The 51,451-nt window shown below is 42.0% G+C and overlaps 1 protein-coding gene and 2 pseudogenes across 1 annotated transcript; 1 reads left to right on the forward strand and 2 right to left on the reverse strand.

Annotated features, from left to right (window-relative positions):
• The first annotated feature begins 17,506 nt into the window (after positions 1–17,506).
• LOC127647345 (apolipoprotein L4-like) lies at positions 17,507–22,173 on the forward strand. Its single transcript, XM_052131534.1, has 5 exons — positions 17,507–17,860; positions 19,664–20,251; positions 20,422–20,457; positions 20,549–20,644; positions 20,738–22,173. Exons 1-5 carry the CDS (start codon positions 17,850–17,852, stop codon positions 21,681–21,683), a joined length of 1,677 nt encoding a protein of 558 aa, XP_051987494.1. The 5' UTR covers positions 17,507–17,849; the 3' UTR covers positions 21,684–22,173.
• A 1,534-nt stretch (positions 22,174–23,707) lies between these two features.
• LOC127648132 (GTPase IMAP family member 4-like) lies at positions 23,708–24,722 on the reverse strand (annotated as a pseudogene).
• A 10,104-nt stretch (positions 24,723–34,826) lies between these two features.
• Positions 34,827–50,417, reverse strand: LOC127648133 (eukaryotic translation initiation factor 3 subunit D-like; annotated as a pseudogene).
• Between the last annotated feature and the right edge of the window lie 1,034 nt (positions 50,418–51,451).

Raw genomic sequence — 51,451 nt, forward strand, 5'->3', positions numbered from 1 at the left:
GAGGAGCGTAAACAAGCCAGTTATGCCCTCCGTAACACTATCAGTGCAGCTAAACGCCAGTACAGGCACAAGCTTGAAGGCCAGTTCAACACCACTGACTCTAGAAGTATGTGGCAGGGAATTAACACAATCACGGACTACAAGCGGAATAAAGTCTCCGCCATGAACACCGCTGCATCTCTCCCGGACGAACTTAATACATTTTATGCTCGTTTTGAGGACAGTAACACCGCCCTCGCGGAGAGAGCACTCGCTGCTGACGCTACAGAGGTTGATTCACTCTCCGTCTCTGTTGTGGATGTAACCCGATCATTCCGACGGGTGAACATCCGTAAAGCCGCGGGTCCAGACGGCATTCCGGGCCGCGTCATCAGAGCGTGCGCGAATCAACTGGCTGGTGTTTTTACGGACATTTTCAATCTGTCCCTCTCCCTGTCTGTAGTCCCCACATGCTTCAAAACATCAACCATTGTGCCTGTACCGAAGCAAGCTATAATCACATGCTTAAATGACTGGCGTCCTGTTGCTCTGACCCCCATCATCAGCAAATGCTTCGAGAGGTTAATCAGAGATCACATCTGCTCTGTTCTGCCCCCTCTTTGGACCCATTGCAGTTTGCCTACCGCAACAACCGCTCCACTGATGATGCCATTGCATCTACAATACACACTGCTCTCTCCCACCTGGAAAAAGGAACACATATGTGAGAATGCTGTTTGTAGACTACAGCTCAGCATTCAACACCATAGTGCCCTCCAAGCTTGATGAGAAACTCCGGGCTCTGGGCTTAAACAGCTCGCTGTGCAGCTGGATCCTGGATTTCCTGTCAGGCAGACGTCAGGTGGTTAGAATGGGCAGCAACACCTCCTCATCACTGACCCTCAACACTGGAGCCCCGCAGGGCTGTGTTCTCAGCCCACTCCTGTATTCCCTGTACACACATGACTGTGTGGCAACACATAGCTCCAATGCCATCATTAAGTTTGCTGACGATACGACGGTGGTAGGTCTGATCACTGACAATGATGAAAGAGCCTACAGAGAGGAGGTGCACACTCTGACACGCTGGTGTCAGGAGCACAACCTCTCCCTCAACGTCAGTAAAACCAAGGAGCTTGTTGTGGACTTCAGGAAGAAAGACGGAGAACACAGCCCCATCACCATCAATGGAGCACCGGTGGAGAGAGTCAGCAGCTTCAAGTTCCTCGGTGTCCACATTACTGAGGAACTCACATGGTCCGTCCACACTGAGGCCGTTGTGAAGAAGGCTCACCAGCGCCTCTTCTTCCTGAGACGGCTGAGGAAGTTTGGAATGAACCACCACATCCTCACACGGTTCTACACCAGCACTGTAGAGAGCATCCTGACTGGCTGCATCACCGCCTGGTACGGCAATAGCACCGCGTACAACTGCAAAGCCCTGCAAAGGGTGGTGCGAACTGCCAGGAACATCATCGGAGGTGAGCTTCCCTCCCTCCAGGACATATACACCAGGCGGTGTGTGAAAAAAGCTCGGAGGATCATCAGAGACTCCAGTCACCCAAGTCATGGGCTGTTCTCACTGCTACCATCAGGCAGGCGGTATCGCAGCATCAGGACCCGCACCAGCCGACTACATGATAGCTTTTTCCCCAAGCAATCAGACTGTTGAACTCTTGATCTATCAGGATCAATAATTAGCACTGCACTTTATTAATCTATAATCTCACACTGGACTGTCAACATATTCTCCTCAATACAACTGCTATATATATATATATACACATATATATTTCATATACTCCCACTTATTGTATTGTATTGTATATTCTGTTCTATATTCTGCATTGTATATAATTATTGTGTTGTGTAAGTATGTGTACATCTGATTTGTAAATTGTTTTGTGTAAGTATGTGTACATTTGATATGTAAATTGTTTTGTGTAAGTATGTTGTTTATTGTAATTGGTATATGTCTCGTCACTGTCATGACTGCTATGTTGCTCGGAACTGCACACAAGAATTTCACCTACTGTTGCACTTGTGTACATGGTAGTGTGACAATAAAGTGATTTGATTTGATTTGATTTGATGTGCTGGAACACAGTTTTATCAGTGTAGCAAGTATGATACACTAGGGAAAATAGTCTTTAGACTTGTTCTTTAATAGCACATTCATAGTGCTTTTACAATTTAAAAATCAGAAGTATCTGAAAAAGATCTAAACTTAACACAGCTCATTTATTCCTCTCATTTGGTTGTACATTTGTTTTAAAATGGTAAAACACATACTGTATCACTTTGACAAAGGTTTTCAACAATCATGCTTGTGTATTGGATGTTATTGTCTTGTATTGATGATTCAAATAGTCTGTTTTTATTTTTTAACACACACACACAAAGAGAGAGAAGCCTGTAATTAAAGAAGTTCTGCTTCTCTTGAAGAAAGTGAGACTGCATGCACACAGTTTTGAGAACATGGTTTGACAAATTTGGAGACAAATATCATGATGTTGCAGTGCATATTTGTTTTGTTAACATGACAGATCATTTTCTACAAGTCTGAATCTACTGTAAATATAAAGTTTTCATGCAAATACATAAATATAACCCTTTTAATATTTAAGTGCCAAAAGATAACTTTAAGAATAGTTAAACTTTAAAGGTCTGTTAAACTTTTTGCTTCTGGTTGGTAGAATGCCAAATTTATAATCAGATACAGTCATATAATCACATGTTCAGAATTTAGTGGGGTGTTGTTACAGTTTCTCACTTTGTTGTGCACGAAAAATTCTAAGTCATGCTTTAGTTGTTATTTTCTCAAGAGAGACTAATTGACTGCAAATGTCAATAAATTCAATAAACTATTCATCTCATTGAAATCTTGAAAGTGTCTTCATGACGATTAATTTTTTAATACATGTAATACGTTTTTGATTTTCAACATCCTTGTCATGTATTTGTAAAGATGTGGAAGGCTGAATTGAATGTATGTCAAAACTGACACAGCGAGACAAATTCAAATCATGTAATCCAATGTCAATCAAAGTGATGGAATCAGATTAAAACATGACACTGTCTGTATTCCAACCTGACTCCCCATGTATTTGTTTTGTGTCAAGAGCACATGTACTAATGTGCCACAGCACTGATAGTCATATAGTGAGCGTAGTTGTCACCTATACTATAATTTTTATCAGAGTATATAATAGCTACATTCAGACAGTGAGGAGTTTCTCTGACTGAGTTCCAAAATTGATTCTTTAGAGAAACGCAGAGTTTGGATATGATGGGAGACATTTAACACCACATCACTCAGAGAACAGAGTGCAGCTTTTGGCTAGCAGCTAAGGAGAAGTGTAATTCAAGCATTTAGGGATACCCTTAAGGACACACTTTGTACTATCTGAGGTAGGGTAACCAGACGACTTAGGGGAGTTGCTGATAGAAAATCTTCCCCATTATGTCTTTGCCGGGTCGTGATTATACACACTTATCAGGCTAATTAAGCCTTCGAGAGGGATAAAGGCCGATTGCGGAGGGTGGCACGGAAAAGAGAGATTGTTTACGGACATGTTCGTCATGTGTGTGTGTGTTTGTCTTTTGTTTAAGATAAGCATTAAATTATTATTTATATTGACAAGCCGGTTCTCGCCTCCCCCTTTCCATTGAATCGCTTCACACAGGTGCCGAAATCCGGGAAGGAGGAGGGATACGCCCATAGTCGACTTCTCGCCACTACCGTCCACCCCAATGGGAGAAGGGCTGGACGTTCACAATGCAAGCTGGACGATCACAATGCAAGATTGTTCCCCGTAGCGCTTAGCAAAAGCGCAGCATCATAGTGAAGCTTTTTGTAAGGGGAACATATTTTATTAATGAAGTGAAATGTGTGTGAATCATGAAAAATGTTCTGGGGCTTGGGACAATACATCTGTGGGGGCCCATATGTGACAGGCAATAATCAATTCTAAATTGATTGATTTACATATGGGACCCCACATAGGAGGTTCATGGAATAGTTCACCCAAAAAATTTAAAGTAATTTACTCACCCTCATGCGATTTTAAGGTGGAACGTTGTCACTCTATGACCATGCGCTACATGGTGCACCTTCTCTTTATTTACATCAGTGTCTCACACTGAACGCGTTTACATGCGCGCCCTCCCACGAACGTTGACGGAGATAATACAGTGACGAATGCCACGACTGAATTATGTTTGAATGCAATCTTCCAGGAATCAAGAGCTTGTTTGTGAAAATTTGAGAGTTTGATAGGTATTTTACTGCATTTAAAAGACAATAAAAATATAAGGTCACCACATCATTCCAAAATCAGATTGGGAATACAGAACCAGGGAAATTCACTACTAGAATTATAACTTCTGATCAGAGTTTTTCTTTGAACACGTTCTGTCTTATTTCTCCAAATAAAATAGAACAACAAAAAATGTATAGACTTGTTTTATCAACATCGAGAGAGCAGGGTATACTAAGCATGATATACCCTCGGCTTTAGTTAAAAGAACTCTCTCATAGATAGTTAAGTCTCTCTGCAGCCAGCAGTTTAGTATCTTTTTTTTCTTTTTCTAATTTTGGTTGAAAGTTTTGGTAAAGCCGCTCAGAACCTGATTAACATGTCAACACAGAGGTATTTAATGCAATGTTTCACTTCAATTTCATTTACCAAAGTTGTAGCTGATCCATGCACATACATAATTTCACTTTTCCTGGCATTCACTACAATACTAGAGGCCTTTAAAAAAAGATCAAAATTGCATAAGGCAACTGAAACCTGTGATTCATCTCTCAGAAAGAGACATGTGTAGTCAGCTAGTTGACTAACTGTTCATGTGTTTTGCTCAATTTTTATACCTTCAATAACTGAGTTTTGGATGTACAATCTAAGAAATTATGCAGCCAAAAGAAATAGAAAAGGCGAAATTGGACATCCCTGATGAAAACCTCTATCGATAGTAAAACGGGGAGAGGTGCCAGAAGTTAAAGAAACACTATTAATGTAATTGTAAAGAGTGCAAATCATATTTATAAAACTACTGCCAAAAACAAATTTATTTAACACATAAGATATAAAAAATGCTCAGCAGTATTGAAGGCTTTGTAAAAGTCAATAAATTAAATTAAAGCCTCTTTGTTTATCAATTCAGAATAGTCTAGGATATCGAAGATCAACCTAATGTTGTTTGAGATATGCATTCCTTTAAAAAAACAGATTTGGTACAAGATATTAATTATATTATCTAAACAAGTTTCAAGTTTATTTGAATGTAGCCATGCTGATCATTTAAATTCTGAGTTTAAAAGAGTAATGGGGCGTCATAGTCTCTATTTGGTTTGGGTATAAGCGTTATGAGACCCTGCCTCATTGATTCTGCTAATTCCCCATTCTAAGCGCATTCTTTAAGTGCTTCAAAAAGAAGTCCCAGAAGACTTTAAGAATTCAAAAGGTAAGACATCGGATCCTGGAGATTTATTGTTTGGTCTACTTTTCACAACATTATAAAGCTCATTAACAGTAAAAGTTTTCTTGAAGAGCTCCCTGTTATTATCACTAATATTAGGAATTTATCAATTAAAAGTTGAAGCTTGAGGGTCAAATAAGGAGTTATATCATTTTTTCTAAAATTCTAAAATATGACAAGATATCAGATTAGGGTCACTAGTCAAGTTATTATTAATGTAGAGATATTCCATTTTCTTATTGTTTCCATGTTTCTCTAGGCCAAAAAAATAAGCAGAATTCTTCTCTCCAAACTCCAGCCATTTTCCTATTGATTTGATAAAGGCACCCTTTGTTTTTTTTGGACAGAAGCCATCCAGCCTACCTTGTAAAATAAAATATAAAGGGACTCGTTGTCATCTTCACTAAGATTTGAATTTTTCAAAAGCTCGTTCATCTTTTTTTATCAGAATTGAATGCTCCTTATTCTGTTCAGCTGCTCTACTTTTCCAAATTTAATATATATTTTGTAGGGTTTCCAGGTCAGGTTTGGGGAATGTACAATTAATTAATGATCGTAATCAATAATTAATCATACGGGTTGACCTAGATACCAATACATACAAAAACGCCCCAAAAAGGGCTTATATAGTCCAAGAGTCTGCTTCAAATATATATAGATAATTAAACACAACGAATTATAATTAATTAGGAATATACATTATATGCAGACAGGCTATATTAATTTTAATAAACCCTCAATGGAATTGACCCGTAGGCTACCGCAACCAGTCAGTTCGTCCAGCGAACCACTTTGCTAAATACTCCTGATCAATTCTCCAGAAGGTTTATTCTTAGTTATAAGCCTACTCATCAAAGGACGTTAACTTACTTTGATAATATCAGCTCATAGCTTAAAATCGCACATTAAAGAGGCTTTGTTTTATGACCAACACACACAGACAACCAAGCGTATAATTGGGTTTAATACAAAGAACTAGGATATATCACAAACTTAACAAACATTTAACATATAATAAACATAAAATAAACAAAATAAACACAGTAAGGGAAAGTAAAGAATTATTAGAGGTATGGCAAACTTATTTCAACAATTAACCCTTTGGAGCCAGCAAGGAAATTACACACTGTGATGCATTTGAATTTCAATGGAATAATACTTGCAAAATGGACCTATGTGTGGCTGAGCAAGGCTGCGTGGATGTCGCGTCTCCGTGGCGTCCTTGAGATGGAGGATTTCGGTTTGGTGTTTCCAGCGCGTGGAGTTGAAACTCACTTGAAGGGTTGTTCCGAGAAGTTCGACATTCAGCAGAAGAGAAGAGAGAGGGGTGCCGGGGGGTCCAAGGGGAAGGGAGGAGAGATGAGGTAAGTTGGGAGTTGGGAGCAGCCAAGAAGAGGAGAAGATAAGAGAGCGAAGGGCCAGTGTGGATGCAATTTATAACCTTAGAAAACGTGTCCCACCTCTCATTGGCTCGACCAATAAGAAGGGTGGAAGTTCCAGGCGGGAATTTGGTTTATTGCTCTTTGTTCTAAGGGTGCTCCTTGGTGTGCACCCTGGAGGGTTGGTAGCCAATGAAGAAACTAGGACATATTCTTGTAATACTAATATGTTGTTGTTATCGACATATCATGTACACAGTCATTTCGATCTTCAAAATACCAAGTTATAGAGACCAAATGTTCCACACATATGATTTCGGTTAACCATAGTATGCAAAGTCTGAAACATTAACCCATTAGAGTTTGCAAGAAAACATCAGACCAAACAACATAAAGGGAAATCATGAGATGGAACATTAGATACATGTCAATACATTTATCACATGGATATATATATAGAATATATAGGATTAAAAGGGTTCATTTCTCCTTCTCAGTAAGAATTAAGTGAGAATCAGCAATCTCTGCACATTCCTTTGGAGGTCATAAAAGTCTCCCTTATTTTGGGAATGAGATGGTCCCTTTGTCCCGTCAAGGCTCATTTGCATGACCAGGTCCGGCTTTGGCTTGAATAACTCAAAAGATGGTAAAACATAGCAGAATACAATTCTAAGGTAATCTTATATTTATATTCAGCTAGGACAAGTCGTCAGGTTTAATTTGATACCAAGAAACGTGTATTTGGTACACTTAAAAGTGGATATACACTCTTAGGACAGTTGGAGAGAGTGGACGCTGGCGCGTTTTGCAGCCGCTGCTCTCTGATAACTATTTTAAGTTATTTTAACGTTCTTACGGATTACTGGGCCGTGTATTTACACTCAAGCGTAAGCAAAAGCCTTCGCCTTCGCTCGGAACGTTTTTATTTGAGTTATTCTGATGTTTTGGTGTCTGAGTGTGGTAAACTAACCTCATTCTCCACCTCATTCTCCGCTTGTCTTCTCGACTCCACGCGGCTGCTGCTGCTGGCTAGCTGCCCGCTGCCGTTCATAATGTGGGCTTGCAAGCTCTACATGTGGTTTATCCTCCTCTGGACTGTCCTTTCAATTCTGCATCGTCCTGGGGCTGGTCTGACCCAGTATACAGCGGCTGATCTCCTCCTGCTCCGCGGGCTTCTGTCTGTGTCTACCCCGCCAGTTTTACAGCTTCACCCGGAGATTGCGCTCCTTCATCGCCGGAGATACATCCACCGCGGATCTCGCCGGAATTTACACCTCGATGAATCCAATCCAATAACTTCATTTTGGTCCACTTCTCGCCGTTCCCGCCGATACTCAAGTCGGGTTGCTGATTGCGGTTCGCTTGCTAACCTTGCTAGGGCAGCAAGCTCCGCTCCTGGCTACAAAACTCTACTGTCAACTTTGGTCTCCTGAATGTCCGCTCTCTCACTAACAAGGGTCAGCTCATCCAGGATCTCCTCATTGACCATAAGATGGACTTTCTCTGTCTCACGGAGACCTGGCAACAACCTAGTGACTTCTCCCAGCTCAATGCCTCCACTCCATCTGGGTTTGTTTACCACTCTCTTCCTCGTGGCTCTGGCCGCGGGGGAGGTCTCGCGCTGCTCTATCGCGAGAAGTGGAAGATGTTGCCAGTTTCCACTCCAGTTTTCCGCACTTTGGAATGCTTTGTATTTCAATTGCCTGGTCGCATTCCAACAGTTATTGCCACAGTCTACCGTCCTCCCAAACCACACAGTGACTTTTTAAACGAATTCTCTACACTACTCACCCATCTCTCTACTCTCTCTCCTAATGTCATTCTCCTTGGTGATTTTAATATTCATATGGACAATATAAACCTCCCACTCACCAGAGACTTTACCTCCTGCTTAAACAGTTTTGGATTCTATCAGTATGTTGAATTTCCCACTCACATAAAAGGTCACTCACTTGATTTGATTTGCTGCTCTGGCTTAATCCCTTCAACTGTTCTGCTGATGATGTTCACATTTCTGATCATTTTCTTTTGTCCTTTAATATCTCCCTGTGTCTGGCTGTAATCAAGCCAGTCCGCCAGATTTTCTTTCGTAATATTAACAACATAAATACAGACATCTTATCTTCCTATATTGACAACTTGCCCATCCCTGACTTTTCTTCAACGGACCACCTTGCCACTTATTATAACTCTGGACTTTGCAATATTCTCAACTCCCTTGCCCCTCTCAAAACTCGATCTGTTTCTTTTTCACGTTCTGCCCCATGGTTCTCATCAGAGCTTCGCCTCATGAAAGCCAAAGGTTGCCAACTTGAACGCCTACATAAAAAAAACGGTCTTTCCATTCATAAAGAAATGCACAAAACTCATCTTCTTCAATACTCAAACTCAATAGCTGTAACTAAGTCAAACTACTACTCTGATCTCATCTGCTCCAATGAAGGTAACTCCAGGTCTCTCTTCTCAATCATGCATAACATTTTTAACCCCCCTGATTCCTTACCTTCTCACATGTACTCAAGTGAGACTTGTAATTCATTAAGTATCTTTTTTAATAAAAAAATCGCCTCTATTCACCAGCAATTACATTCAACCCCCTTGCCTACCCCTCCCCCTTTTCCCCTCCCCAATAGCGACTCATTTTGCTGCTTTCTACTGCCCTCCTCCTCTGAAATTTCTGATCTTATCCGTAAATCAAAGTCTACAACCTGTTCTCTTGACCCCCTCCCCACAGCCCTGGTCAAAACCTGCCTCACTTCCCTCCTCCCCTTCATAACTTCCATTATTCATTCATCTCTTTACTCTGGTATTGTCCCCTCACTTTTCAAAACTGCATCTGTCTCACCGATTCTAAAAAAACCTGGATTAGATCCCACTAACTACAATAATCTTCGTCCCATCTCAAATCTTCCATTTATTTCTAAAATACTTGAAAAAATAGTGTCTGCACAACTCCACGCCTTCCTTACCCTCAACAGTCTTTACGAACCTTTCCAGTCTGGTTTTCGCCCCTCCCATAGTACCGAAACTGCCCTAATAAAAATCACCAATGATCTACTCATAGCTGCTGATTCCGGACTCATCTCCATCCTGATCCTACTTGATCTTAGTGCGGCCTTTGATACCATTTCTCACACTATTCTCCTGAATAGACTATCCTCTCTTGGCATCTCGCACACCCCTCTTGATTGGTTCCGCTCATATCTCTCCGACCGCACTCAGTTTATTCAACTAAAATCTTTCACATCTCACCCTTCCCCTGTCACTACTGGTGTCCCTCAAGGTTCAGTTCTTGGCCCCCTCCTTTTCATCACCTACCTACTGCCCCTTGGCAACATTTTCCGAAAATTCAACATTCATTTTCATTGTTACGCTGATGACACACAGCTCTATGTATCCAGCAAACCCACTTCCTCGCTCCCCCCCCATCCCTTACCAACTGCTTATTGGAAATTAAAGACTGGTTCACTTCAAACTTCCTTAAACTTAACAGTGATAAATCTGAACTCCTCCTCGTAGCCACCAAATCCACCATTTCCAAAATCAATAGTTTCACACTACCCATTGATAATTCCTTGGTCTACCCCTCCCCTCAGGTCAAGAGTCTGGGCGTAATCCTCGATTCATCCCTATCATTTCAGTCACACATAAATAATGTTAGCCGGTCTGCATACTTCCACCTACGCAACATTAACCGCCTCCGACCCTCACTTACCACTCACACTGCCTCCATCCTTATCCACAGCCTCATCACCTCCCACCTTGATTACTGCAACTCCCTTCTTTTTGGTCTCCCCCAGAAATCTCTTCATAAACTTCAACTTCTCCAGAACTCAGCAGCTCGTGTCATCACCAGAACCCCCTCTTTTCATCATATAACCCCTGTCCTTCAGCAGCTCCATTGGCTCCCGGTTCAATTCAGAATACAATTTAAAATCCTTCTGCATACTTTCAAAGCTATCCATAACCTTGCTCCTCCATATCTATCTGCTCTCCTTCACATCGCCACCTCCTCCCGCTCCCTCAGATCCTCCTCCTCTATTCACCTCTCTGTACCCCCTGCTCGACTTGTCACTATGGGGAGCAGAGTCTTTAGCCGCTCTGCTCCCCAGCTCTGGAACTCACTCCCACCTGAACTCCGCAGTATCGACTCTCTCCCCCTGTTTAAAACCAGACTCAAAACCCACCTGTTCCAGCTTGCTTATTTGTAAATGCACTGTTCTTGTCCTTTTTTTTAATAATTTAATCATTGTTTGTTTATACTTTCATGTTCCTTGTTCCTGTTTTATTATCTGTAAAGCGACCTTGAGTGTTTAGAAAGGCGCTGTTAAATAAAATGTATTATTATTATTATTATTTATTATTATTAGGCTATTAAATATACGGCCTCAGAGTTTTACTACACAACTAAACAAATTTCAACTAGTTTTGATCTATCATCAGAAATACACAATGTACAGGGATTACGCATATTTCCTTAAGAATAAACATTTCTAGGTTTTAACTGAAAGACACACACACACACACTTTTACGTTCAAAGTCTCACAAGGCTTTTCTCACATGGTAAAGCACGCGGTGTGAGGCGAGTCACATGGGAAAGGGGCTTGTCAATAGCTGGAGTGTCTCTTTGTCAATAGCGCATTGTGCTGTGGAGACTAGTTGGCGCTATTTCAGTGATTAGGGGAGTTTTAACAGTGGGTTCTTTGTTATTCAGAATGATTAGTCCATTGATTCCTCCAGATGCTACAATTTTCTGGACTCATTTTTAAAAAGCTCCCATTTCGCAATGGCTGAGATATCCGCCAAAGACATAAAGTTATCTACAATGTTTTTTTATTTCCTAACAAAACGATTCGGATAACAGAAAGGAGCAGTCTAATTTCCAGTATGCTGAATTTGTTGTATTTCTTTGCCCTTTCCTAACATTAGACAAAACTATATCAATAACTACATGATCAGTTAAATGTGAGGGGGAATTTTCTACAGAAATCTGAAAGGTATCAAGCAATCTGATATCAACCACAGGTCTATGCATGATTTTTGAGAGAAATCTGACTTAAAGCAGGTGTAAATGAAGTAACCAGAGTTTAAATATCTATGTAAATCGATCAAATTCTAACTCTGAAATAAATTTCCTATGAAGGTGATTGCATTTTCTGAAACTCTTCTAGGAGGATGTCTGTCAGCCAAGAAAATTGGTGCCTCATTAAAGTCACCACCAATCAGGACAAAAGCAGAGGGATATTTAGACTTTAGATCAATGATGTTATAAATCGCTTTATCAAATAGAGGAATATTCAGGGATGACATATTGAACCCATATATATTGAAAATTATGAAAATTTTACTGTCAATAAAGAGAACTAAAATTAATCATCTACTTATCATGCCGCCATAACTCTGACACACTTTTGTTCTTTTCCAACGATAGCCTTTGGAAGTAATGTGTGTTTGAGTACTTTTAAGATGGATTTGATCAAAATAACTAAAAAAACACAAAACACGTTATTGCCGGGTAATTTGTAATAGTGACATGAGTTACCCAGAGAGGATACTGTGGAGGATTATGTAGTGAGGACACGGGAGGCAGGATGCTCCAAACAAAGGTCCATCCATCCATCCATCGTCAACCGCTTATCCTGTGTACAGGGTCGCGGGGGGCTGGAGCCTATCCCAGCTAACATTGGGCGAAAGGCGGGGGACACCCTGGACAGGTCGCCAGTCCATCGCAGGGCCATCCAAACAAAGGTAACACTCTTTAATTAGTCACTCAGCAATTTTAACATTTTACAACTTAATTCAGCTCTTTACAACTTGAGAATTTATCTCTGCTTCACAACGGGGCTCTCTCAGTCTCTGGCTCTCCCCCCTTCTGGAGGTTCTGTGGCTGTTTATATGCCGCTTATCCTCATGCTCACTGAAATTAGAGACAAGTGTTAGACATAATTTAGCTCAGGTTTGACTTTTAAGCCCCTTAAATGCGCCTTTGCCGCTTTCTCTCAGACGGGCGATTAACCACTCCCCCACTGCCACAGATACATGCAGTAATTGCAAGTTGCCTTGGCGGAAGAGTGGGGTAACATCTCACAGCAAGTACTGGCAAATATGGTGCAGTCCATGAGGAGGAGATGCACAGCAGTACTTAATGTATCTGGTGGCCAAACAAGGTACTGACTGTTACCACCCCTAAGTTTATGTCTCAGTTGTTAAATCTTTTTTTGTTCATACAAATATTTACACATGTTAAGTTGGCTGAAGATAAAAGCAGTTGAAAGTGAGAGTATGTTTCTTTTTTGCTTAGTTTATAAGAGGACTATTTTAAAGTTGTAAGAGCCACACTTCGTGTGCCTTGGCCATGACCCACAATAGTCACATCCATGTAATTAGCCCCAAGACTAAACATGCATCTCAATTTTGATCTAAGTCACTCATTGCATACAGAAGAAATGAGACAGTTCCTGTTTCCCATTTTTCACCATTAATGTAATGCCTCGCCATGGCAACACCATTCAATATATAACAAATCTGTTCGATGCGGTTAAAGTCTCATGAATCCCCTAGGAGGAAAATTTAAACTTCATGTTGGGTGGAGCTAATAACTATACCCCCTTTCGCACATTCAGTGCTTGGGCCCTAATAAGAATCCTTAGAAGAATAACAGGGTATCCACACTTCAGTGCTTGGGTCCTGATAATAATAATAATCCTTAGAAAACAATAGGGCCGTAATAAACAGTTCACAACATCAGAATGAGTGTGTTATGAGGCGTTATAAACAGCTCTGTTTACTTACACTAATATTATTAGATGTGTTATCGCTGTTAAATTAAGTTTTTCTCTTCTCAAGTGATTGTAATAATCGTTTGCCTTGATTCTGATTCACATTCTCCACGCTTTTCAATTAAATAAATGTGTAATTTAACAATTTATTTTACAGAAAACTTAAGATAAATATGCATTACAATGTCCATTTTGAAGCAGCCATCTATTTGATATATTTGTTGATAACATGTTGCTAGATAATAACTACAAAGGTTTTCCACTTCATCAGGCACGTTCACTCACATGCTTGTGGTATTTGTAGTGCTTATTTAGCAGCTTGTTAGCAACATGCATTTTTAATAGACAGCAGCTTCACAATTCATGTTAGAGAAATTGCTGTGTGTAATTTATAATGAAGAACAAAACGCCCAAGCATCTCCAAGTAATGTTTTCCGCAGTACGTACTCTGCTCGTACATTGTAAAAACTCCATTATAAATACCCATAAGAAATTCCAGAGGAACCCACGGTGAATTAGCCTGCCAGATTCGCCTACAAATTGTCGTCACGGCTGAACAGCTCTATTTGAAAAATCTTAAAGGAATATTCCAGGTCCAAAACAAAATCATGCAATCAAATTGTCACAGTATCCTTGATTGTTGCTTTTTTTTTTTTTTTTTTTAAGAAAGTCGAAATGTAATTTTGTGCTGCTCGACATTATGCCAAAAATGCTTTTGATTGATCTTAACTTGTGGGTGATTATATAATTAGGGGTACATTTCAGATCAACAAAAAACTGAAAAAATCATTGTGATTTTCTGCAAAATAATCTAGTTGTTTCCATAATATACCCCCATATTGTTCTAAATTCATTAGTTGGCAAGCTTAAGCTCGAATTACTTTTTAAATATTTAAATGAAAATAAATATTCGATTCATTGTTTTGTCAACTGTGTTACAGACAAAAGTGATGTCATAGAAGACATAAATGAAGTACTACACATATGATAAAACATTTGTTTGAAAGTTCTTGAGTCTATTCACCAGGGGTTTTGAGGTTGTCTGTCTAACTGATTTAAAAAATATTAATTTTAAACTGAATAACGGATATTCTTTGGTATACTATCATCAAGGATGGATATTGTTTCAACATAATTCTCCATTACACTGAATTTAGAGTTATTAAATGCTTTAAATGCTTTATGTAATACTGTTCACTCTAGAGATGTCCTTTTTATCATTTTTATTAAATTTTAGCCTACATTTAAAGATTTATGACACAAAAATCACACGTAACACAATTGACAGATAAAGTAACACAGTTGACAGGAGTAACACGGTTGACAAGATGCATTAGGAGAAAAAGAGAAACCTTTCTTTAAAATAAAACCTTTTATTTTGACAAGTGTCAGCAACAAGTAATTAAATATAGCTGCAAGCAGCAATGCGATTCCTCCTCAAAATGGCAAATCATTTAAAATTGATCAGTAGAGGGTTGGGGTTAAACCCTTCCAATGGAGGAATCCAAAAACATGTATTTCTGTCTGAATCCTAAGCTAAACATTTTCAGTGTACAGGAAAATCCATCATACCGGACCTAATGGATCCTTGAGGCTTTTTGTTTCCAATGAGAAATTAGGTATGTACATTAAGTTTCCGACTAATTTGACAAATTGGGTGAAAATGCCATCAGTTTGAAAATTGGACATTTGAGCGTGGTCTGTAAGCCCCCTAAAGATGTATGTGGGCCATTCTTGATTTGTGGGTTCCTGTTGGCCTGTAGTATCAATGTACCAATTTAGAACATTTTTGAACAGAAAATGAGACTTTTGGAAGTGGCCTGTAGCGCCCCTAAAGGGAGAATGTGGGCAATTCTTGGTTTGTGGATTCCTGTTGGCTAGTAGTATCAATGTACAAAATGATAAATTTTTTAACCAGAAAATGGGAATTTTGGGCAATGCCTGTAGTGCCCCCTAAAGGGCGAATGTGGTCCATTCTTGGTTTGTGGGTTTCTGCTGGCCTGTATTATCAATGTACCAAATTAGAACATTTTTGACCAGAAAATGGGAATTTTGGGCATGGTTTGTAGCGCCCCCTAAGGGTGAATGTGGGCCATTCTTGGTTTGTGGGTTCCTGTTGGCATGTAGTATCAATGTACCAATTTAGAAGATTTTTGACCAGTGACTTTTTGAGCTATTGAGGCTAAAGGAGAATAATAATAATAATAATAAAACTGTCAATTACAATAAATTCCCTCCTATCAGAGGAATCTAATTAACTCTCTTGAAACAATGGAGAAAACAACTTTAAAAAATTCTGTTAATACTTAATTAGTCTCAATCACAAAACAGACTATAAGTATGAATCTCCCTGTACAATTTTGACTCCCTTCTCTGGACTTTCTTCCTTCCAGCAATTCTCTGTCTGATATGATACACAAAGCATTACTTCATTGATCATGTGTTTTCATTTATGCTCACTGGACAGAATTAGGATGACCAGCAATTACTCTAGTCTTTTCACCATAATTTCATAATCAAATCTATTGTTAAAACTATTTTCTGCATGTTGTTCACAAAATCTCTACCTTGACATCAGAGGCTGTGGATCAACTTCAGGACTCAGAATAACCTGGTTATCTATCACTTGCTTTCTCTCTCTGGACTGGTGTTGGGCTTTTCTCCAATATGCTTGTTTCCTTCTCTTCTCCCTCTCACTTAAATCTTTCACTGTCTTCACCTTTCCTAGCTTTTTGTCCTCATGCCACGCACGTCCTTCTGTGTTTCTGTAAATACGCAGCCCTTCTCTCAGGATCAGCATCACGCTGAGCCCTGTACTGGCGCTGCTTCTCAGCTGTGTAATAACAATAGTTTTTATCAACAATACTCAATATAGGCATAAACTATGACAAGAAACCCAGCTAACATTGTCAACCGTGTTAATCCCTGTCAACTGTGTTACACTTGATGGGTAACACAGTTGACAAGTAACACAGCTGACATTTCTTCCATTTTAGGATCTTGTGCTAACTGTAGACCTTGAACATGTCCCCACATTACCTTGATCAACTCGTGTTTTTATACATTTTCTCTACATTTTTGTAAATATAATATCTAAAGTAAGTACACAAGACCATGTTGATAACACGGTTGATGAGCAATTCATCTACTCTATGTGTAGACTATAATAATGATTACAAATTGAAGAGGAGGAGTAGAAACTTAGCACACTGTATTTAAAATTCCCGCCACTGAAGGATGTGACATCACATGATGTTGGACATGTGACTTTGGAACAAACCACTGCTGATTTATAGGGGTTGGTCAATGGGTAACACAGTTGACAAAGATTTCTTGGACACACACAAAGTTAATAATTTAATAGATATAAATGAGTGAATTAGTTTTTAATATACATTTGCCTTGTTTTAATGATTATTTTTAACAAATAATGATGAAAATAATATATAAAAATATATATTGCAGTGTTAATTTGAAAGGCAAAACTTGACTTTTAGCAAATTGGACAGCACAAAAATGGCAATTTCCAGTACAACATATGCATTTTCTCCTAATTAACTTATGGAACTGGTTTACTTTTCTGCATGAAATAAAGAGAAATGTGCCCAAATATAAAAGTGATCATTGCTTGAAGTGAATATTCAGGGAAAATGATAAATACAACCCAAGGACTTGAAATGTACCCCTAATTATATAATCACCCTTGTGTTAAACTCGAAATATTCTTTTAACAACGATTCATCTAATGATAAACACTTCTGTAACGAAATATCCAGACGACTTCTTTCAAAAAAGTACTACTGCTGCAATGCAGTCATATAGAGTTTGGCATATAGCGTCCTCATGTGGACACAGAAAACACTACATGTGAGCTGTGGAATTTGTCAGGCTGAGTCATCGTCAGTCAGTCAATAAGTACATCGATACAATGCGCATTTTACTGAGTCTCGAACTAAACACACGGGTGCTCGCGACAGCTCAAAACACTGAAAGCTAATCTGTGAACGTGTGTGGCTTCTCAAATAACTGTAGCGAGAACATTTAACCTGTTCCTGTCATAACTGCTTGGAACACTGTTGTCACAGGCGGGGCAATGAATCTGGAGATTGAGGACAGAAAGCTAAACTCACAGTAAGAAGAACAAAAGAGTTTCCTTTTCTCAGCTCAGTTTGTCAAGGCACGTCACAATCAGAGAGTCACACCTTCAGGTTTGATTAAACCAAGACAATGGACACCAGGTGGGTTGACTTATAAAAACTAATTTAAATACAGTTCAATTATAGTTAAAAAGTGTAAAAGAAACAGGCATATCAGAATAATGTGGTCACAGGAAAAGTAGTCGTTAACGTTTAACGCGAATTAAGATGGTTATTCCAGATTAATGTTGATAAAGGAAATAAACATATGAGTTGGCATCACATGACATCAAGCTAATGTGAATGCTGAAAAACAAGTTAATCATCATGCAAACTAATAACTAGGACTTTATATTTAATTTAGTTTTTTTTTTGGGGGGGAATTTAATGTAAATCTTTTTAAGGTCTTATTATTATGGGTCTAAAAAATTTGGGTTGTGGCTTTGTTGGTGGTGGTGGTGGTGGCTTGCAATCGGAAACATCTTTGCTCAACCTTTGATCCGTGTCAACGTGATCATGAATAGCACTTTCATTAGAAAAGGAATGTCCAAACTTACATTTCTTTTAATTAATATTTTTGTGATGTACCACGTTACAGTGATATTTAGAGCATTAGCTGAGAGAGCATTTCTTTCATATTGACATTATAACTGAAATGTACCCAACTGAATCAGAATTTAATCAAATAGAGAAAACTGTAAAGCCTACAGCCATGGCCAAAAGTATTGGCAGTGACATAAATGTTGTGTTTTACAAAGTTTTCTGCTTCAGTTGTTGTGGTGTTGATTCACATTGTTTCTAGATTATTGTGCAGATTGATCAGATGCATTTTAAATAATTGCAAAAAGCTTCATTGGCCAAATTTTGCTGTTTTTTGGTCCTGGCACAAAATGACCAGCTAACATCATTTCACTAATCATATCAGCAACACCTGGGAAAGTGTGAACGAGTACTAGTCAGGTGAAATCACTCTATCATTCTGATTGGATTATAAGAGCAGACCGATTGCTATAATAGGAGGGAAGAAGTGCTTCCAATCATTGTGTTCTTGTTCGCAATGGTTACCTCTAAAGAAAGATGTGCAGCCATCATCGCTTTGCATCAAAACTTTTTCCATAGTCTTAGTGGGAGATTTACTAATTGAAAGTATTCATTGCAATTGGCATTAAATCTCTTAAAACATCTTCCACAATATTATTCATGGCTGTCCATTTTGCTGCAGTAATTGTGAAGTCGCATTCACATGATTCGTACCATTTTGAACTCCGCTTGCAAAGAGCATCTTGTTATGCTTTTAGCGCTGGCACTGCAAATGTAAATTATACTTTTTCCAAATTGTCAAGTAAGACGGAAGTGCAACTCTGCGCAAAGAATCAGATGTTTCACTCCAGTGAGTCAAGTGAATTCAGCTGTCACAGGTCTCGTCTCTTTTTTGTTTTTGTTTTTTTTTTTTACAAAAAAATACAGTTAAGAGGTTATTTCTTCATCACTTGATCATTGACATGGAATCACTGTTGTTGTGTGTGTTTGTGGTGTGTATTTCAGTGTAATGAACCAGGCCGTACACATTGCAAAGTTTCTGCCCTATCCCAACCAGAGTTCACACAAAGCTGAATGAAATGTGAAATCGGAAAAATGTATGTGTTTTAAATTAATCACATGCGTTAATTCGGCAGCAATAATTAGTATGCAACCTAGATGTTCTCTTAAAAGAACTACACCCATTTGATAGAATAGTTTTGATTTGTGCGGTAGGAAGACTCTCATAGTGGCATTTGTTCTGAAAATCTGACAAGATAATCTACCAGTAGTTGAAGCTTTCTTGTGACCAAAAGATGCTGAAACGAAGGGCTGTATTGATCACATATTGCTACTAACTCCCTCTGATTTAACTTTGTGGTACAGGGCACAATTACAGAAGCTACTGTCAGAGTATGTTGTGGACACGTTCCGCTACATTCAAACGGTGAGAGACTTCTGTAACAAAGAGTATAAATGGACCCTTCAGAGAGAGACAGAGCTGGAGAAGATGAGAGACATCAAGGACCAGGCAGACAAAATCAGTCTTGGGTTTGACCATGTTCAGCGCTCAGATAATAAATCCAAGGCTTTTGGGGAGTACATGTGGAGTGGTTTAACTCGGGTCACTGCTGACTCCAAAAATCAGGAGCTGGAGAAAGAGCTGGGTGCCGTCCTGAAGGACACACTCGAGGGGCTGGAGAAACTGGACCACTTCTTGGATGCTGTGGAGAAGCTAACAGTCACATCGTTATTTGTCTTCACTGGGCGGAGTTTCCTACCTAAAGGAGAGAGCCCTGAAAGTGTGCGAGCGGTCATCACAGCTGCCAGAATGGCCTGTCCTCTCCTCATCCACTTTAAGCGAAATGCAGAAACCTTCTTCCTTCCTATAATCAGTAATGTGGATGTCCTTGCCTTTCAACTGGACAAATACATACGCACCACACAACAGCTTTGTGAGCGACTAGAGAAAAAGTTAGTTCTGATATCCCTACCATGCTGTCCATTCTAAAAGTATAGTATTTGATTATCTTAGCATATCAGTACATTTTAAATCTGAGTCAAATAAATGGCATTTACTGAATTATCTATTTACATAATGAGATCTGAGAAGTCTTTGTACATTTATTTATTCTTTCTCACAGATCCAAGAGTGTTTTGTGGTCTGATGGCTTCCATGAGTGAGTGTTAGAACTGTTCTGTTCATGTTCTCCTTTGTTATTCAAGTTATTCAAATGTGTACATGAAGATTGTATCTGAATCTCTTTACAGATGGAAGAAGGGTGAAGTTGTGAAGTTCAGTTTGAACATAAGTGAGAACTCCATGCAAAAAATGCTTGATCACTTGAAACAGTTGTGGAAAATAAGGTAAGACCTCTTTTTTTTTTTTTTTTACTCCCTTTTTAATCAAGCTCAGCTTTTTTTTTCTTTCTTAACTCTGGCTTCTCTCCTCCTATCTAGGATGGACCAGCACACCATGCTGACATACATTTTTCAGAAAGACACTCTGCATTTCATTGGTTTATTCAGTCAGCGACGCTCTAGAATGGAACAGTTCCTGTCAGATCTGGAGGAGAGTGCGGTTCAACTGGACCGGATGAAGATGGGAGCCAGTATCTCCACTGTGGCTGGAAGTTCAGTGGGGGTAGCAGGGGGCGTCTTGTCTATTGTTGGTCTTGCTCTTGCCCCTGTCACTGCAGGATTGTCTTTGGCTCTCACTCTTACAGGGGTTGGTCTGGGGGTGACTAGTGGTGTAAATAGCCTTGTCACAGGCATCACTGAAGCAGCAGTCAATAATCACCATGGAAAAAATGCACAAAGCATTTTCCAGAGATACATGGATGATGTGCAGAAGATTGTAGACTGTCTGGAGAAGGCCAGCAGTATGGAGCGTTTAGAGGGGCCAGATGTAGTCGATATGTTTGGAGCTGGGAAATTGATTGCCCGTGCTGGAGGAGTGGCCAAAGGTATTGATATCTTGGTGGATACAGCTTCAGCTGTTAAAGCGCTCAAAGGGGAGGAAGTGATTTCTACTGTAACCAAGATAGGGCTCCAGGAGGCACAAAGTGCACGCAACATTCCCAAGCTTGCTGCAGACCTGCCTGACATTGGGCAGCTGGCAAAAGGGACGCCGCTTGCACTCTCAAAGTCTGCTAGAGTCGGATTTATCACTTTAAATGCCCTCTTTATTGGCCTAGATGTCCTTTTTATTTGCAAAGACAGTATAAGTCTGGCAAATGGCAGCAAGAGTGAAGCTTCTCAGCTCATCCGCTCTAGAGCAGCTCTGTGGAAATCTGAGTTGGAGGCCTGGCAGAAGATTCATGATTCCTTATGCATAGGAATATGGAGATTTAGGAAGAGCCAGGAAGTTTTGGAGAAACTCTTCCGTCCTGAGATATTTGATTGAGAGATTTTATAAAATTGTAATATTAAAAAATACTTCTCAAGATCAAAAATAGTTAAGAGTATTCAATATTTGCATTCAAAATATATGTTTGCATCAATACTGTATATAGGGGTCCTCGACACCAACAGTAATACCCTTGATTTATGGCTCCTGGTAGTTACATTTACATTTATGCATTTGACAGACGCTTTTATCCAAAGCGACTTACAGAGCCCTTATTACAGGGACAATCCCCTGGAGCAACCTGGAGTTAAGTGCCTTGCTCAAGGACACAATGGTGGTGGCTGTGGGGATCGAACCAGCGACCTTCTGATTACAAGTTATGCGCTTAGCCCACTACGCCACCACCACTCCTTAATTAATCCTAATTAATAGGATATTATAATTTAAAAGTCAATATACATTAGTGGAGGTTTAAGCTTGTAACCCTTTGTTCTTGTATACACATGATTAAAAATGTCAAATCACAAATAACTAATAAAAAGATGGAGCAGAAATCATGTTTGTATGTGTCATGTTGTTGATTATTTTTTAAAAGCCGTCTGGTTGCAGGTCATCAGAGTTAAATAATTTGGCTGTTTATTTTGTGTTATTTGCTTAAAGGATGGTGACCTTCAGGAGTTTCCATTAATCATTGACAAGAAGACAAACAAAATGGCACTTTTGACTCTTAATAGACCTTATTCACGCCAATGCCATGTTTGATTTTTAATGGGAATGACAGCGAGGCTGTGAGGGACATTAGGCATATAAAGAACTCCAGAAAACATGCGTTGTGGAAAAGATGTATTATACAGCTTTATACCATTCGTACCATTGAAGAGATGGTAAGTCTCTCCCTCACAGTGGAAAGGATCCAGTGTTTAGCTGCATGGTGTGTCAGGGATACATCCCTTACCGCTGCCCCACACCACCAGGAGATGTTTAATGTGGCTTTGATGTGTGACTCCCAGTTGTTGACCCTGTAGCTGAACAACTGAAGGCACTGGTGCAGGTGTGGCAGGCAGTAAAGTCCTTAACTTAATAAGAAACTCAAAATTTGGTAAGACTTCGAGACATGACATGACCATAAGACAAGCTGACTTGACTATGTTTTCACCAAAGACAAAAAAAAAAAAGTTCCCACAAAAACCCTCCCAAAATGTGTAAGCACATTAATAACACAAGATTCTGTATGATCAAATACACTAAAATGTCACAGAACACCTCAGAATACCATATATTTTGCCATGAACATCTCAGTATTTAAGTTGGAAAAACAAAGCAGAGTGAAGTGCTACTCAGTGTGAAGTGTTCATTCAAACCGGTAGAAACAGCGCAGAAAGATGCATAAATTATGAAGATTTAACATTTTTTAAAGAAGTGTTGAAACAATGTCATAATGATGTAATATTCATTTTTGTTACAATGACAGCCTTTTTACAATCTCTGAACAAGGAAATGTCAGAATTATATATTTTGACAGAGCTGACAACTTCAAATCATAATTTAAATGAAGTGCCTAAACACAATTAATCTAAACCTGGTTTAATTGGCTGCTTGTAATATACAGTAAAATCACATGAAATATAGGGCAGCATAGGATCAAGTTTACATTTTCATATAATGTCATTCTAGACAGTTAAAAATGTACAGTGAATGAAAATGTACTTTTAAATACATATGTAGTAATGTGTCTTTCCATGGTTTCTGCAGTGTGGGAATTAACTGAACCCAACTATTTTACTTGTGATTTTCTCAAGAATGGCTTTGTTGTTGATACTGGTTTAATTTATTAATCGAGTTGTACAAAATCCATTGACATTTTCAGTCTCATTTTCATTTTATGAACGAATTGTTAGAATGCTCTGTGGTTAAAGCCGGATTTGATCAGGTACAGTTGAGAAGCAATGATTGCCTCTGGTGGCGAGTTGTGGGAGTTGAAGGGGTGGATCTGATTATTTTGCTGTTTGCCTTATCCCTTCGCTCTCTGTTGTTTGCAGCTAATTCTGTCTCTGACAGGTAGGTCACTGCTCTTGTTCACCTTAGTTGAGTCTTTCTGTTCCACACCTGTAAAAAAAACTAAACAAAAAAAACATTCTCTGTACTCAGAATCTTTATATTTTTGTAATGATTTCTCAAGTTTTTTACTTTTTCCACAACAATCTCACAATGTTGTCTGAAGGTGATAAAAGGCAAGAATATTATACTTAATGTCCACTGTGTACCTGTTTGTTCCCCTTCTCAACCTTTGTAACTCCTTGTCTTTTTCCTTGATCTTCAGTGCTTCTCTAATTTTCTGTATTTTCTCATCTCTCCTCTCTCTCTCTCTCTCTCTCTCTCTCTCTCTCTCTCTCTCTCTCTCTCTCTCTCTCTCTCTCTATCTCTCCTTTGTGTGTTCCAGGACCTTCCCACTGGAGAGCACAGCTTCTCCACTGGTTGCCACCATATCCTGGATTTTAGCCAGAAGATCAGCCACCTGGTCTTCAACCCGTGTGGTTTGCTGTGCAGGGCATGGAAACGGCCCCCACATCTCTCAACCAGCCTGTGTAGCTCCTCGTTCTCCTCCACTTCTTGCTTGAGGCTGGTACCATACAACTGCTTTCTGTCTAAGATGGTGAAGAGCACCACGGTTTAACTCCAAGCTTCTGGACCAAACAGCTGTACGTGTTCCTCCACGCCACACCGCTCATGCTTGGAGAACGAGAATAACAGTGGCACTACTAACAGCAGGGCATGGGCACCAGGCTGGCACAGACTCACACTCCTTATCATCTCCTCCTTAATGCCAATTTCTGATGCAGGGGTGCCATTGATGTTGAACCATTCCCAGCCTGGGGTGTCAACCACCAGCACCTGCTGCCCTCTTACCAGACCCTGACAAGAGACACTCACTCTGGTCTTCACCCCAACCTCGTCAAATGCTTTCTTGCCAAGAATGGCATTACCAGATGCACTTTTCCCAGCTTCTCTCACCCCAACTAAGACCAGTCTCAGTTGAGGCAAGTCTGAAAGATTATGGCTGTGTTCTGTTGGTAAAACCGTATGGCAGACTGTCATTACTTGTTTAAAGAAAACTGAAGAATCTGATAGTGTACACACTGTAACTCTACTGCAATGTGACTAATGGAATATATTTTCAGTGCATTACTGTAAATGTTTTCTCTTGGGTTTTACAAGGGCATAGGTTTGGTTTGATGGTTGGAAAGGACAAATTACAAAGAGGCAGAAGACAGCCATAAGAGTAACATAGTTTTTAAATGTCATTACGTGAAATTAAGTCTGGTAATATCAAAACAAAGTTATTCTTTTACAGTGATGGACTGGTGCTTCACATGGTCCTACCACAGATAATTCCCCTGTATAACATCACACACATATCTATACAAGGTATTTGACGCTGTTTCAATCTCTCCAACATGATTTGCATCTCTTTCATAACAATACTATCATGAAACCTAATGCATCTAAATATTTATTTCCTCTAGTACTGTGAAGATTCGATTTTAAGCTTTCAACGAGTGCATTGGATCTTTCACACGGGCAAGTCACATCTCTTGAGTTAAAAAGGCAGTGGCACGAGAACAGAAATGGTAGGTTGTGAATGTTGGAGAGATGTCTTAAAATAAAATACCCTTCTTTTTGCCTAGATGGGCCGGCCTCAGGTTATAAGAACGTTTTTCTCCCTTTGAGTCATTTTAAAATAAACTTGATTTTGACATCTGCTGGCCCACCGGGAAGATTCCTGATGCTCCCTATGGCCAGTCCATCTCTGTTCCCTCAAATCACATGTTTAATTTTCTTGAGCCTTTCTCTATTCAGCCATCTTCAATATAATATAGGGAGCTGTTTGGAAAACAGTGTAGCTAGGACGAAATGTGTTTTCATTGAGAGGCCCAGATAGTCACTGAAGCAGGAATCTTAGCAATCTTGTGAAACCATCATAACTAGAAAACACTGCACCTATGCAAGGATCAAGCCTTAATTCTTTGGGGGTCAAAATCATGTTCTCTGTACATATTCTGATTTTTAGAAAGTTGGTAGGGACATATCCCTACAATCCTTTCCTAAATTTACACCTACTCTTTGGGTTTTTTTATGTTCAAGGACAAATCAAATGTATTATCTATGGTAATCAGTAGCATGCTACAGATGTTGTCCATTGACCTTTACCTGGAAATAACCTAAAATATTAATTGTATTTTCATTGACATTTACATACTATATGCTGACATTCGTATACTGAAAATTTGAACTAGTCTGTTGGTGTTGGCAATATGGTTCTGCTGTGGGCAAACTGCACCCCATTCATGCAGCCGTGCCTGGAATTCTGAGGAGCACATTGCATTAAACTGTACTGCTAGACATCATGAATCAGCTGAGCATCAGCAGATTGGAAGCATGACTAATGTGACCTGCTTGAGCTAATGCCTTGCTTGATTTACTGTATGTAACTACAATATTAACAACACATGTTTTACACAAGAAATTGCTACAGTTTATGAACAGAGAATAATTTTGTTGCTTAAATATAATAATTATAATAGTCTTTTATTTATTACTACTGCACACAGACATGATCAAAATATTTCCTAAGTTAGGAAGAGAAATGCCCAGTAAATGTAACATCTGTTATATCACACAATACAATACGATATATGGCTAAATTAATCCTCCAATATAAGCACTTTCGAACACAAACATTTTCCAAGTAAAAATAAATAATTTGGCGGTATGGGGTATTGAATTTATTTAACACTAATCATAGTAATTGTTATTTTTTATGAGTAAATCATAAATACATTATTTGAAAATGTTTTCTTCAAAAGTACATTTTGTTCAGACTGAATTTCTATAGCAAAGTAGCGATTAAGACAGCAATAAAAAACACATGATATACTTGGCTTTAATATCAGTTGGTTGTTGCAATTATGGCTCCCCTGTTAATAATAAATATCATATAATATTCTAATAATGTGCACAGATCCATCTGTGTACACACTAATTGCTAAAAGCAGCATGCACTGGCATAACTAGGATCCTATAAGAAAAAAGACCTTTGTTTTTAAACATACACATTCTTTCTATTATAGCTTAATCAAATTTGCAGGGTTTTTACTATAGTACTAAAGTAACACTAACTGGGCTACTATGACATTTTGACTGAAATGTAGATTCTTGTTTAATCATTTTCTTGAGTGATCTTATTGACTACAGTTGTAGTTATAGGCAAGTCTCTAAATGGGTTTAGGCTATTTCTCATAACAAATACCATAGCTGCATTGAACAAACCGTGTTATTGAGGAGCCGTTTAATGGTCTTCATATGGTTACAATACTCTTACTGCAACTACAACAGTAATATATAATTACTGTGAATAAACAATTATACATTTTCAGAAGATTTTACTGACCATTAAATTGTGTTAATCCTGTTGTCTCTTCCATGCTCTGAAAGTCTGTTCAGTGTTTCTGGGTTTAATATTCTATTAGTCTTTTCACAAAATTAAAATAATTTATTTGGCATATTAGACAGAATGTAACCTGCTTCACACCTCTCTTGATTAATTCAGAGTCTGTTATCGCAGAAAATATTTGGTTACTTTGAGTACATATTTCATTGTCTTTCCCTGTATGTTGTGAACGATGGCAATTCTGTATGAGTGCTGATCATGCTGTCTTTACAACCTCTTTTACTATCATAAATATCCAAAGTACAACCTATGAAGATCATTGCTGTTGCTTACTGAACATTTTATGAAGCTCAATAAAAGAGCAATAAGATCAATGCAGAGATTAAATCTTGAATATAATTATCATTACTATATAACATTATTAACATCAAACCTCACTGGATTAAAGAAACAGCTCTGCCACACTTCATCTGTTAGCTGAACACCTGATGGCGCTGTACACTTTTCTCAACATTGCAGGTTGACAGAAGAAGATCACAATGGAATGTCTCAACAATTATCTATTTAAATATAAGGGCTATGTTTTCGCACAACGTGAAACCACTAAGGAGTACTCTCTTCAACATTTTGAAATTCATACACAAAGTCAGGTAAGACTAACGTCTAGGTTACGGATGTAGGTAAAAACGAGACGTTGTGTCGAAGAAGAGACACTAGGGGTCTCTCTTGAGCGCCGAATATACCTCTGATCTATGAAAAAAGGACAAAGAGAAGTTGGCGGAGAGAATTTGCATGTCCCGCCCCCGGACATACGGCATAAAGGCGGGGAAATGCGTCTGTTTCATTCAGGATTTTTCTGAGGAGCCGGAAATGGTCCGACCACAACAGTGGCTCGGCTCAGCGACGTGGCCGGGAGGACACAACGTCTCGTTCCCTCCATCAGGGAACGGGGGTTACATCCGTAACCTAGACATTCCCCGTCTGTCGCTCACTTCGACGTCATGTCGAAGAAGCGACACTAGGGGTCCAATTTAAATCACGCCATGTGCTGAGCCGTGTACGTGTACTGCTGACACAGGAGCGGGCAGGTCTGCATTTGGCAGACGCTTTTATCCAAAGTGACTTACAGTGCATTTATTACAGGGACAATCCCCCCGGAGCAACCTGTAGTTAAGTGCCTTGCTCAAGGACACAATGGTGGTGGCTGTGGGGATCGAACCAAGAACTTTCTGATTAACAGTTATGTGCTTTAGCCCACTACACCACCACCACTCCGACCACCACCAAACACTTCATTCCTGTACAAAAAAAAGACATGACAGATATAACAAACATAACAATCAAAGGCACTACTGTCTCAAGAGGGTGTAACACGAGCAGAAGTTCACGCACACATTAGTCTAAATAGGGCTTGAAAGACGAAATTGTCCACATTTTACTGAGCAACTATCTGATGATGAACATCTTGCAGCAGACACGCAGTGACATCCGGCATTTCAGCCGAGTATAGAACAGATTTAGCTTAAAAACATAGTGAAGAAGCATTAACGTTGTACATGAGTTGTATGATGTTTCATACAGTTTGACCATCAAGTTTTATTGAGCAGTTAGGAGCAAGAGTGTAGCCTCTAAATTACTTTTGGGTGGGCCTCACTAAAAAAAGTATGGGCCAAGTTTTCACCCAAATTATGTTTGGACCAAATTTTCATTAAGAACAGAGAAGCAGCACATTCAAACATTTCTTTAACATTTTCAGAAATCAGAATTTATGCATTTTTTAAACTATTTTTCTAAATATATATTTGAAGTCAGATAATAATCTCTAATATTCTGGGTGGGCCTGGGTCTAGTTTGGGCCGCCCACCCTTGGCTATACCACTGGTTATGAGTATTAGGAAATTCATTAAAATGACTAGTAATTCTCACATTAGATGTTAATATACATTTAATATTATGTTATTTAAATAAAATTCACAGAAATGTTAAAACAATATGTGTTCACATGAATCATACTGGTTTTGATGTATGTAATCTATATTTTGAAATGCCAAAGAGTTTCATAATTAAAAAAAGAAAAAAAGGCATGTTTAATGACTTTTATATTTGTCAGTTAACATAGCCAACCCCCCTCCCCACTATAAATTAATTTTGAAAATACTAAAGATTTTTTAACATTTGTTCATCAGCATATTGTAACGGTTACCCTGTCTTGTCCCTCTGTTGCCCTTTGTTTGTAATTTTGTCACTTTTGGTATTTCTTAGTTTTCACTTTAGTCCCTTATTTAACTCCACAGTCCTCTGTTAGCGTTAGTGTTCACTGTTCATTGTTTACACCTGCCCTTGTTAATTTGCCTTTGGTTTCTGTTAATCACCTTGTTATCTTGTTTGAGTTCTGTTCTTTCATTGGCCCCTTTTCCCATGTTTGTGTATTTATACCCCGTGTCTTTGTTCAGTCTTTGTCGATCGTTGTTTGATGTTAGCCTGATGTGTGCGTCTCTCCCTTGTTCCCTGTTTGTCTCTACCGTGGTTACCTTAACTAGTTTATGTTTCTTTTCCCCATCGTGGGTTGTTCTTTTGTTCATTTTGTGTTTTCTGATTAAATAAACTCAAACTGCGTTTGGATCCGCATCTCCTCGTCAGCCTCGTTATTCAAACGTTACAGAACGATCGACCGCACAATGGATCCAGCAGTTTTTCGGGCTGAACTATGAACTGCTCAGCCTGAAGCAAGGGGACCGACCTATAGAAGATCACATCCACGACTTTCTGGTTCTGGCAAACGTTTCAGACTTCCCTAATTTCTCCCTGGTGGTCTTCTTCCGAGGCAACCTGAGTGACGGGCTGAAGGAGCGGCTGCCACCGCCAACGCGCGACTGGACGCTCCGCGCGTTCGTTGAGGAGACCCTACAGATCTGCGGTTCTCCCTTAACAGTGGACATCCTCGAGAAGAACCCCGTAGCGCCTCCCGCAGTATTGACCCTCCATTCACCCGTGGTTCGTCCTTTCACGCCAGTCAACGAGCCAGTGCGGTCCTCTTCGTCTGCCCGGAGGAGGAGGAGAAGACAGGCTTCCGCCTCCCGGCCCACGCCTGCCCCGGTCTGCGAGCCAGAGCCCACGCCTGCCCCGGTGAGCGAGCCAGCTGCCACGCATGTCACAGTGAGCGAGCCTGCGGCCTCGACCGTCCCTGAGCCAGCGCCTGCGGCCTCGACCGTCCCTGAGCCAGCGCCTGCGGCCTCGACCGTCCCTGAGCCAGCGCCTGCGGCCTCGACCGTCCCTGAGCCAGCGCCTGCGGCCTCGACCGTCCCTGAGCCAGCGCCTGCGGCCTCGACCGTCCCTGAGCCAGCGCCTGCGGCCTCGACCGTCCCTGAGCCAGCACCTGAAGCCGTGACCGTCAAAGAGCCAGTGCCAGTAACCGTGACCGCCCAAGAGCCAGCGCCAGTGGTCGTGCCCATCCTAGAGCCAGCACCTCTCGGGTCTTCCAGGGCTCCTCCTCCCGAGCTTTCCAGAGCTCCGCCATCCGAGTTTCCCGAGCTTTCCAGAGCTCCGCCATCCGAGTTTCCCGAGCTTTCCAGAGCTCCGCCTTCCGAGTTTCCCGAGCTTTCCAGAGCTCCGCCTTCCGAGCTTTCCAGAGCTCCGCCTCCGAGCTTTCCAGAGCTCCGCCTCCCGAGCTTTCCAGAGCTCCGCCTTCCAGAGCTCCGCCTCTCAAGCCTCTCGAGCCTTCCAGGGCTGCGCCTCTCGAGCCTCCTAGGGCACCGCCTCTCAAGCCCCTCGAGCCTTCCAGGACTCCGTCTCTCAAGCCTCCCAAGCTTTCCAGAGCTCCGCCCCCTGAGCTCCCCAGAACTCCGCCTCTCAAGCCTTCCAGGGCTCCGCCCCTCAAGCCTCTCGAGCCTGCCTGGGCTCCGCCCCTCAAGCCTCTCGAGCCTGCCTGGGCTCCGCCCCTCAAGCCTCTCGAGCCTGCCTGGGCTCCGCCCCTCAAGCCTCTCGAGCCTGCCAGGGCTCCGCCTCCTGAACCTCTCGAGCCTCCTACGGCTCCGCCCCCAGAGCCTCTCGAGCCTCCTGCAGCTCCGCCTACGGGGCCTCCTGTGGTTCCACCCCCAGAGCCTTCTACGGCTCCGCCTCCAGAGCCTCCGATTGCTCCGCCTCTCGATCCACTCAAGCCTTTGACGGCTCCGCCCCCAGAGCCTCTTGAGCCTCCTACGGCTCCACCTCTCGAGCCACTCAAGCCTTCGACGGCCCCGCCCTCAGAGCCTCCCGAGCCTCCTACGGCTCCGCCACCCGAGCCTCCTACGGCTCCGCCGTTCGAGCCACTCAAGCCTTCGATGGCTCCGCCCTCAGAGCCTCCTATGGCTCCGCCTCCCGAGCCTCCTCCGGCACCGCCTCTCAAGCCACTCAAGCCTTTGGCGGCTCCACCCTCAGAGCCTCCTACGTCTCTACCCCCAGAGACTCCAGAGTCTTCGTGGTCTCCGCTCCTAGAGCCTCCCACGGTGCCGCCTACCTCGGCTCCGCCTCCTGAGCCTCTTTCAGCTCCACCTCCCGAGCCTCTCCCGGCTCCGCCTCCGAAGCCTCCATTGGCTCCGTCTTCAGAGCCTTCATTGCCCTCGCCTCCTTCGGCTCCGCCTCCTGAACCTCCTTCAATTCCTCCTCCCGAGCCTCTCCCGGCTCCGCCCCCGAAGCCTCCATTGGCTCTGTCTTCAGAGCCTTCTTCGCCCTCGCCACCTTCGGCTCCACCTCCAGTGGCTCCGCCTTCTGAGCCTTCTACACCATCGCCTCCCTTGGCTCCGCCCAACACTGTTCCGCCTCCTGACCTGCCCAAGGCCTTACCACCTGAGTCTGCCATGGCCCTGCCTAAGCCTCCTTTGGCGCCGCCTCCTAAGTCTTCTATGGCTCTGCCTCCGAAGTCCTCCTTGGCTCCGCCTCACATGGCTCTGCCAGCCTCTGTCCTGTGGCCTCTTCCCAGAGCTCCTGACCCAGTCCCAGTCCCGTGGCCTCTTCCCAGGCCCCCTGACCCAGCCCCTGTCCGGTGGCCTCCACCCAGGCCTCCTGACCCAGTCCCTGTCCACTGGCCTCCTCCCTGGTCCCCCAAACATGTCCTTACCCTGTGGCCAGCTCCCAGACCACTGAAACCTGACCCCGCCCGGTCGATACCACCCCGGCCTCCTAAACCTATCCCTTTGTGCCCCCATGGACTGCCTGGTTGTCCCTTGTGCCCCCGTGGACTGTCTCATCTCCCTTTGTGCCCCCCGTGGACTGTCGCATCTCCCTTTGTGCCCCCGTGGACTGTCTCATTTCCCCTCGTGGCCCCCCGGACTTCCTGCCTGCCCTCTATGCCCCTTGGACTGCCTCCTTGTTCTTGTGCCCCCCCCCCTGGTCTGCCTGTCTGCCCCCGGACTTCCTGCCTGCCCAGTGTTCCCCCCCTGGTCTGCCTGTCTGCCCATGTGCCCACTTGGACTGTCTGTTTGCCCCTGGTGCCCTCATGTTGTTCTTATGGATTTTTGTCTTTTGTTGTGTGTTATTAAGGATCGTCTGGTATCCGATCCTTAAGGGGGGGCTATGTAACGGTTACCCTGTCTTGTCCCTCTGTTGCCCTTTGTTTTGTAATTTTGTCACTTTTGGTATTTCTTAGTTTTCACTTTAGTCCCTTATTTAACTCCACAGTCCTCTGTTAGCGTTAGTGTTCACTGTTCATTGTTTACACCTGCCCTTGTTAATTTGCCTTTGGTTTCTGTTAATCACCTTGTTATCTTGTTTGAGTTCTGTTCTTTCATTGGCCCCTTTTCCCATGTTTGTGTATTTATACTCCGTGTCTTTGTTCAGTCTTTGTCGATCGTTGTTTGATGTTAGCCTGATGTGTGCTTCTCTCCCTTGTTCCCTGTTTGACTCTACCGTGGTTACCTTAACTAGTTTATGTTTCTTTTCCCCATCGTGGGTTGTTCTTTTGTTCATTTTGTGTTTTCTGATTAAATAAACTCAAACTGCGTTTGGATCCGCATCTCCTCGTCAGCCTCGTTATTCAAACGTTACACATATACAGGTGAAACTCGAAAAATTAGAATATCGTGCAAAAGATCATTAATTTCAGTAATTCAACTTAAAAGGTGAAACTAATATATTATATAGACTCATTACTAGCAAAGTAAGATATTTCAAGCCTTTATTTGATATAATTTTGATGATTATGGCTTACAGCTTATGAAAACCCCAAATTCAGAATCTCAGAAAATTAGAATATTGTGAAAAGGTTCAGTATTGTAGGCTCAAAGTGTCACACTCTAATCAGATAAACACCTGCAAAGGGTTCCTGAGCCTTTAAATGGTCTCTCAGTCTGGTTCAGTTGAATTCACAATCATGGGGAAGACTGCTGACCTGACAGTTGTGCAGAAAACCATCATTGACACCCTCCACAATGAGGGAAAGCCTCAAAAGGTAATTGCAAAAGAAGTTGTATGTTCTCAAAGTGCTGTATCAAAGCACATTAATAGAAAGTTAAGTGGAAGGGAAAAGTGTGGAAGAAAAAGGTGCACAAGCAGCAGGGATGACCGTAGCCTGGAGAGGATTGTCAGGAAAAGGCCATTCAAATGTGTGGGGGAGCTTCTCAAGGAGTGGACTGAGGCTGGAGTTACTGCATCAAGAGCCACCACACACAGATGGGTCCTGGACATGGGCTTCAAATGTCAAACGTCTTACCTGGGCTAAAGAAAAAATGTACAGGTCTGTTGCTCCTTGGTCCAAAGTCCTCTTTTCTGATGAGAGCAAATTTTGCATCTCATTTGGAAACCAAGGTCCCAGAGTCTGGAGGAAGAATGGAGAGGCACACAATCCAAGATGCTTGAAGTCCAGTGTGAAGTTTCCACAGTCTGTGTTGGTTTGGGGAGCCATGTCATCGGCTGGTGTTGGTCCACTGTGCTTTATTAAGTCCAGAGTCAACGCAGCTGTCTACCGGGACATTTTAGAGCACTTCATGCTTCCTTCAGCAGACAAGCTTTATGGTGATGCTGACTTCATTTTCCAGCAGGACTTGGCACCTGCCCACACTGCCAAAAGTACCAAAACCTGGTTCAATGACCATGGTATTACTGTGCTTGATTGGCCAGCAAACTCGCCTGACCTGAACCCCATAGAGAATCTATGGGGCATTGCCAAGAGAAAGATGAGAGACATGAGACCAAACAATGCAGAAGAGCTGAAGGCCGCTATTGAAGCATCTTGGTCTTCCATAACACCTCAGCAGTGTCACAGGCTGATAGCATCCATGCCACGCTGCATTGAGGCAGTAATTAATGCAAAAGGGGCCCAAACCAAGTACTGAGTACATATGCATGATTATAATTTTCAGAGGGCCGACATTTCTGTATTTAAAATCCTTTTTTTTATTGATTTCATGTAATATTCTAATTTTCTGAGATTCTGAATTTGGGGTTTTCATAAGCTGTAAGCCATAATCATCAAAATTATATCAAATAAAGGCTTGAAATATCTTACTTTGCTTGTAATGAGTCTATATAATATATTAGTTTCACCTTTTAAGTTGAATTACTGAAATTAATGAACTTTTGCACGATATTCTAATTTTTCGAGTTTCACCTGTATATATTCGTAATAGAAAGGGTCATTTGTATTGCCTCCAAGCTCCAGTAGTTTATGATGATTAAACAGAGACATCACAACAGCATACGAATAATGAATTATCTTTATTCAGCTCTGACAGTATTAAAAATACATAATACCACCAGCTGTGGTAGTTAATGATCACTTAATTGTCTTCATCTGTTGGAGAAATCAAACAATTTAGAAACATAAGTAACTTAAAAAATTATGGATACAGGAATTTAAGTGAAAAACTATTAATCTGTTCTCTTCACCCTCTTTGTCTTCTTCCTCTTCCTCATCATCCTCCCATTCATCTTCATCAGAGCTGAAGATCCCATCAGGCAGGCTGTACACCCTGATTACTTGCTGTTAAAGAAACACACATGTGATTTAACTGTAGCACTTGGAGAGTTATGCATTCAAAACACCTTACATTAGGCCAGAAAAGAGGTGATTGCTACTGTCACATGTCGAGTTTATTTACAGCATAGTGTTACAGATAATTTCAAATTAACAACATACCAGTAGTCACCTTTATGGTTTTAACACAACTATGCAGGTGTGTTAAAACAGTAGATTTATTTAGTACACAAGCTGTGATTGATTAGATAGATTTTGTGGCTCAGGAAAAACAACTCCTTTTGATAATCTTCTCAATTCACACAAAGGCATTTAGATATTCCAGCAGTGTAGCAGTACATGTCAAAAAGATCTTAATTCTGCAGAATGACAGACAGCTCTCTCCTCAACTTATTTGGGTCTTTGAGAATTAGGAATTGCGACAGATGTCGATAACACAGCGCAGGATGCCCCAGGCATTCTCCATGCTCAGGTTAATTTGGCTGGCAAACTTGTTGGGCTTGAACTGCTGTGTGCCCAGGACGACATGCCTAGATGAGTCCTTTACATGGTAACGAAAGACATGCCTAAAGTGAGGGTTTCTTAATTAGCCATGAGCCTTTTGTAGTTTAATATTTAAAATAAAACACATAAATGAAGGCACATGTCTTGGTCAGAAATCAGATGAGAGATATACAGAAAGACAAAAACATTCATTCCATACATCATACATAAAGGGTTATAATTAGGCATTCGATTGAATGTGTTAAACAACGCTTTAAAAAAATGTATGCGATTAATCATGACCCCTGATGTGTTTTTCTACCATTGGAGCAATTCAAGTTTGAATTACATGTTCATGCTTTATAAGCAGAGTCATCAGGGGGCAGTTGGCACACCTCAACAAACTTCACATGTAGCGCTAAGCAGGACTAAGCACAGAATTCAGAGATCAATGTTTTTCAAAGTTTCAACTACGTTTAACTTGGCACAGTATCCTAAAAACACAGTGTTTATGACTCTAAAACCAGTAAGATGCTACAAAAGTGTAACACAGGAACGTGTCCTGTGAGAACAGTAGAGACTGACCAACTAAACTGCGAAATGGATGGCTGTAAACAATAAACAGTATATTTGTTTTTAAGCCACTTTTTGTGTTGACTCATCATGCTTTATTGGCTGCAAGAATAATGCAATATATTTTAATCTGAATACATACATGAAAAGTATTCAGACCACTTCATTTTTGTTTGTTTCATTTTATGTTGCAGCCTTATGCTAAAATGCTTAAAACTATTATTTTTTAACATCAATCTACACCCCATACCCCATAATGACACAGCAAAAAAACGATTTTTTATAACTTTATAATATATATATATATCAACGTTTTGTAGTTTTGTATTATATATATATATAAAATACAAAACTACAAAACGTTGACACTTGAAATTTAGCTCATCTTTGAGATGTTTCTACACTTAGATTGGAGTGCACCTGTGGCAAATTCAATTGATTGGGCATATCAGAGCAAAAATCAAGCCAAGAGGTCAAAGGAACTGTCTGCAGAGTTCAGAGATAAGATTGTGTTGAGGCACAGATCTGGGGAAGGCTACAAAAAAGTTTTGGCTGAATTGAAGGTTCCCAAGAGCACAGTGGCCTCCATAATTCATCATAATTCTTAAATGGAAGAAGTTTGGAACAACCAGGACTCTTCCTAGAGCTGGCCACATGGCCAAACAGAACAATTGGGGGGAGAAGGGCCTTTGTATGAGTGACCAAGAACCTGATGGTCACTCTGGTTGCGCTCCAGAGATCATGCGTTAACTGTAGATGGGAGAAACTTGCAGAAGGACAACACTCCACTGATCTGGGCTTCATGGCAGAGTGGCCAGACAGAAGCCTCTCCTCAATGCAAGACACGCGAATGCCTGCTTGTAATTTGCAAAAAAAGCTCCTAAAGGACTAACAGACTGTAAGAGGTTCTCTGGTCTGATGAAATGAAGATTGAATTGTTTGGCCTCAATTCCATGTCTGGAGGAAACCAGGCTCATCACCTGCGCAATTACATTCCAACTATAAAGCATGGTGGTGGTGGTAGCATCATGCTGTGGGTTTTTTTTTTTTCGGTGGCAGGTACTGGGAGACTGGTCAGGGTTGAAGGAAAGCTGAATGCAGCAAAAAACAGAGATATCCTTAATGAAATCCAGATGTGCAAAGCTTGTTGCATACCCAAAAAGACTTGAGGCTGTAATCGCTGCCAAAAGTGCTTCAACTAAGTACTGGGTCTGTAGAGACATTTATGTCTTATTAAAGTTTTTTTATTTTTAAAAATAAATTTTTTGTATGCAACATAACAAAATATGAAATATGATTGCTATCATGGGCACTTCAAAATACCATAACAAATTCCAGATAAACTTTTAGCCAAATTGTTTAGATTTTTCTTGTCGCACAGTAGTTTTTATCGCATCAACGAATAAAGATTCATAACACTGCATGTATGCAGCAAAAATGACACATGCACACTCTGATGTAAACAAACCGCCGTGGACTGGCTGAAGAAGGAACACAGCCGATGCTTTATCCGCCTTCTAATAGGGTTAAGTCGGAAAAGTGGAAGCATTTTAGGTTCCATAAAAATGTAGAGGGATTGTTGATTGGGATGGTTTCCCTTTGAGCAAAACATGTGGCAGAAAATGGCAGAGAAACACGGAAAAACAACTTGTTTGCTCATCTGCAGGACAATCATTGCATGCAATTCAGTGAGATAAATGTAAGTTGTGACAGTTCTGCTCATTTTTCCAAACTGTTTTTGAAATCTGAGAGTATACACTGTAAGAAACAACTAACTAAGATGACAAAGAAAGTGAACTGTTTTTGCCATTTGCAGATAATGTGTAGCTTGCTTTCAAAAGGTCAAAGAGTAGTTCGCTAAAACGTATCGGTTACCTAACGTAACCTCGGTTCTCTCTAGATGAGGGAACGAGTATTGCGTAAGCTAGCTTACGCTACGGGAAAGATTCATCTTTTCTGAGATATTGAAGCCAAAAAATTATCCTTAATTTTTGTATCCATTGTCAACGCAGTGCGGCAGCTGCAGACCTTGAGCGGGCTAGCAACTGCTGCAGCCTATAGACGAGCATGGGCGAACTCGCATCCAATGAGAGGCGTCCGCGCGCTCACTGCAACAAAGCCCGCCAAAATGGGCGTGACTAGAGTGCATATAAGCGTAGTTCGTAGGCTGGAACCCTGGTTTTCATTGACTGAAGCGAAAAGTCGCTCGTGGCGCGAGCATGGCCGGCTACGCAATACTCGTTCCCTCATCTAGAGAGAATCGAGGTTACGTTAGGTAACCGATACGTTCTCTTACGAGAGGTTCTCTCGTATTGCGTAAGCTAGCTTACGCTACGGGAACCCATTGTCAACACCGTGCGCGCCAAGCATCCACTGTATGAGCCCCAGAGAATTAAGGGGGACCCGGGGAGCCCTTATGAGTGGGGAAATAATATTTGGCCGGCAAGAATGCGGGTCATTGATTGTGTAATACATAAGCACATAGTGGGAAGGGAACGACAGAGCGGCGGTGCCGGTCTGTGTGGAATGTGTCCCATCAGTGCAGCTCACCAGGGAGCTGTAGCGTATTAAACCGCTAGTAGTTTTGCCTGCAGAGCGGGCACTTCCATATTGTAAAATCTGACAAAGGTGGAGGGGAAGTCCATCCCGCTGCCACACATATGTCGTGAATGGAAATCCCGCTGGACCATGCCCACGAGGATGCCATGCCTCTAGTGGAGTGAGCCCTAATGCCCAACGGGCATGGCAGGTCTTTTGATGCGTATGCAGCAGCAATAGCGTCCACTATCCATCTAGATAGTGTCTGTTTCGAGGCGGCGAGACCTTTGGTGCGCCCTCCGAACGAAACGAAAAGCTGCTCAGAGCGTCTGAAAGCGGCGGAGCGCGCAGTATACAATCTCAGTGCTCTGACCGGGCAAAGGAGATTGGCGTCGCGTTCGCTATCGGGTGCTGGCAGCGGCGATAGGGAAATGACCTGTGCTCTGAAAGGAGTACCGATCACCTTGGGAACATAGCCGTGTCTAGGCTTTAATATGACCTTGGAGTCACTTGGTCCAAACTCAAGACACGCAGCGCTGACAGACAGCGCGTGAAGGTCTCCCACACGTTTGACTGATGACAGGGCAGTCAGAAAAACGGTTTTGAGTGAAAGGTATTTCAAATCCACGGATTGAAGTGGTTCGAAAGGGGGGGCTTTCATAGTTTCGAGAACTATAGAAAGATCCCAGATAGGAACCGATGGGGGCGTGGGGGTTCATCCTTCTAGCTCCCCTGAGGAAGCCGGATGACCAGCTCGTTTTACCCCATGACTGGCCGTGCAGGGGTTCAGTGAACGCCGCAACGGCCGCCACATACACTTTGAGCGTGGATGGGGATCTGCCCTTATCCAGCAGCTCTTGTAGAAATACGAGCAGCGACGACACCCCACATGTCCGCGGGTCCAGGTTTCGGTCGGTGCACCATTTTGAGAACACAGACCATTTTGACGCATAGAGTCTTCTCGTGGAAGGGGCTCTAGCGTGTATGATGGTGTTTATTACTCCTTCTGGCAGAGCGACAGGTAGTCGTTGATCACCCACGCATGCAGCGCCCAGCGCTCTGGGTGGGGATGCCAGATTGTGCCGCGAGCTTGAGAGAGGAAATCTGCTCTCACTGGGATGGGCCACGGCGCTGTCAGTGACAGCTGCGTAAGCTCCGGGAACCATGTCTGATTCTCCCAACGTGGGGCTATGAGGAGCACCGAGTGACGCATTTCCCTGATCCTCTGCATTACCTGTGGCAATAGCGAGACGGGAGGGAAGGCGTAAGCGGGCGTCTGGGCCAGTCCTGGGCCAGCTGCGTCCTCGCTTCGAGAAAAATATTGGGCAGTGAGAGTTCTCTTTGGACGCAAAGAGGTCTATCTCCACTCTGCCGAATAGGTGCCATAACGTCTGGACTGTTTGAGCGTGCAGGGACCATTCCCTGGGGAATATTGTCTCTGGACAGTCTGTCCGGGCCGTCGTTCAGGTGGCCTGGCACGTCGCGTCGCCCTCAGCGAGCGCAGGTGGCACTGGGACCAACTCAGTATGCGTTTCGTCAGATGGAAGAGGTTCCTGGATCTGACACCGCCCTGACGGTTTAGGTAGGATACCACAGATCTGTTGTCCGAACGGACCAGGACGTGGTGACCCTGAATGACCGGGAGAAAGCGCCGCGGCGTGCATCGACCGCTATCATTTCCAGACAATTTATGTGAAGGAGCTTTTCCTGAACTGACCATAGGCCGAAAACCGGAGAGCCCTCGCGAGACCGCGCCCCAACCCGTGTTGGACGCGTCTGTCGAGATGACTTTTCGGCGAGATACAGCTCCCATTGTCACTCCCTGCTGATACCATTCGGCCACTGTCCAGGGCTGCAGAGCTGAAATACAGGTCTGAGTCACCTTGATGGGCTGGTGGCCTGTGGCCTAAGCCCGGCGAGACGCGGGTGTTTAGCCAATGCTGAAGCGAGCGATGTGCAGTAAACCCAGCTGAAGTACTGCTGCGGCTGAGGCCATGTAGCCTAGCACTCTCTGAAATTTCTTCAGAGGTGTGAGGCTGTTCATCTGAAATGACGCGGCTAGTCGCTGCACACGCGCGCGGCTGTGTAGATAAGCGAGCCGTCATTGCCACTGAGTCTAGTTCTATTCCAAGGAAGGAAATTGCCTGACTGGGCTGTAGTGAGCTCTTGGTCCAATTGACTGCAAGGCCCAAACTGTTCAGATGACTGAGGAGAACTGTCCTGTGAGACAGAAGCTCCGTATGTGATTGTGCCAAAATCAGCCGATCGTCCAAATAGTTCAGAATTCGCAAACCCTGACTCCGCAGGGGTGCGAGCGCCAGCGTCCATGCACTTCGTGAAAGTACGGGTGCTAAGGACAGGCCGAACGGAAGGACGGTGTATTGATAAACCTGGCCGTCGAAGACGAATCTCAAGAATGGCCTGTGACGGGATTTATCTGAATCTGAAAGTATGCATTTTTCAGATCGAGAGAAATAAACCAGTCCCCTGGCGCACATCGCGCGAGGAGTTTGCTGGTTGTAAGCATTTTGAGCGGTCTTTTGCAAGCGCTTTGTTCAAAACCCTGAGATCTAATATTGGTCTGAGGCCGCCGTCTTGGGGACAAGAAAATAACGGCTGTAAAACCCCGACTTCGCTCAGGGAGGCGGCACTCTCTCTATGGCCCTTTTGCACAGAAGGTTTGCTATTTCTGAGCGAAGCATGCACGCTGCTTCCGTGTTCAAAGTAGTTTCGAGCAGCTCTGAAGCAAGGAGGACGGCGATCAAACTGTAGCAAATAGCCCTGTTTTATTGTGCTTAACACCCATTCGGATATCCTTGGAATATCTTCCCACGCTTTGAAGCGTAATGTTAGAGGGTGAATGGCCAAATCGCTCTGATTGCCGCACACAGCAGCTGAACAGAATGTGTGAGCGCTTACTGTGCTTATGCTGGACTGCTCGCAGACAGCATGGACAGGCTGTTCTGTGAGTGACTTCCGATTGAGGTGAATGGGGAAAGAGTCACGTCTGTTAAGTGATGCGCAAGCATAGCCACGGGCACGGGACTTACATACAGAGAAGTGTTTGCTGGCCGTGTGACAGAGCGGGCAGAGAATGGTAGCGCGCGTATTACGTGAGCGCATTTATTGACTCTAACAATGGAGTGGTTCAGTAACCGCTTTTGAGTGTGCTCTGATGGGGACACGGAACGTGTAATGCTTGTGTGTAGAGGTGAACACTAGATTGTGGGCACACTTTCTACACATAAGGCTGGTCGTGTGACAGAGCGGCCAGAGAATGGAGCGCCTGACGGATTCGGTGGGTGCGTTTATTAACCCTAACACTCGAGCCGGTCGTAACTGCTTTATGTGAGTGTGCTCTGATAGGGACACGGGACGTGTAATGCTTGTGTGTAGGGGTGAACACTGAATTGTGGGCACATTTTCTACACATAAGGCTTTATTTTGAGTCGCCGTGGAAACGCCGTTTGAGTGCAGGCAAGCGGGTAATATCACCGGCTTGTTGGCTGCTGAATCCACCACTGCTGTAGCCTGAGAGAAGGGGACTGATAGGGGCGTACTGGGACTTACATACAGCTGGCCGTGTGACAGAGCGGGCAGAGGAGAGGCAGCGCGCGGGCTCGTGGGCGCTTTTTAACTCTAACACTCGAGCCGGTCGTGAACAGCTTATGTGAGTGTGCTCTGATAGGGACACGGGATGTGTAATGCTTGTGTGTAGGGGTGACGCTGGATTGTGGGCACATTTTCTACACATAAGGCATGTTTACTCTTTACAAGATTTCTTTGAGTCGCCGTGAAAGCGGCGTTTGAGTGCAGAGCAAGCGGGTAGTATCACCGGCTTGTTGGCTGCTGAATCCACCACTGCAGTAGCCTGAGAGAAGGGGACTGACAGGGGCAAAGCTTTGACGGTGGTCCAGCCGTGGCGGGACTGAGCCGTCGTTTTCTCAACAACGCTAGGAGGACTTCGGTTGCTCAGGTTTCAGTACAATCTTAGGCCGAGGCCCGCAGAGGCGGCGGTCTGCGGCTGCTGTCTGAGCCTGATCGAGGGCGGCCGCCCTGTCGACGCTGAGAAGTCTGGCTTGTTGAGCTGGGCGCTGTGAAGAGGCTCGTGCAGGAGGCTGGTCACGTGGGCGGCCTGCAGAGGAGCTAGCAGCGATGAGGCAGAAAGAGATTCATGGCTTGAGCTCGAGAACGGTCAACAATGCCACTCACCGCGGAACCGAAGAGACCGGACAGAGAGCGCGGCGTAGTGCGTTCAGCTTCTCCCAAGTCGGCTAGTCAGATCTGAAACAGCCTCTGTCTGTAAGACGGCCATGGAATGCAGAGCAGATGCGGCTTGGCCGGCGGCGGTATAGGCGCTGACCAACACAGGCAGAAGTAGTTCTGCAGGCCTTAGGCGGGAGCACCAGCTTAGACCGCCATCTCGCGGAGGGCGGGCAAAGGTCGCGGCGTGGAGTCTGTTGGGGGCCTGCTCAGGGGCGGTGACCACTCGAGCCCGAGGCGGTCGATGGCCTGTGTGAGGGCGCGTGGTTCCCCTTCGACTCTGGCGCTGGTCCTGCTGGATTCCTGGGCGAGGAGGAGGCGTGTGAGCCTGACCACTCCTCGCTGTCGAAGCCATGATGGAACAGCCCTTATCCTCCGCTTCTTAGTCCGAGATGGCAGCAGAGCAGCCGCTCGGCGGCAACTGCGGCGTCCCGGTGGGCGTGGAGGGTGAAGTCGATGCTTTCGAGGGAGGGGCTCCGGCGAGGCAATCGCTTCTACCACTGGTTCCGGCAGCCTTTGAGAGCGGCGCTTTTACTGCTGCGGCTGAATGGAAGGCGGCAGCGGCGTTCGGTCCTGAGCGCCGAGTCGAGCCCGCAGGGTCGACATCGAAGCTCCTCGCAGAGATCGCATCCGCCTTCAGCGGGTGAGCTCTGCGCCCCAGTCCCAGGCAGAGAGCGCAGATGGCGTTGCGGTCTCCGGTGCTGAGAAGAGCGCGGCATGAGGCGCAAGTGGAGCGAGGCATCTTTAAAAGACGCTCTTACTCTTTTGTGAAGTTCATAAGAACTAGCTTGCTTTAAAAGGATACGTCGCCGGATGGCGTAGCTTCGCAGGACGGCTGAAGGTGGCGAAGACGGCCGGCTTCTTCGGCGCTGTCCACGCTTGCTTGATGCCCCTCGAACAGCGATGCGGCTTCCAGTTCAGAGATGCGAAGAGCTTCGCTGAAGAGATGAAAATCAGGGTTCCAGCCTACGAACTACGCTTATATGCACTCTAGTCACGCCCATTTTGGCGGGCTTTGTTGCAGTGAGCGCGCGGACGCCTCTCATTGGATGCAAGTTCGCCCATGCTCGTCTATAGGCTGCAGCAGTTGCCGCAGAGCAACCTATGAGCTCGCTAGCTAGCCCGCTCAAGGTCTGCAGCTGCCGCACTGCGTTGACAATGGATACAAAAATTAAGGATAATTTTTTGGCTTCAATATCTCAGAAAAGATGAATCTTTCCCGTAGCGTAAGCTAGCTTACGCAATACGAGAGAACCTCTCCTAAGAGAACACCACTTTCACACATTTACGTTCGCGTCTTGTAGTAACTCAAATACAGTTGTAATCAGTTAACAGTATGTCCTGTAATTAATAATGGCATTGTGGTACAATGATGATTTCAATATCAAGTTCAAGTTTGAACACAACATAATCGTACATTGCCATAGAGTGTGAATGAACTTACTTTTATTATATTTATAGCTAGCTCCTAGGAATATATTAGCAACTGGCTTGACATCGAGAAAAAAAAAAACATGCATACTATTGTTGTAGGAGCTGGCTTGATAAAATTACAATTTAAACATTAGTCTCAACAAGACAAGGCCTGTACTGATCTGTATTCATCAGTGGCCCATTGGCATAATGACCATTTAACTATGAAGACATCAACGTAATGTTATATTTGGCTATGTATCTATGGTGTTGATAGTAGTTTTTTAAACGTTCAGGGTTTAGTTCAAAGTTCTTTGTTAAAGTAATTAAACTTATTAAGAGAACAACAATAAAGTTTGTTTATGATTCAACCCTTTTTTGTAATGTAATTCAATACCGCAATTATACTGTATAACCCTTATTATTCTTAGTAAAACTTTAAGTTGCAGTATATTTAAAGGTGGCTATGCTCCATGTGAACAGCAGAGGTCAGCACACACCTGTAGGCAACAGACGCCACCCCACTCTTCTCCATGTCCTCCTCGACAAATGGGCTAGGATTGGGGAACTTGTGTGTCTCTCTCCTCCCTGACACCAAAACAACAATCAAAAATAGCATTCATACAAATGTGTTTGCCTGAGAACATCTATATTGTTAATGATCAGGCTTAAAATACACTGTGATATTGTCAGGTTATAGTCGAATAGCAAAAACATACCATTCTGAGACATTGCTGGCTGAAATTGTGGTTGATGTAGGTGGCCTCCATTGCCAGGTTTTGGGGGGAATTGAGGGAGCTGCCTTCATCCTGAGGTGGCTCGTTCACAGTCTCACTCACGGTAAGCAGGTCTTCAAAGGAGAAACAGTTTTAGTTTTGACACAAAATGGAAAAACTGCAAAAATGCTATTCTATGGAGCAAACACACAGATAATTGGTACATTCATGATGATCTCTATCCCTTTTGATCACTGAATTTCCATGACTTCTTCATGAGTTGATATTTAACCATAATTTTACAAAGATTGAACTCACCTAAAAATAAATAAATTGGGCTGATGAAATATCTTTGAGTTGAGCATAAACATGTTTGTTTTTAACTCTTCTATGGCTATTTTCATAGGGAAATCCAGGTTTAAATATAAAAACTTTACAACATGTTTAAGTTTAAATTGTAATAAAAAAATGCACTGATTCTGGACCGATTTTGTAATTTATTAGACACTATACTGTTTAGAAGCATGTATTTTCAAAAGCGCAACAACAAAAGCTTATGCTTACCAAAATCAGAGTTGTCTTTCTTGTCAAAAAAGAGCTTGTTGCCCACATGCTGAACTATAATATCCCAGGAGTTGACAGAGTGTGTACAGCACATCAGAGTTGCCAGGATGGCATTGGTGGCAAACATATTTCCCTGGGTCTTAGCCAGCTGTGGTGAGTTCAGATTAGCTGAATTAACACTACCATTTATAGCAGAGTCTGTCAATAAAGTTGTCAGACAGAAGCAGCAATGCCAACTGAAGACTAGCAGTGCAAGTGTGCTTCATTGTACCTTGCGTATCACAGGTTCGTCAGTGGTGGTAAAAGTGTGGAAGATCCTCTTGAGAGGTTTCTCATTGAGAGTGGTGATGCGATCGTAGTACTCAAGAGCTCCACAGCACTCACTGGTAAAGAGAAAAGCAATGAAGGGCTCCCTCAAGAGCCAATGCACTCATAGCAAATTATTTCATAATAATATGGTTGATGACAGGATGCTCACATGTCGAGTGGGTCAGCCACATCTGTGTATCGCATCTTCACCTCCTCTTTCACCTCCCAGTCACTGTGCACCTCCACTGAGGAGTCCCTGGGCTTAAGCTGCGCCTGAGGTGAAGAGGAAAGGAAAGGTGAGGAGCTGTGGGGCTGGAGATCAGTGAAAAAGATGAAAAGAGATACAACTTCAATATACCGATGACACACACATTTTATACCTGTGTCTGTTTTTGAGAGTGGTTTTAAAAAACTGGAAGGCAACCTACAAGGAAGGGGGATTTGCAATTCATGCAAGATCAGAGCGCCACAAGCAAGCAAGCCATGTTTGCATTTAAAGACTTTACTTGTGAAATAAATGAACATGAAACATTCATTTGATTTTAAATTGCTTTATTAGCTTACTTCTAGAGATTGCAGTAATACATGACATGGTAAACAATTACTTGAAATAATCATGAAAGTAGGTTAAAATACATGTTAAAAGTGTGCCCCCCTGAGGCAAAGAATTCCAAAGGAGACACCTCATGCATCCTCCGAATTCCCTTAAAAGAAGGTCTCATTCGAAGTGTCCTACTCACTTTTATGAAACGAGACAGCCTCAACGTATGCAGCAGACAAATGCAACCTTCGGAGGACGCAGCCTTCCAAACACCTTTTTATTTGTATTTTGGAAACACTGGCAAACCGGTATGTAGGAGTTTTGATTTGTCCTTCCTAGTGTTCACACAAAGCTTACACCACTGAAGGTAATGCAAGTCTTAAAAGGTTTTGTGCACTTTCAGAAATAGCCAAGAGAATATAAAATTTCTATTATACTATATGTATATATTGTTATTCTTTAAAAAAACAGAATGTAAGGTATAACAAGTTTGCAGTTACAACGTGCAATTTTTTTTAACTCAAACAATTTTTCAGGATTTCACCCATAAAACGCTTTTGGCTTTTTATGGGTGTAACTTTTCTACACCACTGTTTAAGCATCCTTCATAGAAACCGCCCAAACTTCCTTTCAGTTATTGAAGAAGAAAATATGTGGGTCTGTGACAGTGGGCAAGCAATCTAGGAAAGAAAAATTTTATTGATTTTTTTTCCAGATTTTCTTTCTAAGAACCATAATTGACAGCATATACAAACAAAAATCTACTTTTCTTCAATGAAAATGTTTATTTTCATAATAAAATAAATTATTAAACATTACAATTTCCCCCAAACTGCACTAAGTTACAGGATCTTCTCTGACTTAAACAACTCTCAAAATAAAGTGCTCTGTGACTGGAAAGAGGTAGAAATAACAATTAACTGAAAATTAGTTGCTTTGTATAACAAAACAGATGCCATTTTTGCTTTTTTTACTCGTCTATCAAAACAATTCCAAAGATTACAAGCCTATGAACAAAACTGAAGTGTCCAATACGCTCAGCATTGACATTAAGCTTACATTAGATATCCAAATATCAGTTGTAGAACTGATTGCTGATTCGGGTTCGGCTTGTAACAGACTGCGTGTGTGACATGAAACGAGATTAAACAACTCTGGCAACGTGATGTCGGAAAAGTACCGCCTACTCTGTATCGTGTAAGCTCAGTTTTTCCCAAGTTTAGCTTAAGTTCTGCCATATTGTATGTTTATTCTGCGGGAAGAGAAGCAAAACTGTTCTCTTTCATTTTAATAGAGCTTCTCCACTGGGTTAAGTTAATTTAAGGACATTGCAAGTTCAATTGCTTTCCTAATTAACCCAGAATGACTGGTGATGTGGTTCTGGAGCTCCCTGTTGCCAGTACCTCTATGGCTTCCTGTAAACATGTTGAAAAGCTCCTGCTGAGTGTCTGTTCTGACATCATATACACCAAAGTTGATTAGATCTCTCTACAAGCATTTGTGTCTTTTTTATATTTATTTATTTTTGTCTTTGCCTACAATAAAAATTACACACATTTACACTCTTGGCCTCATTAGGAGGAATTGGGAGTTTATTTGGGCAGTCTGGACCAAATTACTGAGAACTACTTTTTTTCAGTCATATGATCTTTTAAAATAATATGTTAAAGCAGATCAACTTCATTTGCTTTTCCCAAAATTGCAAGTCTGAGTCTGCAGTCACGCAAGGAAAGCTTTTCGTTGTACCCCGCAGCAAATAACAACACATTTGTGAGTGTTTCCTTCATACTGTGAGTGGGCTTGAATGTCCTTTCAGATTTCTACATTCTGTTAATTTGCTAGCCTATGCCACACATTTGAAGCTCTGTGAAAACCAAAAGAGGAACAATTTATCTGCCATGATTTGAGCATTATAGGTTTAGTATAGTTCAGAGAAGTAATGCAGCTTTATTTGTCTGGCTGTGATTTACAAGACACATGCAGTACTGCATTCAAACTGTAATCGTGTCAACATAGCAACAGCATAGCTTTGGAAGAAACATGGGTGGAGATACAGTATGTGACCATAATAGGTACATTTTGAACATGAAACTATTATTCTTTCAACCAGGTATTTATATATATATATATATATATATATATATATATATATATATATTATGTTTGGAGCAAAATAGAAACCAATCTTATTATTGTACTTCTACCACAAGACCTCACTTTTATTTGATTTTACAATTTCAATAAGTTAGTAGAACCAAGTCTGCTGTAATCCTTCAAATAAGAATGAATGTTTGAGTCACTGTGATGGAAAGAGTGAGTGTACATAAGACAATGCAATAGCAAATGCTGTTTAGAATTGGTTTCATTTGATTCCAGGAATGTAAACGATCTTTGAAACAATACTCTGCTTGAAAACATCAACTGAATATTGATATTATATATAATTATAATTTGAGTAGTATGAACTACCTTTTTGCAGCTTGAAAGTTTTGAAACCCACTGACTTGCATTGTGTGGACAAACACATCATACATCCTTCAAAACGTATTTGTGTTCCACAGAAGTAAAACATTTTGTTTTGCGGCCGCATAAGGATTTGTTAGTGATGATCATTTTGGGGTGAACTATTCCTTTTAATACCCACATTTAACCAGCCTTACCTTATCTGCTATATCTTTGAAGGTTTTTAGACTGTGTAAAATAGTTTGGATAGTTGAATTCTGTCCATATTTATATCAGATATAAGTCATACAAAAACTTGTTGGCATGTTGAATCTTCACATTTTAGAGAGATGACGTCATCAACGTCCACAGTTGGGTGGAAGGGAATAATAGGTGTGGAGAGCCAATCAGCACACATGCATCAAATGATTAAGAGTAAAGTGTCTTGAGTCATGCCAGTAAGGAAAGTTAAACTGGTAACAGCCACATTACAAACCAGAATTAAGTGCATTAGTTACTGCCTTTATGTGTGCGTGAATGTACAAGTCAGAAATAGAGCAATTTGCTTGAATTTTGGGTTCAAATGCACTTGCATGATAATAGTAAATCTTTTAAATATTGCATCTAAGGTTATGACAATGTGGAGAGATCTGTATTGACAAGATTCAAGGGAGAGTTTCAGAAAGAATCCATTACTTAATTTCTTCATTCGCCTTTCATATTTTTACTATTTTTCTACCTTCCAGCTTGCATCTCAAATGCTTTTTTTTCTTCATCCACCCACTTACCTTTCAATCCAATGTCAGCACATAAAACTTTCTTTCTGTCTCCTTGTCTTCAGCTGCCAGCCTTTTGGTCTCTTAGCAACATGACTAATTTCCTTCAAGACTAGCCCAAAATCAAGTTGTTCAAGTTGCAGTGTATGTGATTTAGAATTTGGACTTCTTGCTCTCAACTTCTCTTTAGTTCTGTACATGTAAATTAATTATTTTTTTAACTTCTGTAATGACAATGTTTAAATGCAGTAATAAAACCATTCAGATGCATAATTTGGCTGTTTGGATCACTGTATGCTGTTGCCTAATAATGAAGGAAATGAATAAGTTTGTCTTCTGTAATTGCATTATTTAAAAGCAGTAATTAAAACATGTTATGAAATGGAGCATGTGGATTTGTACTTAAACCTTTGTGCCACATCCAGTATAGACTGCTTATAAATCTCCTTTTTCTCCAGTAGTAAATAAAAACTAGATAGGTGAAGTTTGGCCAAAGTCCCTTTTAACCCTGCTACAAACCGGTTTAACTAGCATGCAGCCCATGGCTCAGGTACCTACCACCGTCATATCATCAGCAAACGTAATGATGGCATTGCAGATATGTGTTGCCACACAGTCATGTGTGTACAGGGAATACAGGAGTGGGCTGAGAACACAGCCCTGCAGGGCTCCAGTGTTGAGGGTCAGTGATGAGATGTTGTTGCCCATTCTAACCACCAAGTCTTCTGACACCTTGCGATCGCTCTGTGCTTCCTATCTTTAATCTTATCTATCATGACCATAATTCATTTATTCATTTTAAACTGTTACAATGCATATAAATATGGGCCAGCATGGCATGGTCGTGGTCTTACGTGTTCTAACCAGTAGAAGCCTATGGCTTTTACCAAGGGTCTGTTGAATGCTTGATTCTGATTGGTTCATGGAAGTTGTAAGGTTTGCAATTATTTTTCACGGAAACGCGTGGCTATAAAGTACTCCCCAGAATGAAGAGAGAATTTTCATTTTTGGGTGAACTATCCCTTTAAAACAAAATCCATTGTGATCAGTATGACAGCTCGTCACAACTGCCGCTAGAGGGAGAAATATGACAGTCGCACACAAGTGTGAAAAGGCAGCTTAACATTATGCTGGCTTTTTCAAGCCAACATAATAAAATATTTCAGATCAGTTTTTTAATACAAAGAATTACTTTTAAATTTAAATGAACACACACACACACACACACACACACACACACACACACACACACACACACACACACACACACACACACACACACACACACACACACACACATGTTGTGTTTCCATGTTTTATGGGGACTTTCCATAGACATAATGGTTTTTATACTGTACAAACTTTATATTCTATCCCCTAAACCTAACCCTACCCCTAAACCTAACCCTCACAGAAAACTTTCTGCATTTTTACATTTTCAAAAAACATAATTTAGTATGATTTATAAGCTGTTTTCCTCATGGGGACCAACAAAATGTCCCCACAAGGTCAAAAATTTCGGGTTTTACTATCCTTATGGGGACATTTGGTCCCCACAAAGTGATAAATACACGCTCACACACACACACACACACACACACACACACTTTTGCATGAACTATTAGATTTACCAGGATTTCTGTATAAATTAGTCTACACTACATGTCATGTTTAAGATGTGTTCAATAAAGACATGAAAATGCGATCTTGTTGGAATTGTTTTTGTATGACATCCAGGTAAAGCCATGTTTAAATATTTTAATGAGAGCATTTTATCTTTTTGGGAGCTAAGTGTGCCTCTGGTAGTCTA

The sequence above is a fragment of the Xyrauchen texanus genome, chromosome 8 (genome assembly GCF_025860055.1).
Source record: "Xyrauchen texanus isolate HMW12.3.18 chromosome 8, RBS_HiC_50CHRs, whole genome shotgun sequence".
Classification (NCBI taxonomy): Eukaryota; Metazoa; Chordata; class Actinopteri; order Cypriniformes; family Catostomidae; genus Xyrauchen; species Xyrauchen texanus.

Bases quoted from the DNA above. Each gene is read 5' to 3' on its own strand.
- LOC127647345 (XM_052131534.1), top strand. The intron at 20,252-20,421 runs GTTAGTTCTGAT...TCTTTCTCACAG, and splicing joins TGTGAGCGACTAGAGAAAAA to ATCCAAGAGTGTTTTGTGGT. The intron at 20,458-20,548 runs GTGAGTGTTAGA...ATCTCTTTACAG, and splicing joins TGGTCTGATGGCTTCCATGA to ATGGAAGAAGGGTGAAGTTG.